The following is a 72,089-nucleotide window of genomic DNA, read 5'->3' as shown; positions in this document are numbered from 1 at the left end:
CAGAACTCTATATATTAACCCTGGCTGGTCCAAAATCTCTCCTCCCCCTTAAAATATAAACTACAAATATAAATGGACTGAGCCTAGGACATAGGGGAAAAACATAAAATGGCTGAGCATTGCAAGCTTCTCTCCCCCGCCCCCAGGTCTACTCAGAGTGGCAGTGGCTCTCCAGGAGCTGAGGAGTTTTTTTACAGGGTGGTTTGAGATAATAATTTTGGGTGTCCTCTTCAGCACCTGTTCTGCTATTATTCCATTGGAGCTCCACATTATGAGGAGTGTGTGTGTGTGTGTGTTAAAACTAGTATTTCTCTGCAAAACTGGAGTCCCTTGAGTTTGCAGAACTCTATATTTTCACCCTGGCTGGTCCCAAACCTCCCCCCACACACACACCCTTAAAATGTGCCTGCCTAAACTGGAAAGGTGAGGGGATTATGGGATTTCGCAAAGCCAGTATAAAATAAAAAGAAGCACAAGGATCACAGCAGGACCCCCCCCCCCAAGCTCCTACTTGTGACAAGGACTACAGAGGATTGGAGTGATGGCTTGTAAATTTGGCAGCCCCGCCCTCTGTTTCCTGCTCTGAGGCAGGCCCGCCCTGAGCTCTCTGCTCAGAGGCAGCCCCACCCCCTGCTTCCTGGTCTCAGAGGCAGTCCCGCCCTCAGCTCTTTATATTCCCACACAGCTCAAGCTGAGAACATCGAGGTTGGGCAAGGGAGAGAAGAGTGCCCCACTCCTGGGTCGGATTAAAGGCCTGGGCGGGCCGGTTCCAGCCTTTGGGCCACAGGTTTAACACCCCTGTTCTATGCAGTTCGCTAGTTATATATGGTGGATTTCCAGGAATTTACTTAAATTCTTGTTTTTAGTTTCTGTTTGGGACTGCAAAAAGAGGACAGTGATAGTTTTTCAAGCACCTGGCAAGCTACAAGGCTAATGGACTGTATTTGGAGTGGCAGGTCACTGAGGCCTAGTCTAAAAGACACACCACATTCCTGGTAGTGACGGTGATGGACAGGCTAGGTTCCACCTCTCTCAATGAGAGTAGCCAGTGAGAGCTGATAGAATGTTGAGGGGGGGGCCTTGAAAACAGCCATCGAAATTGACAGAAGTAAGGTTGCCAGCTCCCATCTTCTCCCCGGCAAGGGGACTTGGGGGCAGTCCAGGAGGGGCCAGAGCCATCCCTGACACAATGATGTCATGCAGTGTGACATCATCATGTTGGGGACACAGCGCCATGTGTACACACCCTCCCGCTTTCCCACAACCATTTAAAGGGAAGGTTCCTTTTAAATGTTTGGGGGAAAGTGGGCGCCACGCTTGCCTGCCCTGCGAGCCGCAGATTCACAGTTTGCAGGGTAGGCGCACATGGTGCCCGCTCTTTTCAATCAGGGCTGTGAACGACTGTTGGGGGCATGGCTTCCCCCCATCAGCCAGCTGGCTGGCATCTGGGGGAGCCCCAAAATCAGGGGATCCCGCACCCCCACCTGGGGACTGGCATACCTAGTTAGAAGGTAGCAGCAGAGAAGTTGGCAGCTTAGGAGTTGGGGGGGGCAAGGATTTCTGACTGAGTGGAACTGTGCAGAAGAGCTGCTTAGAGCAGGCTGAAAACAGTAAATTTGTAACTGAAGGATCCCAGTTGTAGGAATTGGACCTCAGTTCAAAAGTTCAACAGAAGTGAAATTTGTTACTTAGACCTTACTTTGCTCAGTGCTTTCTTCATATCATAAATAAAAGTTTTCTTGTTTTGATTAACCCTGTGGGCTGCATGTCTAAGGGGAAAAAGCACATACACACATAATTTAGTATCAGTCTATATACCTATATTATAGGATATGAATAAATGGTGGTAGCAAGTGATTGGAGCAGTGTTTGAGGCCCAGCCACAAAAGCACTGTGTGAGTGAGGGCTTATTATTAAAGGGGACTGGTCTACCCTGTATGTGGATGTTTCTGGGAATGAGAGAAAGGACCCAAGGTGTGAAGTGGTCATGGCTCTCTGTGTGTTTTCAAAGAGACAAGAAGGGTATCTTGTGACATCCTGACCTACTGATAATGCATAACCTGAGAAGTTTAAGAGGGTAGTAGGAACTCTGTGTGAGTGGAAAGGGGTGCCACAGTGACTGACAGTGCATTCCTAAGCAAAGTTACACCCTTCTACGTCCAGTGGCCTTAGAGGGGTGTAACTCCGTTTAGGATTGTACCAACAATGTCTGGGGTGAGTATTTGCCATATTGATGAATGATAATATGCATTGGGCTGTGTGAAGACTTTCTAATTGTACCAAACTAAATAGAGCAGGCCTGGAGAAAGATATAAGGAGAAAAACTGTAGCTCCCCACGTTCCACTTCTGGAATAATTATTATTACTTTCCTTACTTCCATTGTACTTGGCAAATTCTAATGAACAGCATTTGGACATGTCAGTTGTTAGATGAGCAGCTGTAGTATGAGATGCTGTGAGGATAAAGTTACTGGAGATATATTACCAATAGGGTTGCCAGGTCCTTCCTGGGCACGGGCAGGGGGTGGGGTTGCCGGATCCAAGTTGGGAAATTCCTGGAGATTTGGGGGTGGAGTCTGGGGTGGACAGGGACCTCAGTGGGGTACAACGACATAGAGTCTACCCTCCAAAGCATCCTTTTTCTCCAGGGAACTGATCTCTGTATTCTGGAGATGAGCTGTAATTCTGAGGGATCCCCGAGTCCCCTCTTGGAGGCTGGCATTCCTACTTAGCAATGAGAAGAAAATTGCAATCAGAAACAAAACTTCCTCCAACCATATTTTATTGAAAGTTTCATCCATCGTATGGAGATAAATAGAGTCTAATATTTGTATCACAGGTATAAGCTTGGGTTACAAATGCAATAAGGTTTAATTGCCTCACTTTTAACATCAGAATTAGAATTTTAATGTGAATCAATCTTATGTTTTTCAGGGGGCAATAGGAAGACCTGGACATCCAGGCTCACCAGGAACAAAAGGAGAAAAGGTATAGTTAAATATCTCGGTGTTTTCCCCATGAGAACCATTTGTGTACTTTCCCCGTGGCTACTTTGGCTGCCAATACAGTGCAAATGGCAACGAGTCTCCCACATGTAAGTTTTCTGTAGTTTCCTTGCCCCAGTCCCCCAGCAATAGCAACAATACAGGTTTGGGAAAGACTGGAGAAAATCCATGGAAACCTTGGGGATGCACAAATGCCCCACCATGCTGTAGGAAAGTGGGGGAGGGGGGAGATGCTTCCCCACAGCGTTGAACCTGAAGGAAAATAATCATTGTGGAAACAGCTGTCTAGTGATATTTTGTTCCACCTTGTCTTTCAAACAAAAGTTAATTAAAAATTACCAACCCAGTCTTTCAGTCTTTAATACTGTTGAAATGTAAATAAAATGTTTGAAAATTCTTGGCATCAGCTTTTCATTAAGGCAATTTAAGCTGGTGGTACTCACTCTGTGGTTCACAGAGAACCACATTCATAATTACCAACAACTGAAAGAGCCACATGACTCTCTGTGCACTGCCCAACTAAACACAACATACAAACAATAATATAGTTATTAATAGTTCATGTAACTAACTGTAACTTTTTAAATTAGCTTTGCACATGCAGGGTTGTCATTCCTCCACCACTGTGGAGCCTTAGCCAACCCTTGTGTATCTGGAATGAGAGGAAGGGATTCCCTCTCTACCTTCTCACTCTCTCCTCAGCAGTTCAGGTGAGAGATTACCAAGGTGCCCAGAGGCAGACCAGGTAGCTGGGGAGAAAGCAAAAAGAAACCACTAGCGCTCCACTGCTTGCTCTTTTCTTTGGTGGCTGCTGTGGTGATTTTACTCTCTCTACAGTCCGCTTGCTCTCCTCCCAGGAGTTGCCCCAGTGCTGAGGTGAGAGCACAGAGGCTGCAGAGAAGGGAGGAGGACAGGCCCTTTACTTCCATTCCTTGGATGAGATCCACAGCTCATGGAGATTCATCCTCCACTTCTTCTAGCAGCAGGTGTTTTAAGGTGGTAACCGCCTTCCAACTACAAGCCCTAATGGGCAATGCAAGGGACTGCAAGGAGATCAAATCAATCAATCCTAAAGGAAATCAACCCTGACTATTCCTTGGAAGGCCAGATACTGAAGCTGAAGCTCAAATGCTTTGGCCTTGATTGCTGCCTCCTGTACAATGTCATAAACCTCCATCCATACTTCTTCAGGCACTCTGTCTATCAAATCTAGTCAAACCTATTGTTCACCTCCACTGTATATTCATCAGTGATATGCTCTGGGTCAAACCTGAATGGCCTAGTGGTTTAAGAACATAAGAACATAAGAGACGCCAATGTTGGATCAGGCCAAAGGCCCATCCAGTCCAACACTCTGTGTCACACAGTGGCCAGAAATACCAGTGCCATCAGGAGGTCCAGCAGTGGGGCCAGGACATTAGAAGCCCTCCCACTGTTGACCCCCCCCCCAAGCACCAAGAAGACAGAGCATCACTTGCCCCAGAGCCCCTAGCTATACCTTGTGGCTAATAGCCACTGATGGACCTCTGCTCCATATGCTTATCTAATTCCCTTTTGAAGCTGTCCATGCTTGTAGCACCCACCACTTCCTGTGGCAGTGAATTCCATGTGTTAATCACTCTTTGGGTGAATAAGTACTTCCTTTTATCCGTTCTAACCCGACCGCTCAGCAATTTCATGGAGTGCCCACGGGTTCTTGTATTGTGAGAAAGGGAGAAAAGTACCTCTTTCTTTACCTGCTCTTTCCCATGCATAATCTTATAAACCTCGATCATGTCACCCCTCAGTCGTCTTTTCTCCAAGCTAAAGAGCCCTAAGCGCTTTAACCTTTCCTCATAGGGAAAGTGTTCCAACCCTTTTATCATTCGAGTTGCCCTTTTCTGCACTTTTTCCAAAGCTATAATATCCTTTTTAAGGTGTGGTGACCAGAACTGCACACAGTATTCCAAATGACTGTGCGACTGAACAGCAACAACAAAAAAATGGGCAATGACCTTGCTCACTTTCCTGGAGCATGGGAAGGATGCCACATTGGGGAAGAGCCACAGGTAGCATATCAAAGAGCCACATGTGGCTCTCAAGCCACTGGATATCAGTGATTTAAGCCTAAATACCTAAATCCATACTGAGCTTTTGTATGACTGTTTTGTGCAGTTAAGGACCCAGATTTTTTTCTTTGCTAGATAGTTTTATGAATGAACAAGTTGAAAGTAGGCATGAGTCACTGAGATTCATTGGGTTGGATCTGCAGGTCTGAGGATCACAGGACCTTGCCCACCCCACTTACACCCTATGTCCCTTTCTGACCCCAGGAAATTTTATTCCAAGGGTCGAGGGACCCATGTGAACTAGTTGCTATCCAAGTCTTTTGCTTGAAGTAGGGTAGGAAAAGGGGTGAATTTGCTCCTTTCTTCCTCTTTTGTAAATGGAGCTTCACTTACACAAGAGATAGAAAGGGCAAACTCATTCTCTTTCACCTCCCTTCTGCAGCTGCCCAGCAGGTCCCTCAGCTCTGGGAATAAACATTCCTGGACTTGAAAAAGGCTCCAGGTGGAGGAGAACACATTGAAGATCCTGAACCATCAGCATCACTTGTTGATAGTTCACAGGATCTAACCCATCATGTTTTACTGCAGCTCTGCACAACCTGTGATCTATTAGTCCAAATTCAGTTTACCAGACATTTCCCCTGAGTCTCTGTTTTGTGCACATCAATCTCTTTCTTGATGTGCCATTTAACGAATGCATCTGCCCTCAAATTATTTACATCCAACCTTCTTTCACTAAGAAACTCTTTAGATTTTGTAATAGTGTTGTATACAATACAAGCAGACCTATTGTCAGGTTCCCAATCAATTCACTCTCCACACAGGCTTTCTTGGGAGAAAGTTTATTGGGGAGATTTGGGATGCTGAAAAGGTAAACTCTTTGTCAGGACTATGGGGCAGAAGTGAGAGCACAGCACATAACCAAACTTCACATTCCATGCATATGTCACACACCCATAAGTATAAGCAATCCTAAGAACCCAGACAGATACATTGGTTCCACTAGCCATTTGAAAGTCTTATCTTCTTCAAGGACACTCTCATGTGAAAGTACTGTGAGGTGCTGCTTGGGAAAAAGGTTACCAGCATTGCCTCCCTAAACTAGAGACATTCTCACAGTTTCACACTCTCCCCCTCCCACCAGGAATGTCAGGGAGGGTGAGCGATAAGCAGGATGGCAGGATACATCTGCGTTAGCCAGGAAATGGGGGGGAGGGGAAGGGGTGTGATACAGAAAGCAGGTTGCTTGATTGCTGCCTCCTGTACAATGTCATAAACCTCCATCCATACTTCTTCAGGCACTCTGTCTATCAAATCTAGTCAAACCTATTGTTCACCTCCACTGTATATTCATCAGTGATATGCTCTGGGTCAAACCTGAATGGCCTAGTGGTTTAAGAACATAAGAACATAAGAGACGCCAATGTTGGATCAGGCCAAAGGCCCATCCAGTCCAACACTCTGTGTCACACAGTGGCCAGAAATACCAGTGCCATCAGGAGGTCCAGCAGTGGGGCCAGGACATTAGAAGCCCTCCCACTGTTGACCCCCCCCCCAAGCACCAAGAAGACAGAGCATCACTTGCCCCAGAGCCCCTAGCTATACCTTGTGGCTAATAGCCACTGATGGACCTCTGCTCCATATGCTTATCTAATTCCCTTTTGAAGCCGTCCATGCTTGTAGCACCCACCACTTCCTGTGGCAGTGAATTCCATGTGTTAATCACTCTTTGGGTGAATAAGTACTTCCTTTTATCCGTTCTAACCCGACCGCTCAGCAATTTCATGGAGTGCCCACGGGTTCTTGTATTGTGAGAAAGGGAGAAAAGTACCTCTTTCTTTACCTGCTCTTTCCCATGCATAATCTTATAAACCTCGATCATGTCACCCCTCAGTCGTCTTTTCTCCAAGCTAAAGAGCCCTAAGCGCTTTAACCTTTCCTCATAGGGAAAGTGTTCCAACCCTTTTATCATTCGAGTTGCCCTTTTCTGCACTTTTTCCAAAGCTATAATATCCTTTTTAAGGTGTGGTGACCAGAACTGCACACAGTATTCCAAATGACTGTGCGACTGAACAGCAACAACAAAAAAATGGGCAATGACCTTGCTCACTTTCCTGGAGCATGGGAAGGATGCCACATTGGGGAAGAGCCACAGGTAGCATATCAAAGAGCCACATGTGGCTCTCAAGCCACTGGATATCAGTGATTTAAGCCTAAATACCTAAATCCATACTGAGCTTTTGTATGACTGTTTTGTGCAGTTAAGGACCCAGATTTTTTTCTTTGCTAGATAGTTTTATGAATGAACAAGTTGAAAGTAGGCATGAGTCACTGAGATTCATTGGGTTGGATCTGCAGGTCTGAGGATCACAGGACCTTGCCCACCCCACTTACACCCTATGTCCCTTTCTGACCCCAGGAAATTTTATTCCAAGGGTCGAGGGACCCGTGTGAACTAGTTGCTATCCAAGTCTGTTGCCTGAAGTAGGGTAGGAAAAGGGGCGAATTTGCTCTTTTCTTCCTCTTTTATAAGTGGAGCTTCACTGACACAAGAGATAGAAAGGGCAAACTCATTCTCTTTCACCTCCCTTCTGCAGCTGCCCAGCAGGTCCCTCAGCTCTGGGAATAAACATTCCTGGGCTTGAAAAAGGCTCCAGGTGGAGGAGAACACATTGAAGATCCTGAACCATCAGCATCACTTGTTGATAGTTCACAGGATCTAACCCATCATGTTTTACTGCAGCTCTACACAACCTGTGATCTATTAGTCCAAATTCAGTTTACCAGACATTTCCCCTGAGTCTCTGTTTTGTGCACATCAATCTCTTTCTTGATGTGCCATTTAACGAATGCATCTGCCCTCAAATTATTTACATCCGACCTTCTTTCACTAAGAAACTCTTTGGATGTTGTAATGGTGTTGTATCCAATACAGGCAGACCTGTTGTCAGGTTCCCAATCAATTCACTCTCTACACAGGCTTTCTTGGGAGAAAGTTTATTGGGGAGATTTGGGATGCTGAAAAGGTGAACTCTTTGTCAGGACTGAGGGGCAGAAGTGAGAGCACAGCATATAGCCAAACTTCACATTCCATGCATATGTCACACACCCATAAGTATAAGCAATCCTAAGAACCCAGACAGATACATTGGTTCCACTAGCCATTCGAAAGTCTTATCTTCTTCAAGGACACTCTCATGTGAAAGTACCGTGAGATGCTGCTTGGGGAAAAAGGTTACCAGCATTGGCTCCCTAAACTACAGACATTCTCACAGTTTCACACTCTCCCCCTCCCACCAGGAATGTCAGGGAGGGTGAGCGATAAGCAGGATGGCAGGATACATCTGCGTTAGCCAGGAAATGGGGGGGAGGGGAAGGGGTGTGATACAGAAAGCAGGTTGCTAATATCATAGGTACAGAGTAATATCACAGGTACAGAGTAGGGGATGAGCCCGAGGCTGACACCTATCTAAACAAAGATAAAAGGGTATATAATGAAGAGAGACTTCATAGTCCCACATGCCACCTTTGTGATTGAAGTCAACACCTGTCATATTGAGCTCATAAATATTCTGTACTCCTAGGCTGCTGTACATACTTCATTTAATGATACTTTCCCCATCTTTGCTTTACAACAACCCCTGTGGACATAGTTTCCATCTACTGGGTGGTTCTGAGAGGAAACCAGACACCTGTTTTTATCTACTACTTCTGGTTCCCACCTACTTGCTGAAAGAGTATTGCTTCAAAGATTATCACTTTAAAAACACACAAGTACAATATTTGGACCATATGAAAAAAGCCAAGCGTGGGTCTTCAAATAGGTATACTCTTGCTGATACAATAATTTAAGTGTGCTGCAGATACGCTCACAGTAATTCTAAATTTGGAGTCTTCTGAAGATTTCAATATTAATAGAACAGGAGGGAGCACTCCTGAGGTGTCCTCAACCCAGCTGTGGTCCTGAAATTTACAGTTAGGTTTAGGAGACCAAGGCAACAGAAATATTCAGCCACAACAATCTGTTCTATATTATACATTTGTCTCTATCAGCACTCCCTGTACAACCCAATCTTGTATTTTGTTTTAATAAATTTCAATGGTATTTTTGTCAGAGTGAATTGATGGTGGTCAGCTTTTTAAAAAAAATTAAAATGTTCTGCAGTTGAATGTTTAGAGAACAAACTTCAACAGAGTTTCCCAGTCTTTTGCATTCTTACTAGTCTCTGTAATAACCTGTCAGCCACCTTCTTTATTCCACTGTGAAACAATTGCTGATAAAACCTTACAACATAAATAAATAGTGAGAACTGTCATTGGGAACTCTTCACCTTAGGACTAAACTACACATCACATTTTTTGGCGAGTTGGGTTGGGGTTCCCTAGACCCAACATGCTTTCCCTACAGTCACACAGCAGCTGCTGGAAAGGCATGTTTACACTTCATAGGAGCACAGTTCAGCTCTGAGGGGCAGAGAGGCTCTTGTCTTCCCCTTCACAGTGTCTGCCCAAGCCAAAACAGCTCCAAGAGGAAGTTATTTTCATAACTTTGGAGCTACTGAGCTCTCTGAATGGTCCACGTACTGTTCCAAAGTTATCCAAATAACTCCCTGCTGGGGCCATTTAGACTCTGTAAAATGCCATGGAAGGGAGGGTGACAGTCTCTGCTTCCCTCAAGGCACTGTTCCGAGCTGGTATAGGCTCCTCTGGACATTAAAAAAGCCTTCTCCCTAGATGCTGCCTGATTGCAGGGAAAGCAGGTTGGATACAGCAAACCCCAGCCTCCAAAAAATGGTAACATGTAGTTTAAACATTAGAGTTAGCAAAATCCCTCCAGTAAAACGATGGGAGGAGGTTAGTTCTTTTATCTGTATGGCTTTGTCCCACTTGCTGCTTGGGTACCATGATGCCCGATTTATTCAGAGACCGTGAAATTACCACACTTTTTATGACAAGCTGCATTTACAGTCATTTTCATACAGATAACCTCATCAAACGTAGTAAATGTTATTTGTGTTGCATATATTTATAAAAATTCCTGTTGCCAAACCAAAGAAGAATAACCAGTAGCTGCAGGTCATGGTCCAGTATGGTTAGCACAGTGTCTAAGATATTCAACTACAAAACAAAATTCCCGTATTCAAGTGTTGTCTGTATCAAGAACTCACTAGGTGGTCTTCACAAGCCATTCTTTTGTAAGGTCAGACTAGACAAAGACTCTAGGACGGGGGTGTCGAACTCATTTGTTATGAGGGCCAGATCTGATATAAATGAGACCTTGTTGGGCCGGGCCATGTGTGTCATAAAATATAATGCCAGGTAACAGAGATATAAACTTTATAAAGGACACAAACACAAAGATTTTTTTTAACTTAAAATAAAAGCATGCGTAAAACATTAGCACTCTTGCAATATTTTGTTTATTTAACAGTATCTGATAACTGACATCTCTTGCTCTGAATTATTGCATCATATGTCTGTGCTGTTGCATTCTTGAGTATGCTGTTTAAGTGTGTATCTGTAACCTGCAAACCTACTTTTTATTCATTGACGTTCACTACAGAAATCTCATGCTCAGAGTTCTGAGTCTAGGACTCAGGTTAAAACATGAAATGGCTGAATGATTAAGAGTGTCTGGCGAAGCAAGCTATGATGCAGCCACAGAACTGGAAGCAGGAGGTGACCAGTTCCACTGCAGGCCTGATGGAAGCCCTCCGAGGGCCTGATCCGGCCCCTGGGCCACATGTTTGACACCCCTGCCCTAGGAGATCCATCATTTTCCAGTGTTTTTGAAAAGGAAATTGCAGCTGTGTGCAGTGTACACTTGTGTTCCCTCCCAGGGCTAATAATAGCACAGGGGAGCAGTTTAGTTATGATATGTTATACCTCCCTTCCCCTCCCTGTACAACCCAACTGAAATTGAGACCACACACCACTGCAGTTTACTTTAAAAAAATCTGACCATGAATCCCCAGCATCTTGTCTAGCTTGACTCTCAGACACATCTGCAATAAGAGAATTGGTAACAGGATATTAAGTGCTTTGAACATTCTAAAGAGCATTAAATAAAAAGAAAATATTATTCCTGGAGCTGTTATAATGTTCTTTTAAAATATAATATTAAAAGTAGGTATAATTTTATTTTGCGTGTTTTTATCTGATACTATCAAACAAACAAAGTGACCCCACCATCCATGATTATTGCTAAAGTGTGATCGGATTTTGGGAGAATGGAACAGAAAATTGGAAACTGGTGGATAGAAAGATTAATGAGTAGATGAAGTCACAGCACCTAATATAATTTCTTTATAAAGCAGATGGTACTCTTCCAGCTCTAGGGCCCTGTATATTTACAATCACTATGATCACATGATATTGCACAAAATAGGCATTCACATCATGTGATTCCTTTTGTGGTGCAGGGAAATGAAGGTGCTCCTGGAAAACCTGGACCTCCTGGACCACCAGTAAGTAAACTATATGGCAAAATGTTTACTTAGAAATGTTCCACTGGTTTCAGTAGAACTGACTTCCTTGTAGATGCTCAAGTACCTGCCAGTTCAGCTCACATATTGGTTGCTGCTCATAAGATGGGATCCAATTTTTTAATTAAACAGTTCAGCTACTGATGAGCAGTTCAAGCCTATTGGGTTGTTGTTGTTGTTCCTCTCATTCAAATAGAACAGTGCAAACAATAGCTTTTATGCACGTATGTTCTCATACAGCACAATGGGAGTCCTAATTTCCCCTTTCTCACTGACGTTGCTGGATGCCACTCAACAACCACTTATTTAAAGACTGAGGAAAACAATCAGCCATTTATAAACAAATATCATGTGTTTTTTTTTAATCCAACGATTTGGAGTCCAACTAAGTCTGTGTTATTAATGTTATTTTGTACATGTGCATGTTCACACACTGTTATGGAAGTCAGTGTCCTTCCCCCCCCCCCAATGTCATTTAATTGTATAACCTAACCATCCATTACACTGTAGGAGAATTGTAAAAGCAGTTGCAAGACAGAAGGAAATGAAACTTCACCATCCTACCAGTTGGGTGGCCACAAACTGTTTGGCAGCTGCTCTTGCTCAAATCAGAATGAGATGACTTAGCCCTTCTAATGTGTTATTCTTTTCCTTCCCCCTTTTCAGGGTGCCCCATACAATGAAAGAAATGGCATGAGCAGCCTCTATAAACTGCAGGTATTTAACAGCTTGTAATCCAAATTCTATGGTAATGATTACTTTACATAAATTCATATGCAGTGTTTTCCTCATTGCAGGGGGGTGCCAATATTGCAGGTCCACCCGGAGCTCCTGTAAGTATTTCATCACTTTATTCTGTGGTATTGACCTGAATATACAGTAAATTGAATTTCAAAACATGTCCATACTTGACATACTTGAACTCTTTTCAGGCACATATGTACATCGATGAATGTGGTCTGACTCCTTGAATGGAGCTCACATTCACAAAACTGACCTCAGGAACCCAGTGTGGAGAAACTAACTGTCCTCTGCAGCTCCTTGACTGTAGGAATGCTGTCTTCAATTTTGTATTTAGTTACTTAATTTTTAGTCCTTTTCACTTTTTTATAGTCCTTTATTGCTGAAACTTGAAGCAAATCACAAAGTTTAGAACAATGCGATAGGAGCAGTATAAGTTGTATAAGGTTAGGTAAAGGTAAAGGTTCCCTTGCTCAAAAGCCAGTCGAGTCCGACTCTAGGGTTGCGGTGCTCATCTCCATTTCAAAGCCGAAGAGCCAGCACTGTCCGAAGACGTTTCCGTGGTCATGTGGCCAGCATAACTAAACACCAAGGCGCACGGAACACTGTTACCTTCCCACTGAAGTGGTACCTATTTATCTACTTGCAATTTCTTGCTTTCGAACTGCTAGGTTGGCAGGAGCTGGAACTAGAGATGGGAGCTCACTCCGTCATGCGGCACATTCGGGTCTCGAACTGCTGAACTACTGACCTTCCACAGCCTGCAGTTCAGCGTCTTAACCACTTGAGCCACTGCAGCTTACAAAGGTTACAAAGTTAAACACTGCAATAAAAACAGATATGACACATAAGAAATGCAGAAACACTGGCTGTAGCAAAAGTCATGCAATCTTCCCAGACCCAATGATCCTAAAAACACTAATTAAAGCAGTATATAAGTATTGTAATAAATGCACATATATGAAATCTATATAGATAAAAATGCAATCCATATGTGTTAAAAATAATAACTCCACACTAGGTTGAAGTTAGGATCTAAGACCCAAATTAGATTATGCATCCTCCACATGGCAGCTGTAGGGAGTGCAGTTCACAAGTGCTGAAGTGGCCCAGTTCAGCCATGGCACTGGGCAGGGGAGAGAAGGTGGAGCCTCATATGTCTGACGAGAATGAGAGAGGTTAAAAGTATAATCTAGTTTGGCCATATTATGGCTTGCTTTTCAAAGCAAGGGTATGATCCCTGGAACCATAACATTTATGAAAGTATGACACTTAAACAGAAATAGAATATGGTCCCCCTGCAAAGATCTTACATAGCCAACATTAAGGGAGAGCTATATTCTCAACATTTAAAACATCCTCATGTTCCCAATATTTCCAGTTTTGGAATGTCAGTTGCTCACAGTTTATGATGCTACATATGAGGTAAATGTGAGCAAACAGGTCAAATTAAGCCTTCATTGAATATTAGGCTATCCGATTGTTACAAATCATTATTCTGTATTGTTTCTTAACATATTTATTTTATATTATATTGTTCTTCTACATATTTAATGTTGATTGATTGAGTCAGGTTAGTACTGGAAGAAAGCTCCAGTTCATATTTTATTCCTGCCCAGTGGCTCATTATAGCAGCAACATCTTACTATTTTACTTCAAAATAATAGATGTGGTGTATATGGATTGTGGCCTTGTAGAGACTTTATGCAACTTGTAAAACATGGACATATGAAGCTGTGTTACCTAGTGCACTTACTTATCCTCCTTGATAATCTGGATGTTTATAACCTTCCTACAGATTTCTTTTTACAATAGTGCTCCTGAATTGATTTCTCTTTATAATTTTGTTTGCATTCTGTGCTAGACAAAAATCATCTGAGATACCTTTGTACAATGATACAGAATGCTGTTTTCATGCAACATTTGAGCATGGATTGATTGTATTTCAGAATTGTGCTGTCTTGTCCTTCTGTCTATTTCTATTGACTATTGCAGGTGATAGCTTTCTGATTTTATTTATATGTTTTGTAAAATCTGTTTCTTTCAGGGCCCAAAAGGTGACCCTGGAGCAGTGGTATGTAACTTATTAAGATGAAATATTATTAAAATGTCTCTCAAAAATGTGGTAGTTTGGAAAGGTGAGTCTTTGCCAAATATTTTTCAAACTGCCTCATTTCAGAGTAATTTCTTAATGCAGAAGAAAAAAAGTAGTACAGTAAAGCTCAGGTTCACTTACTTATAGAGAAGCAACGATATTACATTTAATGAACACTTAACTGAAGCTTGACTTACTTAGCTGCTTGAAAATATCCCTGATTATAATAAAAGGAGGGAAGACCCTCAAGGCAGAGAGGAAATCCCTTCTTCCTGCCCTTTGTCTGTATGGTTTTACATTTTATGGTATTTTGGGTTTAACTGTTTTAATTATGTGTTTTTCTTTGGTTCAAATGTTTTCTAAGATGTATTTTTATTATCAGTGGGGAGGGCAGGGTATAAGTTGAATAAATAAATAGGGTTTTTTTTAATCTGTTAGCCATCTTGTTAACTCACTCATAATAACTATGGCAACCAAAGTGAGCAAAGTGAACCATGGTTTGACACAAAGGCAGAAAAGCAGTGTATAAATTTTGTCACCTCTGGGCCACCTTCTTGCTGTCTTATTCTGCTGGCCACCTTTTTGCATGCCATTTTTTGTTCTTACAGCAATCCAAAAGACCATCTAAAATCTGGAAATTGGTTTTTGCGAAGTCTATACAAGTATAGATGTTCCAAGTAAAGTGGTGGCAGGTAAAGGTAAAGGTTTCCCTTTCTTAAAAGCTAGTCGAATCTGACTCTAGGGGGCGTTGCTCATCTCCATTGTTGTCCAAAGACTTCTCCATGATCATGTGGCCAGCATGACTAAACACCGAGGCACACGGAACGCTGTTACCCTCCCACCAAAGTGGTCTATGTATCTACTTGCAATTTCTTGCTTTTGAACTGCTAGGTTGGCAGGAGCTGGGGCCAGAGATGGGAGCTCACACTGTCACGCAGCACTAGGGTCTCGAACTGCTGAGCTACCGATCTTCTGGTCTGCAACCCAGCATCTTAACCTCTGAGCCACCGTGGCCCTAAAGTGGTGGCATTCGCCCCCAAATTAGTGCTTCTCAGTAAAGACAGTTTTCCAGCAAATGTAGGGTTTCCCTTAAATTTTCAGAATCCTGTATGGTAGTTGTTTAGGGCTTGTTGTGCAGACTTCCCTAGAAGGAGGAGGAGGAGGAGGAGGAGGAGGAGGAGGGGGTGAAGAAGAAGAAGAAGAAGAAGAAGAGATTGGATTTATAACCTGCCCTTCACTTGGAGTCTCAGAGCGGCTCACAAACTCCTTTCCCTTCCCCTCCCCACAACAACAGACACCCTGGGAGGTGGGCGGGGCTGAGAGAGCTCTGACGGAAACTGCTCTTTTTCAAGGACTGCTCGCCAAGAGCTTGTGACTGACCCAAGGTCACATCAGCAGGTGCAAGTGGAGGAGTGGGGAATCAAACCCGGTTCTCCCAGATTAGAGTCCGCATACTTAACCACTACACCAAACTGGCTCTCAATTGCCATTGAGGTGATCTCTTGCTTTTACATATAGTAATTAAAGAATTTTACTTTACATTGCTTCATTGAACTGTGCAGTAAAATGGAAAAGATGTACGGGGGACATGCTATGTAGCATATTCTGCCCAATAGTCTCACTTTGTGAGGCGAAGTATTATCTCTATTAATCTGTTCTATGCAAAGTTCATTCAAACTGCCTGTGAATATGTTTAAGTCTACATTATACAAGTTCTACAGATGTTCTAAAAGGATTTTGGAAGGACCTTACTCTCATTTCTCAGCAAGATGGTAGACTTGTGTTTGAGCTGTAACCACTACTGTCTGCAGAGGGGGCTTGTCAGAATGAATATTTCTCAATAGTAGTAGTAGTAGTAGTAGTAGTAGTAGTGGTAGTAGTAGTAGTAATAATTTAAAAAAACAACTCCTATGTATAGAAAACTAGCATATTAGGGAAAGGGCTACGTTACACCACTTTTCCCTGACATCTTACAAGGAAGGGATATTTGTTGTATCAAAGAACGTTCAATCATATGAGCCCCCCTCTACTGCCCAGATACAGATTTACAGTCTCAGTGAGAGCAATGCCTCTGTCATTGACTTATCAAGGAAAAACTGACCTTGATGAGGCAATACCCATCAAAGTGTTTTTTCATCCCTGACTAGGATTTTTAATCAAAACTGAAATGTTTATTCAGAAAATAAGCAGAGTCTAATTCTGGGAGCAATTTTTTATTCTCAAGTCATTAAAACACTCAATGGGGCAAACATTTTCATCTCCAAGTAAGCAGCATGCTTAGCAGCTTGTGAAATTCTTTCCGATTGAATGTTTAGCTTTATTTGTTGAGGGTGTAGAACTTTGAAGCAACAACTTTTGTTCTTTACAAGGGTGAACCAGGTCCAATGGGACTACCAGGACTGGAGGGACTTCCAGGAGAGAAGGTAGGATTTTAATAATAAACCTGAGCTGTCTTTTTACTACATGTATTACTCACTGGCCAAGATGATTCTTTAGCAAATCTACATCACATGCTGGTGCTGGCAAGAAAATATTTCGACAATGAAATGTTACAGCAGAGAGGAACAAAACTAGCTAGTAAACCGCTGTATAACCAAACCAACTATTTTTTGGGGGGTGGGATATGCCTGCATACCCAGCGGATCTGTGTGGCTTTCTTGTGGCAGCTGTCCCTGGAGTGCTTTCGCAAAGCTGTGTGAAGGGAGGAGATGAGGGCACATGAGCTGCCTCTTTGCTACTCTAGGAATCTGTTTCTCTGGCAGGAGAGCTAGCACTGCAGCTTCCCTTTGGCTACAGTCACACATGACTAAATATTCCACTTTCAGCACACTTTCCATCTTGATTTTACTGTGTGAACTGGCAAAATCCAGTTGGAAAGGGCATTGGAAGTGGATCAAAAGTGGATTATTTAGTGTGTGTAACCACAGCCATTAGCGGTTTTTTATGAATAGTAATTACAACCCATGAGTATGTTCAGTGTAAATGTGAATGAAAACATATTCTTAGGGTTAGATCCACAGAATGTTTCTGCAATCTGTGGACTGTATCTTTCTTACCTCTCTTTCCTCCTGCAGCCCAAAATATCCCTGAAATGCTGCTGTTGGGGGACCTGTTCAGAGTAGATGCTATTTTCTTCTTCCCCTCAGAGGCTCCATATAAGTATCACTCAATATTAACAAAAGTTAAAGTTCTGCATGCTACCACAAAGCCTTTCTGACTCAGGTGAAGTGTTGCCAGCAAAAATGCAGCTTCTGCTAATAGGAGGCAAAGCAGAAAACTGATTCATTGTTCATGAGTTGGTAGAGATACCATTGGCTAGAGTGTCCAGAACAGTCATAGAGTGCAAGTGCCACTATTATGACAAACTGGGCTTCATAAATTTCCTGTACTTGTTCACAGGCTGTAGTCAAGATACAAGCAGTGTTATGCACTATGGCATTTATTTATATTTTATTACCTTTCCTTTGCGGCTCAAAGTGGCTTACCGTTCCAAGATTAAAAACACACAAAATGCAATAAAATCCCATTAACCCCATCCCCAAGAAAATGCCTGCAGTTTAAACCCCATGAAAAGCTCTCACAAATAAAATGGCCTTACAGCACCTTCTAAAACCTTCTACAGATAGTGCCCCTTTCATCTCCCCAGGCAATCTGTGAGAGTCACTATAAAGAAGGAATGGGGTTTAGCAGCTGCCAAGCAGGCCACCCTTCTTTCGCCATAATCCTTAAGCAGGGGAACAACTACAGCAGGGATCTCCAGCCTTTCTGAGCTTGAGGACACCTTTTACATTCTTACACAGGATAGTAGGTGCAACCACAAAATGGCTGCCACGGAAGGCAGAGTCAACACAAAATGTCAGGAAATGCAGTTATGCATAATCCTGGTAACACTTAAACATTTCAGGCAGAAGCTCTGCTTAACATGATGAATTTTTAAATGAACATACTGTTTAAAAATATTTTCTTGCGTATGCACAGCTTCACACAGTGCTGTAGTGGCAGCTGCTGGTGAAAGCAATTTTTTAACATCTACTCAGCCAAAGATTTGCAAGGGCCAGAGAGAAGCCCTGTTGGGCAAAAGCTCCACCTTGCTCCGCCCGATTTCTAAAAATACTTGGCAGGCACTAGGAAGCATGTCCTCAGACACCTTGGGGCCCCCTGGACTAAAAGGTAATGATCAGAGATCACAGTTGGCTCACAAAGACATGTGGGAGTGATGGTCCTTCAGATAAGCAGATCTGCCAGATACATCTGTCAGAGCTTTAAAGGTGTAACCAGCACCTTGAATTGAATTTGGGAATAAACTGTTAATGTAGCTGTTTTAAAATAGGTGAGATGTGCATCCATCAGCTAGCCTTTGACAGTAGTCAGGCTGCCACACAGTCATAGTTTATGGGTTATCTTCAAGTGCAGCCCAATGCAGAGTGTGTTACAGTAGTCCAGCCACAAGGTTACAGAAGCATGGGTGAGAGTAACCTGGTTTCCTGCATCTAAGAAAGGATAGTGCTATCAAACCAAACACAGGTGATAGAAGGCACCTAATAGAGGCTCTGTTCACTTCTTGTTATGCTCATTAAGCTTTCTTGGCTCCCATGCTGTTAGGCTTACCAAATGCCGGCGGGGGATCTGCAGCTCTTTACAGGATCCCTGCCGTGGGGGACGGCGAAACGCGGTGCACCCGCCGTCGCCAGGATTTGACGCTACGCGTCGCACTGGCAACGGGACTCCAAACAGCCCCATTGACAGAGCGACGCGTAGCGTCACATCCTGGCGACGGCGGGGGCACCGCGTATCACCATCCCCTGCGGCAGGGATCCTGTAAAGAGCTGCAGATCCCCGCCGGCATTTGGTAAGCCTACATGCTGTGTCAAAGGCTCAATCAGTTCTTGACCTTGATAACAAGAAATATTGCAGTAGGGTGATATCTCCTTGTTTCTCTTTGATCTCTCAAAGGGAGATCGTGGCCCATCAGGTCCTCCAGGAATACCAGGAATACCCGTAAGTATGTCGGCTAAAGGCACTATTTCATATCAGGACAAATAATGTTAAGTATATACGGTAATACAATGCCCTGACCTGGATAATCCAGGCTAGCTCGATCTCTTCAGCTCTCAGAAGCTAAGCAGGGTCAGCCCTGGTCAGTATTTGAAAGGGAATATCCAAGGAATATCAGGGCCATGGCATGGAGACAGGCAATGGCAAAACAACTCTGACGTCTCTTGCCTTCAAAACCCTGCGGAGTTGCCAGAAGTCAGCTCTGAAGAGGGTCAAGCTGCAGGTAAATGAATATAAAAAGTATGCAAACATTTATTAGGGTGTACACATAAATAAAACATAAAAAAGGTTAAAAGGAGGAGACACCCAGTGATTGCTTGCAGTGATAGCAGCATGAGAGCAATAGTGTTTACTTGCAACCGGACTCTCAAGAAAGCATTTAAAATTGCTGTATACAAGTAAATAGGACAATAAGCTGGTATTTTGATTTGCCCATTTGTGGAGATAAATATAATGCTTTACTAAAGGAAATAAAGGGTTTTTTGTTTTGCTTTAATTACATTTTTGTTTAAGAAAGAGGCATACAGCCGTCAGGATAATGAAGTACTTTTTATGCAAATTAACTTTTTGCTATTAAATTGGAACAGCTCCCATGTAGTTCAGGAATTGCTTTTTAATTATAAATGCCTTTCATGAATTTAAAAACAAAACACACACACAACTGAGGCTATACAATTTTTCATTTACTTCATGTGAGGTGACTGAGGAACAAAAAGAATAAGCAGCTTAATTTTAGTAACTTCCCTAAAATAAATATATAATGTGAACAAAAAAGAGAGGGTAATTTGTCTAATTCATAAAGCTAGATTAATGGTTTCATGTTGTATTAATGTATAGTCAAGGTTTATCTACTGTCTAAGGCATTAAGGATCAGGAATGAAGCGGCTACTTGGGTTAATCATACACAGGTTTCCCTATGGGTACATCCAAGGCCTTGCTCCACATTTAAAGTATCATTAAGCATTTTGATTGGATAAGAACTATGCAATTAGACTCATCCACAGTGTTAAGTATTTTGATAATGAAGTCTCAGTGCAGAAATAGGTGCCAACCCATGGAGCATTTTCTACTTGATCTCATTCCTTCCTTGCTTCTCAAATGACTTCAGCATTTGTGTTGGTTGGATGGATCTGAACTCTGCTTTTTGACCAGATTCCACAAAGCTTCTGACAACATTTGTTAAATGTAACAGCTTCATTTAAAAAGCAAGCAAAGAAAAATGTGCTTCAGTCAGGGGAACTGCACCAGGAGAAGGCAGGGGATCATTCCCTTTTTCTCCAATGGCTCTTTCACAGAGAGTTATTGGTAGGGATAGGCATGAACCATAAAAATGTGATTTGTGTCAGTTTGTGGTTCATGGCTGAACCACAAACTAAACCACAAACTGAATCGAACTTGAAGTGTCATAACTCAGTCTGTGCTGAGTGATCGCTCAGATTTCTCAGATGAAGAGTTACCCGCTAGCCCTAAGCCAGTAACTGAACAGACAGCTGCAGCTGTCTCTGAGCTAGAAGAAGTACAACAAGAGATCAGGCTACCGGCTGATCAGGAGTCACAGCCTACAACTGAAACTGAGCCAACACCTTGTAGCTCAGAAACAGTAAACAAGTCTTCAGCAGCCTCTCCCAGCCTACCTAGCTCACCCACACCCTTGCAGTGCTGACGCTGTGGCCCATCATCACCTTTCAGTTGAAGAGACAAATGAGTAGTTTCAGGATGACTGCCAATGAATTGGCTAGGAGTTTAGCTTGTTAAGACTTAGCTATAAATTCAGCTGGGAGAAGCAGCAGTTTGTGGACACAAGAAGTACATTTAGCTACCAACCTCAAACTGGACATGACTGGACATGACAGCTGGCTTTTCTGGAGCCCCTGACCTTGGACGGGACTTGCTGTCTAAAACTCCTTGACCCTAGACTGGACTTTGGTAGACGTGCTCTTTGGAACCCCCGACTTTTGGACTGGGCTTTGGTTACTCTTTGCAACCTTGCCTGTGATGTGCCCTGCTGAACCACAGCCTGTGTTTCCTGGGGAAGCTACATCAGTACAAGGAGGGTTGTTCATGAACAGAACCAGTTTGTGGTCCTGCAGTCCCTTTAAATGGGGTTTACAGAAAGCCTGAAAAACAGCTGAGTGTTGGGGAACAGCCTGCTCCCTCTGCTCAGCTGTTTTGGGCTTTTTGTGCAATCCGTTTAAACTTTAAAGGGACTGCACAAGAAAGCCCAAAACAGCTGAGTAGCAGGAAGCAGGCTGCTCCCTACTGCTCAGCTGGTTTTGTGGCTTTCATGGTGAATGCAAAGCAGGGGTTTAAAGGTACTTGGAGTCCCTTTAAACACCTGCTTTCTGCTGTATCCATGAACTGTCACAAACTGCTTTAATAGTTCATGGAAGTTCATGATAGTGGAACTTTGGTTCATGAACCACAAACCGGGCCACGTGGTTTGCTTTAGTTTCATTCCTGTTTTATTGGTCTTAATGGCTGTGCCACTAAGGAGCAGTCCAGTAACTGATTTTTATTTTGTATGTATTTTTTATTTTGTATGTAAAATATTTTGGAAATTTAAGTCGACAAATGATATGAAAAATTATGAATAAATCAATTTTTATCTCAGGCTCCGTACTGTGTAATTCACAATGCGGTCCATTGAGGATGTATAAGTTAAAGACTTAGTGTGTGAGTGGGTCACATATTTGCTTTCCCACATCAGAAACTGCCTGTACATGAAAAGTATGGGGGCACTTTTGGGGGGGATCCAAGTGTGATTTCTTCCAAGCGTTTTGAAATAATATAGAACCACGTGCTTTTTCCTGCACTTTTTAATTGGCTCTTGATATCAGTCCCTCATTTGTAACATGACAATGAATAGTAGCCTCCTTCACAGAGCTATCTTGAGGTAAGGAAATGTGGTAGTCCACCTTTTCTAACATATTGTAGTGAGTAGTGTTTTGCATATTTTCTCCCATCTACTATCTATCCCAGTACATTTTGTAAGTATCCCTTTTGGATTAGATACCTATGGAAATTCTCTGATCATTTTCAGATGCCTCCAGGGGTCTTATACTTGAAGTAGAATTTTATTAAACCAGTTTTTACATAGTTTGCATATGTTTGTTTAAATTTCTACAGGGAAAGCCTGGTGCTCCAGGCCCAGCAGGGATACCTGGAGAACCTGTAAGTGCACCTATATCTGAGGATTTGTTTGTGATACATTCTGGTCATTTTCAGTCATCAGAAAGATTTTATGGTTACCTTTCCTTTTTCCAAGGGTGAAAGGGGCCCTGTCGGAGACATTGGTTTCCCTGGGCCAGAAGGACCAACTGGAATACCAGTAAGTAATTCACGATACAATTAAATGGAAATTTTTCACAATAAATATTTGAATAGGGCCTCGGTCACATGGAGAATTTGCCGGATGAAAGGCATGAATGCTGGGCGGATTTTCGGGGCATGATCACACCACAACATCTGGCAAGCGTAGCGCATCTGTGGCCAACCCGTGGTGTGCCGCCGAAGATGCACAGTTAAAAAGTACCTGTAAAGATCTACTAGCAAATGGTTTGCCACGGGCTGCAGATGGACTCATTTTGTGTGATGGTGCCGGCGCGCGCCTATTCCCTCTGCCCATCCTCTTTGCAGCGCGCACCAAAGGACAAAACCCCGGTGCACCGCTGTCACGTCTAATCGCATAATGGCAGATTGCGTGGCCAAAATAACCCTGTCCCCCCCCCCCCCCCGCGTTTTCTGGCACATGTGGCCAGGGCCTAGGTATTCTTTCTTGCTCCATCACAAAAGAACTTTCAGTGCTGGGTAATCAGTGAATGGGAGGAATATGAGCTGGTAGGTGTTCAGAAGGAATTATTAGAATTGTTGAAAATTCTTTTGATACACAAAACCCAACATGTTTCCCCAAAAAAAACCTGATATGCAATCCTGTGTAGTTTTACTCAGCATAAGATTGTTCTGTTAGTGATATAAAATCACAGGTCTCTTACTAAGTTATAAATGTAAGGTATTTTAAGCTCTGAGGTAATGTTCCCCAGGGATTGTTGGGAAAATGTCTGCTCCATGTTGGGCTTGAATAAGGAAAACTCAGGTTCATCTGTAGCCTCTTTACACATTATGAAGTTGGCAACTTGAGGACTTTGAAGTGGACTTCCACAGAATTTTGTGTCTTCCATAACTATGTGAGCCTTTATTCAACAGTTTTTATATTAAGATAGTAATTGCTTTCAATATCAGAGACCAGAAGCTGGTTTTTTTTAAGAATATGATTTTTTTCCCCAGGGCATAAATGGGAAGGATGGATGGCCTGGTCCTCCGGTAGGAAAGCTATGGTTTATAAGTTTTGATTTACATAAAGCTTGCAGTTCTTTGTTTTAAACAACTGCTTTTGGCCACTGTGGAAGATTAATTCAGATATTCTTTGCACTGGATAACTGATGTTTTCACAATGTCTTCTCTTTTCCAGGGTTTGATGGGAAGACCCGGTGACAGAGGCCCCAAAGGGGAACGGGTAAGTTTATTTTTTATAGAGGGAGTTTGGTTCAAAGGTCATGCAATGCAGTCTGCTTGTCTTAAATGGAAAATACCCATTGACTGAGGTAGATCAAGATTGTACACCAAAGGCACTGTTGAACAGCCATCTTTGGATGCTTGTAGTTTTGTTTCTGGATTGTTTCTTCTGTATTTCCATCTAACTATGTCCCAGGTTATGTTTCCACTCTCATCTTTCCACATACTTCGTCTTGATCTCTTTTTTTTCTTTTTATTTCGCTTCCGTGAGACCCTATATCTTTTTTCTTTGGCTATATGTGATCTTATATCAACGTTTTCTCTTCTACATTTCCACCTGATTATACTCCTAATTGCCTTTTCAGTCCTACTTTTCCATACACCTTGTCTTGATCTCTTTTTCCTTTTCTTCTTATTTTCATTTCTCCCTTCCTTATCAGGCATATTTTCTCTCTCCTTTTTTGTTTGTTCTGTCTCTGTATACGACACACCCCTCCTCTTTATTATTACTTCTATCAATGGGACAGGCTGGGTACTAACAAAGGTCTCTTTATAACAGCCAGCCTGTTGTTCCCCCACATCACAACCGTCCTGCATTAATTCCTCTTCATTTCTCTCTTTTTCTTTGTCCTCTAATGCCACTTGTAAATTTCCAATCACATTCGCACATGCTTGCCTGATGCCTTTTTGGATTTCCTCCCTCAATACTTTCATAAATTGATCCAATGTGAGTTCTCCTACCAAGGTATCATCGTCAAAATCCTCCTTCTCTGACTCAGCTGCCGCCGCCATTTTAGAAATAAAGTTACTCCTACTTAGTCCTCTTTCAAAATTCTTCCAACAATTCCAACAGAAAATGAAGTCCCCCGCTACATAGTTCTCAAACCCCAAGGAGAAAAACAACCATCCATTATGTTTCTTTGCCTCTTTCGCTCTCTGGCCGCTCATACACCTCCATCTTGGGCTTGAAAATCAAGGGGTAACTTGCCAAACCATGTCCAAACCATTAGAAATTAGAAATACGCGTATTTACAAAGTCCTTGCTATATCCCATATTGAATTTCAGTTTCAAAAACGGTAAAAAAGGATGGTCGCAGCTTGTGTAGAGTAAACTCTACTCCATGAAAACGCTCCCGCTTCGGGACAGGAAGCGGTCACCCCGCCCCGCCTTGCCAAGAGCGGCAGGGGCTGCAACTGAGTCCCCTGCATAGTCCTCTCTCCAAGAAGTCCACCGAGGTCTCCGGGGTCCCCCGAAAGAACGTTAATGGATCGGGCATTCTCGGAGCGCCCGAGAAACCGCCCGTCGCCATGCCGTACATACTTCAACAAATCCTGGATCTGAATACCACACCGGTATTGGGATCTGGGATTTTGGGGGGAACCTGAATTGTTTTTTCAGTTCAATATACCTGAACCAAAAAACACCCCTTCAATCCATCTAGCCATCCATCCACATGCACACACATGTGAACTTGCAAAGATGTGGGGGAGCATACATCCCTCTCCCTCACTATTTTCCCCCTCCTCCACTATTTCCTCTTTCCCGTTCTTGAAAGCCCCATAGCTTCTCCCCTTTTCCTGCTTCCTTTTCTCCTTCCTACACAGCAGCCAACCTATTTCCTGCTTTCTCTTCAGCTCCCCTTCAGCAGCATCTACCTAGGAAAAATATAGCCCAGTTGTATGGTTTCAGCTGCTGGGCCAGGCCTAACTGCATGGTAGGGAACCCTCAAGGACTTGGGGACACATCACTTTCCCCTGTATTTCTCTCCCCACCTTATTTCTCCTTTCCCTTCTCCTGGCAACCCCCATATTCTCTCCCCCTTTCCCTGCTTCATTCTCTTGTTTACAGTCATTCACCAACCTATCTCTTCCATATTCAGCTATATTTATTATAGCCAGTTTGGTGTAGTGGTTAGGAGTGCAGACTCTAATCTGAGAGAACTGGGTTTGATTCCCCACTCCTCCACATGCAGCTGCTGGTGTGACCTTGGGTTACAATTCTTTCAGAGCTTGTAATGATTCCTTGTTCTACTCTGTGTGTGTTCCTTTAAATGTTTGGTTGGAGTGCAGTGTTAGTAGAGTAGAATGATTGAAAAAGACAAGTGCATTGTGATTGGAGGATGACTGAGAGTGGGAGGAGTTGTTTGAAGTGAAAGTGTGTGTCTTGAAGGCAGTTCGAGGGAATCTGAGTAGAGAAGTCAGTTAGAAAAATCAGCGTGATTCTGTCAGTGAGTCTGAGAGAGAGTGAGATGACTCAGTTCTGTGTGGATATTTAAATGTCAATATATATGTATTTACAAGTTTAAGTATGGAAGAGATATGAGAAGGGTCTGTGAGACTCTAAAGTAAAGAAAGAGAATTAATACAAAGAGCTTTGCCAGTGTGGCTACTCAGTGAATGAGTGATTCCTGTCAGAGAGGGATCTTATGATCAAAAGACTGTGTGGGATACTTTGCCAGTTTATTTTACCAGTTTCCCTTCCCCATAACAGTTACAGTTAACCAGCAACTCATTTTTGTTCCTAAATCAATAAATCATATTTTGTTTAACCCAGAATTCAGTTCGATCCTTCCTCAGGGTCACATAGACCTTTGAAAGCCCAGACCCTGGGTCACATTACCAACAGCAGCAAAGGAGAGAGGGTTTGGAATTCCTTAAATTCCTGGTGGCAGCAGAAACTACCCAGTTTACAAAAGCAAAGAATACATATAAAGTGAAAACCAGTACTCCCAAATAAGAGGATGCCACAGAGCTGTTTTTTCATGAGCAGTTCTCAAAAGAGCTCTCTCAGCCCCACCTACCTCACAGGGTGTCTATTGTGGGGAGGGGAAGGGAAAGGATATTGGAAGGAGCTCTAAGACTCCTTTAGGTATTGAAGTGCAGGGTATAAATCCAATCTCTTCTTCTACTTCATTTATAACCTGTCTTTTCCCATATTGGGAAACAAAGCAGCTTACACCATTCTTCTCTCCTTTTTATACTCACAACTAGGGATGTGCATTCGGTTCGGATGAACTAAAAAACAAACTGAATAATGCCTATTCGGCATTATTCAGGCCTGCCAAAAGCCGAATCAGATTCCCTAATCTGATTTGGCTGGCCAAACAGGGATTCCCCAAATGGATGCCATATATTCGGCATTCATTCGGGGAATCCCTTTGCTGGGCAAAGAAGGGAAAGTGTTTAAACTTAAAACACTTTGCCTTGCTTCTATGGCTCAGGCTGCCTCAGCAGAGTGACTCCCCAGTCAAAGGAAGGTATTTATACTTCCAGTTTAGGCTCCCTCAATGGTGACCGTGTTCTCCCAGAGCTCCGGGAGATGCGTGCTTTGAATCGGCGAATGGGAGGGGGTGCGATGGTATGCATCCCCCCCTGGAGCCCTTGCGTTGGGCTCCTAGCCATGGGGCACTTGGAGGGGCCTTCCTCCAGCAAATGGCTGGCAAAGGGGGGCCGATCCCGGCCTTGATGGTCCCGCCACACCGGGACAAGTGCTTGGTGGCTGGGCGAGTTGATCACGAAAGGCGAGTTCTACGCTGAAAAGTGAGTGATTATATAAGCAAAGACACCAGAAAGCAAGCTGAAAGCCTCCCCTTAACAAATTGAGGGGGGGAACTCCCCCTCGAAAAGAAAAAAACTGAACTGATAAACGAAGTTATAGGGGGGGGCAGATTGCAAAACTGAATTTGACTATAATAAGGAACTTTTGAGAACTTACCAAGTGTTTTTAAAGGATCTTGAGACTTTGATAACTTGTTCTAATAAGTAAACAACTCTCAAACATGGCACCTCTGAGGAGGGAGGAGAAGGATAAGCAACCGAAAATGAAGTTCCCTGCCAGAACTGCCAGCCCAGCGAGTTCTGTTGCTAGACAGGACACTACCATAGACTTCCAAAGTATGCTGACTGAGGCTTTGTGCCCTCTGCTGGAACAAATGACATCACTCCATAAGACGTTCGATGCATGACTAAGCCAGCTGAATGAAACTACCAAAAAGACAGAAAATGGAGCAAGAGCTTAAAGAAGTGGATGTCAACACCCAGAAGCTTAAAAAACAAATGCAGGTGATGGGGAAAAAGAGTGCAACTGACGAGGCTCAACTTTTACAGCTGCAAATGGAAAAGGCAAGCTATTTCTTAAGATTCCAGGGGGTTCCTGAAGCAAAAGGAGAAGACTTGAAGCAGATTATGTGCGATGTATTGGGTCCAGTTGCAGATTTAAAAGTGGGTTTCCTACAAAGCGAAATAGATACGATCTATAGATCGTACTCTGACTACATAAGAAAGAATAATCTGCCTGGCAAGATTGTGGTGAGATTCTCCAGGAGACAAGTAAGAGACCAAGTATTGAAAGCAACAAATGGAGCCACCCTGAAAATCAAAGACAAAGAAATAAGAGTTTTGAAGGATATTCCATTTGAAGTAAGGAAGAAAAGAAAGAAATACAGAGACTTGGCATTGTTCTTACAGAAAAACAATGTCTCCTACAGATGGAGTGTTCCTGAATATATGCTCTTCAAATTTAAAGATAAGAAAGAAAAAATTGACTCTGTTGTAAAGGCATGCAAATTTCTACATCAATATGTTGGTCCAGCAGGTGAAGAGGATAAAGATGAAGATGGCAGCAGCAAGGGAAGTGAAGAAGAAGGAATACTGGCACCTTCTGATGAGGACTCCGTTTCTGAACTGTGGGCTGCTGCCCCTAAAGTAAGCTATCGATTGAGAAACAAAAAGGACAAAAATGAGTTGTTATTGTTCTCTAGATTCTGTTTTAAATGATTTTAAATCATTTCTCTATAGAGATCTTTATATAGTCAGATTTGTTGGAGATTCTGGTACAAGCAATAAGAATTGTGTACTCAATGTAGCAAAGTATAAGTTTATTGATTTAGAAGCTAATTTTGTAAGTGTTGTGAATGACCACCATTTCTTGGGTTTTTAGTGATTTTTCTTTACTTTCACCTGTAGTTTGTAGTTATGTCTCGTTACCATTTTGATCAAACAATGGCCAGCAAAGTTTACTCTAGTGTCTTTGGAAAGCTGGGTAAAATGAGTGAGATGTCCATGACCTCCTAACTCAGGGGAGGAAAGCTCCATTGTAGCTGTGAAGGATCTATTGTTTGTTCCTATCCTTGCGTTAAAATCCCCGCCCAAGAGCACCCTATCTACAGGGTTGTCATTCATAAGATCTTCAATGTAAGAGTCCAATTCATTCCAGGTTTCCCTTATATCCGATTTCTTCTGTTGGGGGGGAATATATACATTTATCACAAGTATGGGGGGACAAAAAGAAAAAAGGAAGGTATTTAAACTTTAAACTTCCCTTGGCTGGGGAGTTGTGCCACAAAGCCCCAGAAGCAAGGGAAAGTGTTTTAAATTTCCCATCCCTGCCCCCTGCTTCAGCCAGTGAGCTGGAGACAGCATGGGAAGGCATTTAAAATGCCTCTCTGCTCTTTCCAGGCCTTCCCCAGCCCACCTTGGCGGGCAGGCCAGGGAAGGCACTGGGAGGCATTTAAATGCCTCCCTGCTACTTTCAGGGCCATCCCCAGCTCGCCCACCTCGGCAGGCAGGCCAGGGAAGGCAGGGGGGCTAGCTTGGGGACAGCAGGCCCCCATCACTGAAGGGAAGACAAATTGCCTTCCCTTCAATGAAGGGAGCGTGCCGCCTCTGCGGCAAGACGCTGAGGGGGATTTAAACCTTAAACTTCTCTGGAGTCGTGCTGCAGAGGCGGCATGCTCCCTTCATTGCTTATTATACCCTATGGGGACAGTCCCCATAGGGTATAATTGAGCTGAATAAGTTCGGCTAGTCTGATAATTTCCGAACCCCAGTATCATACCGATACTGGGATTCAGGAATATCAGCAAATACTGAAATTTTCTGGGTTAGGTAGATCCCTGAAATAGGCCCTTCCCATACCTTTCAATGATAGAAATCAAGCCTAGAATGCTCTGGTTGCCGAAAAGGTACGGGCACTTCTTTTATCATCTGGGTTTTTTTTTAACCCCCCAATATATATTTTTTTTCCTTGGGGGTGAGGCGTGGGTGCACAGACCCAACTTGCATGGGCTCACCCTCATTTTCTGGAACATGGGGTTTAGCTAGACTAGACCAAGAGGACGGATGGCGGGTTGAAGGAGAGCCATGGGTGCACCCTCGGTTCTGGCGTCGACTTTCCAGGCACCCATCTTTGCGGAGACAGAGGGTTATCAGGCTCTGTAAGGTACCTGGTCGGTCGACTCGGGCCAATTCATCCAATAACTCATCAGCTAGGTTTTCCATATATCGGTCTATGAGGGCAGCTTCATTCCAGGCCAAGTCTTGAGCCAACAACTGGAATTCAGTGGAGTAGTTCGCAACCAATGACTTGCCTTGTTTTAAAGCATGGATTTTACGGTTGGCTGTGGCTGCCTGCTGTGGGTTAGCATAGGTGGCTGAGAAATGGGCAAGGAATCCTTGGTAATCATACAGGAGCAGAGATGAGGACACAAACTGGGGAGTAGCCCATTTCACTGCATGCCCTTTAAACAAACTGACAATGAAGCATACCTTTGTTTTGTCATTTGGAAAGCCTCGGTTTCGTAGTTCAATGTATAGTTTGCATTGGGCTAGAAATGCTGGAAACTCCTCCACATTTCCATCAAATTTATCTGGAGGATTTACAGGGTACTGGGGTGGTGGAGCGGCGGCAGTAGTTGCTTGTTGCTGAGTGTGCAGGTGGCTGACTACCTGGGTCAGGTGTTGCACCTGGGCCGTTAAATCAGCTAGCTGAAGCAAACCTCCGCCAGCCTCATCCATGATGTGGAGTGAGCATTTTGTGGTGCCAGTAATCTGTCATGATGCGGGGCTAGGCAGGGGTGAGGTAGTCGGGATACAGTCCAAGATCAAGAGCCAGTTAAGCAAGCTAGCCAAGAAACCAAATCCAAGACACTAAGCAAAAGCGGAGTGGTCAAAGTACAGTCCAAAGTCAAGAGCCAGGCAAGCAAACCAACCAGGAATCAAGTTCAAATCACAAACCGTTAGAGTCGTCAGAGAGCCAGAGTCCAAAAGAGTCAAGAGCCAAGGAGTCAAAGGTTCAAGGTGCAGAGTCCAAGCATAGTCATTCAATCCGAGGTCACAGAGCCGAGCAGTCAGGAACAAGGTGTCAGGAACATGAGCAAGGAGGTGCAGAGCTTTCGTCCAAAGAGACTAGTTGCTGGCACGATTTGTCAGCGTGAGGGCAAGAGTTAAATAGCCCATAAACCTGTCAGCAATTAGTGCGCCTCCAGTGAGTCCCAGCTCCTGCTCTTCGGGGCTGAGTGAGCATCTGCCATGCATGCGTGCCTCTCACTGCCTACCTGCCATCTCCCGTCGGCGCTGTTCCCTTAAACAGGATACTGGTGGAGGCGAATCAGGAGGAGAACTGTCTGGGTGTGCTTCTGCCTCAGCTGTAGCTTCTGAAAGCTCAGCCCTGTCAGGTGCAGGCGTTACCGGCATCGCGAGCTCATCCCCAGCAGCACTTAGATCCTCTGCTGGGGTCGTTTGCTCGGACTCAGCAGGAGCCGTTTGCACTCAGCAGGACCCGTGACACTATCCAGTTCAACCCTAGTGAATCTAGCCTAGCATCTAATCTAACACACTAACCATTTAGTATAAACAATCTGATTCCTGGCCAGTAAATAAATAAGTAAAGGCCAGTAATACTGATACATCTCCTACTCCAATTCTAATACCTAATTTGTCAGGTGACTAATCATAATATTCCATCAACAATAGGATAGTCTAATTCTAATATTTAAATACTTAAATTAATATTCCAGATAATCAGTTTAGTAATAGAATAGTCAATCTCAAGTTAGTTGATTTAAGCAATCAAGGGGATCAATTTGAAGATCTGACAGTACAATTCAAGAGAGAGAAAAATACAATAACCACTCTCTTTGGTTAATTACTATCTCCCTATTAGACCTTGAATGAATCACTTATTAGTTAGCATCAACTTTAATTAACATCCAACTTTAATTTAAATGGTATAGCAGCACTCTTTGAGTGGGTAGGACTAGTAGTACTTTCAGTGTGGTAATATTACTGCAGTCTCCTGGTCACCACTTGGTGTCTCCCTCGGTCCAGGTAGTCCATTGTAACGCGGGTAGTTGTAGTGCATGGCTCTGTAGATCTCCTCCCGATAATACCAGGAGGCAGCTACTTCCCTGGGTCCCAAGCAGTTCTGTTCTTTGAACTCAAGTTCCCCTGCTCTCGCACCAGTGTCCCTTGGGTCCAAATGCCTGCTCTCTGGGCTCCAGCAGGGCCTGTCGCTGGAGCACCAAAGCCCACCACCGATGTAGTTTAATGGAGTCAGATGCAGCTGGGCTAGTCCAGGGGGGATGGACAGTCTCCCTGGTCTCCCCAGATGGCCCACCGGCCACGCCGTGTCACTGGGGACAGGGTCACCTTGGCGGCCATTGCAGGTGGCAGGAGGTGGCAAACAGGAGGCAGGTGTGGCCACCACAGCAAACAATAGCTGCAGTCACGGCCAAGTCCAATATGGCGACTGTGCCACCGAGGGAGAGCTGGCAAAACACGGCAGCCACCCCAAGCCCAGCCGATGCTGGCCCGCTGACCAGGTAAGTCCAAGGCATTCTCCAGTCATCTCTCCAGGAAAAAAAAAAATCTCTCCAGGACTAGGCCAGTCTTGGACGCTGAAGGTCTGTTCGATAAACCCCACCAGTGCAGAGGGGAGAATAGCTCACAGATGCAGGTACTTTGCTCTCACATCTCCGTGCAATGCAGTGAATAAAGCTGTCTGAAGTTGGTACAGCAGCTATTCCTTCCTTCCTTCCTTCCTTCCTTCCTTCCTTCCTTCCTTCCTTCCTATTTATTCAATTTCTATACCGCTCCATCCCGGAGGCTCTGAACGGTTTACATGGGCATGGATGGGATGGTGGTGATTGTTACCTTCTGTACAATGTCACGAACCTCCGTCCATAGGTCTTCAGGCACTCTGTCCATCAAATCTAGTCCCCTAAACCTATTCTTCACCTCCACTGTATATTCATCAGGGATGTGACCTAGATCAAACCTGAATGGCCTAGTGGTTTCCCCAACTTTCTTCAGTTGAAGCCTGAATTTTGCAATGAGTAGCTCATGATCTGAGCCACAGTCAGCTCCAGGTCTTGTTTTTACTGATTGTATAGAGCAGGGGTGGCCAAACTGTGGCTCAGGAGCCACATGCAGCTCTTTCACACATATGTCAGGTCCAACAGTCAAACAAATGGAGCACAGTCTTCCAAGAAGCATATACTTTATTGTCAGTACTATTGGTCAGGAACACAAGCACTGTTAGGAATGAATAAAAAGGGAAAGTCTACTGAGATATACAGAGTTCAGACGACCCCCCACACACCCTTCAGTCAATCGGCCTGATTCCCGCGGGCGGGAAGGAATAACCAATGCAGCTGAGCTGGAAAACAAAACAAAACCCTACAACTAGACAGGGGTACAAGGTTACAGATAACAGGAGAGGCAAGCAGGGAAAGGAATGCGGCACCCAGGCATACGCAGGTCAGGCGGGTGCCCCCTCAGTCCATAAACCATATGGCAGCATAGCTGACAACATATTGTGTGGCTCCTGGCAGAGCGGCTGGGAAAGTGAAGGGGAGGCATGCCTCCCCAATCGGTCTTCCCTTTCCCAGCCAGTGTTCCCCTCCCTGGGTAGGCTTGAGATGGGGGGGAGCAGAGAAAGAAAGCAACTTTATCTTTAAATGTACCCCCACACACACTGGCCGGCTTGAAGAAGGCATTTGTCTCTTTAAATCACTTCTCCAAGCCAAGCCAGCTGGCTTGGGATGGTGGGGGGGTGATGTAGGATGTATTTAAAGTTACAGTCACTTTCTTTCCACCTCTCCCTTCCCCACATTTATTTGCTTTCTTTCCACCTCTCTCTCTTTCTGTTTTTCTCTCTCTTTTCCCCTCCCTCCCTCCCCATCTATTTGCTTTCTTTTCCCCCATTCTCTCTCTCTCTCTCCCCCCCTCCCTCTCTGACAAATAAATAACTTTAACAAACAAATAAATATCATCAATATCTGTTTTTACCCCTTTTGTTTTTATTTTTGGCAGTCCTGTTTAATGTTAATAAAAAGCAAATTTGCATTTCTTCAATAAGAAGTTGTGTGTAATATTTGTTCATGTCTTGCGGCTCTCAAACATCTGACATTTATTCTATGTGGCTCTTACGTTAAGCAAGTTTGGCCACCCCGGTATAGAGCTTCTCCATCTTTGACTGCAAATGATATAATCAATCTGATTTCGGTGTTGCCCATCTGGTGATGTCCATGTGTTGAGTCACCTCTTAGGTTGTTGGAAAAGGGTGTTCACTATGACCAGCATGTTTTCTTGACAAAACTCTGTTAGCCTTTGCCCGGCTTCATTTTGTTCTTGATGGCCAAACATGTCTGTTATTCCAGTTACCTTTCGACTTCCTCCTTTAGCATTCCAGTCCCCTACGACAATAAGGACATCTTTTTTGTGTGTTAGTTCTAGGAGGTGTTGTAGGTCTTCATAGAACCGGTCCACTTCAGTCTCTTCTGCGTCAGTGGTTGGGGCATAGACTTGGATTACTGTGATGTTGAATGGTTTGCCTTGGATTCGGACCACAATCATTCTGTTGTTTTTGAGATTGTATCCCATTACTGCCTTTTTCACTCTTTTATTGACTATAAAGGCCACACCATTTTTTCTATGGGATTCTTGACCACAGTAGTAGATATAATGGTCTTCTGAGTTAAATTCGCCCATTCCCACCCACTTTAGTTTACTGATTCCCAAGATGTCGATGTTCAGTCTTGCCATCTCATTTTTGACCACATCCAACTTACCTTGATTCATTGATCTTACATTCCAGGTTCCTATGCAGTATTGTTCTTTGCAGCATCAGACTTTTCTTTCACCATCAGACACATCCACAGCTGAGCGTCCTTTCAGCTTTGGCCCAACTGCTTCACTTTTTCTGGGTTTACTTGTACTTGCCCTCTGCTCTTCCCCAGTAGCATATTGGACACCTTCTGACCTGAGGGGCTCATCTTCCAGCGTCATATCTTGTAGCCTTTTGTTACTGTTCATGGGGTTCTATTGGCAAAGATACGGGAGTGGGTTGCCATTTCCTTCTCTAGTGGATTACATTGTGTCTGAGTTCTCCGCTGTGGCCTGTTCGTCATGGGTGGCACTCCACAGCATAGGCTGCAGCTTCATTGAACCACGCAAGCCCTCTCACCACTTCAAGGCAGTGATCCATGTGAAAGGAAATGTTTTCAACATCAGTGTAAATCCCATAAAGGCTCTGTTGCATTACTGAATCAGCCATAGGACTTGCAGGCATTCTGTCCTCAATAGCCCTCCACAGTCTCAAGAAAAAACACTAATAATGATAGGCAAATCTTTTATATAGTGACCATGTCAGCTTGGAATTTGACACAGAGAAGGATGTGAAACCAGGACTTGGTAGGACTCGTATCCTGGACTTCAGGAAAGCTGATTTCAAAAAACTCAGATAAATATTAGGTAGGATCCCATGGCTGGAAATGCTGAGGGGGAAATCTGCACAGGAAGGATGGGTGATGCTGAAAAATGAAGTGCTTAAGTCACAATCGCAAACTATTCCAGTAAGAAAGAAAGGTGGCCGACGGGAAATTAAGCCGAGGTGGCTGAACAAGGAACTCTCTGAAGAGCTGAGACTAAAAAGGGAGATGTACAGTGGCTCAAGTGGTTAAGACGCTGAACTGCAAGCTGTGGAAGGTCAGTAGTTCAGCAGTTCGAGACCCGGGTGCCGCATGATGGAGTGAGCTCCCGTCTCTAGTTCCAGCTCCTGCCAACCTAGCAGTTCGAAAGCAAGAAATTGCAAGTAGATAAATAGGGACCACTTCGGTGGGAAGGTAACAGCGTTCCATGCACCTTGGTGTTTAGTCATGCCGGCCACATGACCACGGAAACGTCTTCAGACAGCGCTGGCTCTTCGGCTTTGAAACGGAGATGAGCACCGCAACCCTAGAGTCGGATTCGACTGGCTTTCGAGCAAGGGAACCTTTACCTTTACAGTAAATTGAAGGAGGGTCAGATTACTGAGGGTGAGTATAAGAATCAAGCTCAAATCTGTAGGGATCGTGTCAGAAAGGCTAAAGGGCAGATGGAGCTGAGACTTGCGAGGGATGCTAAAACAACAAGAAAAATTTCTATGCCTATGTTCGGAGCAAAAAGAAGAACAGGGATGGAGTAAGCTCATTGCTAGGGGAAGACGGTCAAGCCTTAACAAGGGATGAATACAAAGCGGAATTACTCAACTCTCACTTTGTGTCAGTCTTTAACCATATGGTGAGCTGTATGCAAACTGAAGAATGCAGGGCATATGAAGGAAGGAGAAACTGCTAGTCCAGAGTAAGTAAGGAAATGGTTAGAGAGCATCTAGCTGCCTTAAATACTTTCAAATCTCCAGGGCCGCATGGCTTGCATCCCAGGGTGCTAAAAGAAATTGCAGATGTTATTTCAGAGCCTCTGGCTCTAATCTTTGAGATGTCCTGGAGTACTGGTATTGTGCCGGAAGACTGGAAAAGAGCAAATGTTGTCCCAATCTTCAAGAAGGGGAAAAAAGACAGACCCAGGAAATTACAGGCCTGTCAGCTTGACATCAATACCTGGGGAAATTCTAGAGCAGATTATGCTCTGTGAGCACCTTGAATGGAATGAGTTAATTGGTAGTAGCCAGCATGGGTTTATCAAGAATAAGTCATGCCAGACCAACCTTATCTCCTTTTTTGACAGAGTTACCAAAATGGTTGACTCTGGCAATGCTGTGGATATAGTGTATCTAGATTGCAGTAAAGCATTTGACAATGTTTCTCATGATATCCTTGAGGATAAGCTGGTTAAATGTGGGCTGGATGGTGCAACTGTTGGATGGATTCATGGTTGGTTTAAAAATCATACCCAATGAGTGGTCATACATGGCTCTGCGTCTACATGGAGGGAAGTCTCAAGTGGAGTGCCGCAGGGCTCAGTCCTAGGCCTGGTGGTGTTCAATGTTTTTTATAAATGACCTGGAGGAAGACATAGAGGGGATGCTTATCAAATTTGCAGGTGGCACTAAGTTAGGTAGGATTGCTAATTCTGAAGAAGACAGAGTCAGGATTCAAAATGATCTAGATAGGCTGGAACAGTGGGCTGAGACAAATAAAATGAATTTCAATAGAGATAAGTGCAAAGTCCTACACTTAGGTACAAAAAATCAAAGGCACAGATCTAGAATGGGAGGGACTTGGCTTAACAGCAGCACATGTGAAAGTGATAGCATGAGCTTGCAGTGCGATGTGGCTGTGAAGAAAGCTAATGCAATCTTAGGATGCATTAACAGAAGCATTGTATCCAGATCAAGGGAGGTGGTAGTTCCGCTCTATTCTACTATGGTCAGGCCTCACCTGGAGTACTGTGTCCAGTTTGGGGCACCACATTTTAGGCAGGATGTTGACAAGTTTGAGTGTGTCCAGAAGAGGGCAACCAGGATGGTGAGAGGGTTGGAATCCAAGTCTTATGAGGAAAGGCTGAAAGAGTTGGGTATGTTTAGCCTGGGAAAGAGAAGGCTTAGAGGGGACATGATTGCAGTCTTCAAGTATTTGAAGAGCTGTCATGTAGAAGTTGGAGCAGATCTATTCTCTCTTGCTCTGGATTGCAAGACTAGGTCTAATGGGTGGAAATTACAAGGGAGTCGTTACCGGCTAAAAATCAGGAGAAACTTCCTAACTGTAAGAGTGGTTGAGCAGTGTAACAGTCTGCCTCCGGAGGTGGTGGATGCTCCTTCGCTGGACGTTCAGATGGGCCCCTGTTGCTTCCCTGAATGCTAATATTTTTTTAGTAATTTGGAAGAGCTAGTTGGTGTACTTGAAGAGAGTTAGTTGGGGGGTGGAGCGACAGTGGAGCTGCGCAGTTGCACCCAACATAGCCCCCACGTCACACTCCTACAAAAGAATTAAAATTGTAAAGAACGGGCTGCAATTTAAATATTACAGCTTTACCAAAACAATGGGGAGGAATGGGGGAGCAAAAGGTGGTAAGAATTCCTCCAAACCGATACCTAGAGCAATGCAAGAAAGCCAAAACTCTTCAGATGAAGACTCTCCCCCCCCCCCGTTGGAAATGGAGGAAGCAGAAGCGCGTGTAAGCAGAAAGAAAATGGAAGACTCTTTAACCGAAAAGCATTTACAGGAGATGCTTACAGATTTAAAACAAGAATAATATTTATTCCTATTATGAATAAATGGGATGAAGTCAACAAAAAGCTGCAGGAGGCACAAGAGAAGGTGGAGACAGCAGCTGCTGGCATGCAAAAGAACTCTAAAGAAACTTTTGAAGGATGGGCAAAAAGCAAGCTAATGCTGTTAGAAATTAAATCACGGGAAACTAAAGTAAAATTCCGTGGAATTTCTTTGAACTTTGATTTAAACAAGGACCTTACTGTCGCTTTAAATGAGTGGTTAGAAGGAATTATACAGCTTCTGGGGCCAGTGGTAAACAATGCTTTCCATGTAAACCCTCCCCAAATGGGCTCGCCAGCACTGATACCTGATATCATGGCAGATCTTAAGGACACAAAAACTAAGCAGAACCTCTTGGAAATTGCCAGGAAGAACAGAGGTCTGAAGCTTGAGGACACTTTGAATATATGGTTATGAACATAAGGAGATCCAAAGGGAAATTATGGGTGATAGAGTTTATAATTGCATTTGTACTGGAGTAATTTTGAGAGGCAGAAATATTTACTTAGGCGTACAAATTTCTATCGGACTTAATGAATTATTATAATTTTAAAATGAAGTAGAAGCAGAATAGAATTGGCAACTTGTAGAAGAATATTATTAAAGAATGTTAAATTCATTTCCTATTGCAGAATAACTTGTAATTAATTTGTAAGAGTTTGAAATTAATAAAAAATTTAATTTGAAGTGAGTTACTTTGCAGAGGTTATAGCTTTTCATTTGCAGAGGTTATAGCTTTGGTGACTGCAAACAGACAATAATGGCTATCTTGTCAGGAATTCATTGTGAATTCAATTAGTCCACTGCTATATCACAAGTTATTAGGGTTTTAGAATGAAGTCTTAATTATAGTTATTATCAAAAGTTAAGCCACTGGAAATCAAACTGATTTAGTGGTCAAATTATTTAACAAAAAAGCCTTCAACTTTTGCCTGAAATAAATACTTTTCTGTTTTCTTTTCCTCTAGTGTGCTTATTTTTTCTGATTTTTTATTTCTATGCACAATTTTTAGATTAATATAAACAGTGAGGCAATAAAAGTCTGTGGCCTTCAGAGGCATCTCTTTGCTCCCTGAAAGATCAAATGTATGTTCACGGCATTAGTTCAGATCAAACAGTAAACTTTTACGGTCATTTTAAAGATACTAGAATGATTCCCATTTCCATTTTTCTTTTGCCAGGCAGTCCCTTTTCTTGTTCTCCTCCTCCTTCATGTCTGTCTCATCCAGTTTTTTAAATGTATATGGATATGTGCTGACCCAGCCTAGGGAATTGAGGAACTGAGAAAAATCTTTCATTTGCATATGTTTGATAATGGCACATGAGAGGCTGATGTTAATTCAAAACAAACAAACTGCTTTATTTCACTTCTATGGGGGAATGGTTGGGTAGGAATCAGGTTTAACCTTGGCAGGTGAACAGGCACAAAGGAATGAGGTAACTTTGTATAATTATAAACAATAGATAGTTTAAGTAGCTGTTTGATTCTACAGACAGGTCTTTAAAACTGTGGAGAGAGATCACTTGTCTTTCACGTCATAGATAAATAGGCATAAGTCTTTTTGTAATAAAATTACTAAAGTTTGTGAAGGCAGGAACACACATACAGGTTCCAATTTCCCTTCTCTAACAGTAATTACCCCCCTTTACCGGGAGTTATTTCCCTAAGAGAAGGACTATTCCAGGATCCTCCTCAATCCTCTCACTCTTCTTAAATGACTCCTTAACTGAACTAACTGCTATTCTCTACTGCTATTCTTGACTGCCACTCTCACTGTAGAATTTTATTTGGACCCCATGTCAATTATGGTTCTCAGACCAGGTTAACACACTAACCATTCAACGTTCATTAGAAATACAGTTCTTTAAAACCCAAGAAAATAATCAAGCAGCACAGTTATGAAAACTGAACAAAGTTTGAGTCCAGTGGCACCTTTAAGACCAACAATTTTAAATTCTGGATATAAGCTTCTGTGTGCACGCACACCTGAAGAAGTGTGCATGCACACAAAAGCTTATACCCATAATGAAACTTTTTTGGTCTTAAAGGTGCCACTGGACTCAAACTTTGTTTTGCTGCTTCAGACCAACAGGGTTACCAACCTGAAGTTCTGAAAACTGTTACTGTTTAAATTGCTGATAAACTGATTTATTTTAGAGGAATTAAATCTTTACAAATTATTTCACATACCTGCCACAAATAGAACAGAACTCCATCCTTTACAATCATGGCTGAACAGCTTCCTCGAGTAGTATTCTTTTGCATTCTTCTTTTTTTAATGTTGCCATCAAGTCAAGCTGACTTCTAGTGGCCCCTAGTGGGGCTTGAAGGCAAGGGACATTCAGAGGTGGCTTGCCAACACCTGCCTCTGCATCATGACCCTGGTATTCCTTGGAGGTCTCCCTTCCAAATACTAGCCAGGACTGGCCCTGCTTAGTTTCCGAGAGCTGAAGAGATCAGGCTTGCCTGGGCTATCCAGGTCAGGGCCATTACTGTGCTTTCTTGACACCCATGATTGTTTATCATGTCCTCTATGCTAGTATTTATACTAGCAATTGCTTTCAGTGGGGTGAATCCTAATTGTATCCTACCACTCCACTGTACATTTGAAGCCTTCTTCCAGCCGAAGAAGCCTTCCACCAACTTAACTGGCTCTTCTTCTAATAAAGGAAGGCTCCTTTGAAGAAGGCTGGATCCACATCAGTTTTCCTGTTCTTTCTCTTCTTTGGCTTCAGTTGGAAAACTTACCATATAGGAGCTACATGTCAACTCATCATATTATTTATGCATGGGAAGCCAGTTATTGGCAGTACCTAGCTGTATTTTAAAGTGCATTTTGTACCACTACTTCATCATCACTTCCCCTGATTTCACATTTTTAAGGAGATAGTAAAATCTGCCTCATCACATGGCACAAGTTAGGATTGCCACCCATATTTTTTCATCCAGCTGTTACTCCCAATTGTATTGCTGCTTGAATAATGTGTGTCTGTTTGCTCAGTTAAGAACAAAAGTAATGCCACCATTCTGTGGCTCACTAGAATTTAAAGATCCAAATTATATAGTATTTTTTGTGAGAGTCTTGCAGCTTTTTTGTATGCTTAACCTATGTACCCCCTTTCAAGTAATTGTTGCTATTGCCATTTAGATGTTCTTAAAGTAATTTTTTCCGTATTCTTAAAATTTTCCATGACCTCTAGCACCATCATTGCAGAAAATAGCAAGAATTTTCAGTAGGTGCAAAGTTGTAGAAGCGAATTGTTTTTTTCCATCTGATTCAGGAGACTGTTCAGGTCTGGAAAACCAACACTTGGCTGTCATAGTCATTCTAGCCTCATGTAGTCATATATTTTCTTTTTTGTAGAGCTCAAATAATACAGCAAGTGTGTGACTACAGGAGCATAACATTTGTTTGATTGTAGCCTGTCAGCATCTTCTCTTTGTCATTGTGCTGCAGTTTAATGAAATAGTTCTCAGCATCCTTGACTCAGATTTCAACAAATGAAAGACAATTGAGAGTCAAACAGATATGACCAAAAAAAACCCTCTCTTTCTTTTGAACAGGGGGATCAAGGCATACCAGGAGACAGGGGGCCACAAGGTGAAAGAGGGAAACCTGGCTTACCAGGAGACAAAGGATCTCTAGGACCGATGGGGCCACCTGGGGACAAGGGCAACCCTGGATCACCAGGTCTTCAGGGCCATCCAGGTGTCCCAGGCTTACCGGTAAGGCAGCTGGCTCTTGAAGAAGCCGGCAGGGGTGGATATCTTTAAGCAGTACAACCATTTAAATATGCTCACTTTACTGTCATTATAATTTTCTTCTTTGTACTGTGTTTTATTTATACATATTGATCTATTGAAATATAAGATGCCAAGCTCTTATAATACATACTACCAAACAAAATTTGGCATCTTTGCTTTGATTATTTTGATGCTAAGAACACCTACCCTTATATTTACCATTTTTTAAAATTGCTTCCTCAGGCTGGTTCCGTTTCATTTGAAGAAATGAGAAAATATATCAGACTGGAGGTTCTTCGAGTTTTTGAAGGTGAGGAAAGCAAAATGTACTTCTCCCCCCCCCATATTCAGTTTAAAAACTGCTCTGCCACCTTTTTGATTTTAAGTGACAGCAGCCTGGTTCCTTCTCGGGACAAGTGGAGACGGTCTCTTTTGTACAGCTCCTTCTTGTTTCAAAAAACATACCAGTGCCTAATAAACGTGAAGCCTTCCCCCCTACACCATCATCTCATCAACGCATTGAGACTCCTGATCTGTGCCTGTCTGTCCGGCCCTGCACGTGGAACAGGTAGCACTTCTGAGAAGGCTACCTTGGAGATCCTGACCTTGAGTTTCCTGCCTAGCAGCCTAAATTTTTCCACCAGGATCTCACGACTGCATTTCCCCATACTGTTGGTGCCAACATGTACCATGAGCACTGGCTTCTCCCCAGCGCTATCTACCAGTTTATCTACTACATGTGTAATGTCCACTACCTTTGCACCATGCAGACAAATCACCATACGGTCAGTATGCAGGTTCGCCACCCAGCTGTCTACCTGCCTAAGGATCAAATCACCAGCTACCAAGAGCCCCCCTTCCTCCCTGCCAAGGGATGCTTCCTTGATGCGAAAGGATACCCGTTCACCAGCTGAAGAAGAGGTCCGTTCTGAGGGCACATTCCCCTTGTCCGCAGCATGGTGCCCTGTTTCCTCTCGACCCTCATGCTCCCTGACAGCGACGGGGCTGCCATATTCAGAGTGGGACATATCTAACAAGTCCCCAAGAGTCTTCTCCATGCACCTAATTCTCTCTGCTTCTCCAGGTCTGCCACCTTGGCCTCAAGGGAGCAAACTCATTCCCTGAGAACTAGGAGCTCCTTGCACCGGGCACACACCCAAGTCCAGTGGGCAGATAGTCATACATGTGACACTCTGTGCAAAACACTGGATAGCACCCAACCTGGGTTAATAATTGCTTTAAAAATAATAATGATATATAATCCCCCTTTTAAAACCCTTTGTATTTATGTGGGTCTCCTTGTAGAAGTCTACTTACCTTACTGGGAACCCAAGGAGACTATCTCCCACACTGAAGATAACTGGTCTCTAATGGCAACCCTTTGAATCCAACCCCTGTAATTTAATCGAGTCCAAGGCATATCCCCTGACACCTATTTCTGCTTCCATACACCTCAGCAGGATGGCATGGTCTATTGTATCAAAGGCTGCAGATAAATCCATTAGGAGCAACAAAGAAGAATGGCCTTTGTGTACTCGGAGGTCATCAACTAAAGCCACCAGGGCCATCTCTCTCTCATAGTCTGGCCTGAAATCAGACTGAAAATCATCCAAAGCAGATGAGTTATTCAAGAAGACCTGGTCTACTATTGGTCTTAAATAATCACTTGGTCTAAGAAGGGCAGATTAGAGACAGGGTGATAATTCACCACATTAATTTTCAGTAGGGATATTTTTAAGTTTTTTAACCACCTCTTTGAGTGGCTGATAAAAGGTACTATGTGAAAAAATAAAAGTAATTTATGATACATACCAGTGGCTCTTAAATATGCTTCTTACGTGATTTTAAGCAGCCTCCACAAATCTGTGAACTACGCAGGTAGAAAAGTCACGGTCGCCATTTTACAAGCCTGTCCTCCTTTCAATAAATCAAATCAGCCCCTTAAGATTAGTCTCTGTAGAAATCTTTTCCCAGCTAGCAGCAGTGAAGGCTGCCTGTTCAGGAGCGTGATGGCCTTTGGAAAACATATTACAGCAACAAATCCCTTTGGAAACATATTACAGCAACTAGATGACTGGGAGAAATTTTGGGAACTCTTTAAGCTACAATTGGAAAAAAAGATTACGGACTCTGTCTGCCAAGCCCTGGAAGAAATCTTTGAAAGAGAAGAAATCATGTTTTTTGAAGTGCAAGACGACCAAGCACAGATGACGTCATATACTTTACAAAGCGAGGAGCAGCTGGAAGTGTTTCAACACTTGACACTCAGAATGAGAGATTTATTCAGCTGTAACTTTGGAGATTCCTCAGAGACTTTGACAGTGGCTGGATATAAGACAGCAATGGCCGAGTTGGTGAGACAGGACTTCATGCGTTATTCCATAAGCAAGACTAAAGAGGAGGAGACCTTCAAAGATCGAAGGCATATAATACTAACTAATATTTTATAAGTATTTGGCCCCTGCCACACGGGGGGAAATTGATGCGGCCAAAGTGCGGCTTTGTAAAGCCGCACCAAAAGAAACTGGGGCGATGGGATCAGACGGATCCCGTGAGCTGCTGCGCAGTTGCTCCCTGGCACGATCAGATGCCGTGGAGAAAGCCACGGAAGGGAGCGCGAGGCAGCTGGCTGCGCATGTGTGCACATGCGCAGTTTGGCTGGGAGCCTCAAATGCTCCTGAAGACAGGCGTGTCGCGATCCCACGGCCGCGCTTGCTGCGCCATTTCAGGTAAGTCCTCCTTATTTGCTGGGGGGTTTTTTCAGCGCATTTTCTGCCTGAAGGGCCGGATCGGAAATGGGTGCGCACCACTTCCTAGATGTTGCAGTGTGCTTGTGCCCACTTGCTGTGCCCCCGATTCATCCCTCTTTCGGCCCAAAACCTCCCGTGTGACCAGGGCCTTTGTATAAGAAATACATGTCTACATACTATATCTTTATTCTTTTTTTTTACTTGAACCTATACTGACACTTGCAAAATGATTGACTAAGAATATAATCTGTAGTTATAAATACTGACTATTTTATTGTTCCAAATGATTAGTGAAAGTTATAAGTAATGGTTGGTCTATTTGAAACAACAGGTTTGGGATATCTGTAATGCTCTAACTGAAGGTTGAGGGGGGGGAACTTATAGGACAGTTTGATTTTTAGAGTGGGCTTTGCAGAGAGAAAAAAATAATAGTAATGGGCTGATCACCTAGATAAGATGTAATGATTTATCATTGTGAGAGAAAAGAGGAAGTTACATAGAGTAAGGTGAAAGCATATTGGCACTGTAAAGCTAAGAAAAATATAAAATACTATCCTTAAGTTTGCAAGTATATGGGATTTTGAAAGCTAAAAAGGTGAAGGAATATCTTAAAGGGACCAAACTGTTATTATACAAGAAATAGGTGCCCAAATTAGAACTGTTAAACTGTTGAAACACCTGTTTCTTTCCCTTCCTATTTTTATGATTATAAAACTGATTAATAATAGGGTAGCATAGATAAAATGAAATATAGCAGATAGGATATAGAAAAATGAACTATATATTGAGAATAGAATTTTGATTAATGATATTTGTTGTGGAATATAAAGTTAATCAAGGAGGGGAAAGGAACTATGTATGTAAAGATGTTGTGAACGAGACAATGTCTAGATATTTTAAAAATGTATAGCCCTTTTCTGTTTGTTTTGTGTAATCCTTAAAAAAAACCCTAATAAACTTTGCCCATTTGGGCAAGTATTAAAAAGAAGAAGTAAAGATCTTAAAAGAAATCCCATGGAGTCAGAGAAAAAGGAAAGAGTATATGGATCTTACAGCTACCTTGAGAAGAAATGAAATTCCCTACAGATGGCTACTTCCAGAAGGTGTACTCTTCACTTACAAAGGTATAAGATACAGAATCAAATCAGTTTTCAAAGTGGAGGACTTCCTCAAAATGCATGGAGGAGACCTCAAAACCGAAGAAGACAATCCAGAGGTTACAGAAGAAGAAGACCAGGAGATACATGGTGCTTCCAGAACAACTTCAGGTGCAATTAAGAAAACAACATCAACCAGAAAAGCAGTAAAGATTACAACATCTCAAATACTTTGTTGTTGTTGTTGTTCAGTCGCACAGTCGAGTCCGACTCTTTGCGACCCCATGGACCAGCTCCCTCCAGGCCTTCCGGTCTTCCGCCATCCTCTGAAGTTTGCTCAACTTCATGTTCATTGCATCGATGACACTGTCTAACCATCTCATCCTTTGCCGTCCCCGTCTTCTTTGACCTTCAATCTTTCCCAGCATCAGGGTCTTCTCCAGTGAGTGCTCCCTTCTCATTTGGTGGCCAAAGTATTTTAGCTTCAGTTTCATTATCTGGCCTTCCAGGGAACAGTCAGGGTTGATTTCTTTGAGGATTGACTGATTTGTTCTTCTTGCAGTCCAAGGGACTCTCAAGAGTCTTCTCCAGCACCATAGTTCAGGCAGCAAATGAGGATTAAAGAAGTCTCGGAACCACAGATACAATCACAAGGTGGATAGAAGAAAAATAAAGATAATTTTAATAAATGCAAATGGACTAAATGCAGTGCAAAAAAGAAGGCAGATATTTCAACAACTGAAAAAAAATGCAATTGGACATTATCTGCCTCAAAGAGATGCATATAAAAAATGTAGATCAGAAATATCTGCAAATCAAGAAATCTGAGAAAGTTTTTATTTCTTCAGATAAGGAAAAGAAGTAAAGAGGAGTTGTGACTTATGTAAAAGAACACCTACATCCGTACTTCATCTATGCTTCAGAAGACAGCCGTATTCTGTTGGTACAAATACAAAGACAAGGTAAACTGACCTTGGTTGCAAGTATATATGCACCTAACCAACATCAGGAGAAATTCTATAAACTTCTGCAAGAACTGATTTCAAAACAAAAGTTTGATGAAATTTGTATGATTGGAGATTACAATGCTGTCTTTGACAGAACTTCAGATAGAAAAATAATAACTGGAAAACAGAAACAAGGAAATGAACTTCCTTCTACGTTTTTACAATTGGCAGAAGAATATAACCTGGTGGATGCATGGAAAGTTAGAAATCCAAAAAAAAGGGGCTACACTTTCTACTCTGCAAGACACATGTTGTGGTCAAGAATAGATATGTGTTGAACATCTACAACAATAATAAATAATGTATTGGAAGTGGAGATTTTACCAGCAACTTTTGCAGATCATAATCCGGTGATGCTTATACTACAAGATACTCCAATGAAGAATAGATGGTCTTTGAACACCTTCATTTTGAAGAATGAAAAATTTGTAAAGGAATCCAAAAAGGAATTTCAAATGTTCTTTGAACAAAATATCCAACCAGAGATCTCCATTAGAACTGTACGGGATGCATTTAAAGCCTTAGCCAGAGGCTGGATGATTAGAGAAAGCACATGTCAAAAAGCAAAACCTAGAAATTTTTCCCCAAATTCAAGCACAGATTAAAAAACAAGAAGAAAAGATTAAACAAGATCCTTCAACTGAACAGATAAAAGTGAAATTAAAGCTTTTACAGCATCAAATGAACTGTTTATTAACACAAGAAATAGCAAAAAAAAATTATGTATGCAAAACAAAACTATTTTGAAAATGCAAATAAACCAACTAGATGGTTAGCCTACAAACTATGGAAAGAGAAAGAAAAAAGATATATAAAAATACTTAGAGATCAAGTAGAAGAAAAAAATACACCAAAAAACTTGAAAAAAAATATTGAACTGTTTTATGAGAAGCTATACCAAAAAAGAGAAGCAACACAAGATCAAATTATAAAATATCTGGAAAACCATAATGTTAAAAAATTGCAGAAGATCAAAGGAAATTTTTAAATGATCCAATAACTGTTGCTGAAGTGACAGAAGCATTGAAAAAGCAAAACAATGGTGAAAACTCCAGGCCCGGATGGATTACCTGCAGAATTCTATCATTTATTTGAAGGCCTAGTGATATTACAATTAAAAGCTGTTATTCAAAATACAGTAATCGAAGGAAAAATACCAGAGTCATGGAATGAAGCTTTGATAACATTGATATATAAACAAAATACAGATGAGAAAGAAATCAAGAATTATAGGCCAATTTCATTATTAAATGTGGATTATAAAATCTATGCTTCTATTTTGACTGCAAGAATGAAGAGTTTTGACCCAAATAATTCATAAAGATCAAACAGGCTTCCTTCCAAAAAGACAACTTAGAAACAATGTAAGAACAATATTAAATGTAATAGAATATTTTGGGGGCCATCCTGAAAAACAAATGGCTTTAATTTTTTGGGATGCAGAAAAAGCTTTTGACAATGTCAGTTGGAACTTTATGTTGGAATTACTTTTAAAAGCACAGTCTGGTAATTAATTTTATACAATGGTGAGAGCGATTTATATTAATCAACAGGCAAAGGTTCTTATTAACAGGGATTTATCACAAAATATCAAGATACAAAAAGGAACAAGACAAGGCAGTCCACTTTCATCATTACTGTTAATTTTTGTTTTTGGAAATCTTGAATGAAACCCACAAATCCAATGCCTTAAAATAAGAGAAGAATACAAACTTCAAGCCTTTGCTGATGACCTGGTTTTTATTTTAGAGAATCCACTGATTTCTATTAAACAATTTTTAGACTCCTTACAAGACCATGGTGTGGTAGCTGGTTTAAAAATTAATAGTAACAAAGCAAAAATGCTTATTAAAAATATGACCATAGTGCAAGCTCAACAAGTACAAGAATTAGCAGGTCTGGAAATTCAAAAGAAGGTGAAGTATTTAGGAATAAATATAATAAACAGATGTCACTCTTTGGTGGGAAACAACTATATGGATCTTATAGAAGAAATCAAGAAAGATATGGAAAAATGGAAAAACTTTCCAATATCTCTAATGTGAAGAATTGCTACTATTAAAATGAATATACTACCAAGATTGATTTTTCTTTTTCAAACAATTCCTATTCTTCAAAATCAAAAATATGTCAAAGAATTTGATAAATGACACAATTTGTTTGGCAAAACAAGAAACCAAGAATAAAACTTAAAGCACTACAAGATGTTAAAGAAAGAACAGGTTTTGCTTTTTCAGATTGGCTCCTCTATTATAAAGCAGCGTCTTTGATGTGGTTAAAAGATTGGATTACACTAGAAAATACACAAGACTATTGAAGCTAGACGGTCATGAGCTTTTCTTAGGTTGGCACGTCTTTGTGTGGTATGAAAAGGCAACTACACATAAATATTTTAAACAACTTATTAGTGCTTCCCTATTGAAGGTTTGGGAAGAAATTAAAAGTAACTTTTATACTAGGACGCCTAAATGGGTTGCCCCATTGGAAGCCTTTACAAACCCTAACCTAGTTCAAGAAGATATATTGTTAAGATATGAAGATTTATTAGAGAATAAAAACCATTTAAAGCCAATAGAAAACTTAATGTGGTGGCAAAGAGTACAAATTGAATCAAGATATGCTAAAGACAGTCCACTAGGGCTTTATGAAAAAATATTGATATTTGCTGATGAGAAATTAATTAAGAAATTGTATATATTAATGCTAGATTTTAAGACCCAAGATGAAGTAGTTAAAAACTCTATGGTAAAATGGGCACAAAACTTGGGTCACAATGTTGATATGAACCAATGGTCACAAATGTGGGGGGGAAATGCAAAGATCACTAAAGCAATTGCATATAAAGAAAATATCTACATAATGTTTTATAGATGGTATATCACCCCAGATAAATTGGCAAAGATGTATTCTAATGTTTCAAATGTATGTTGGAAATGCCAAAATAATGTTGGGTCTTTTTACCACATGTGGTGGTTATGTGATACAGTGAAGAAATATTGGTGTTGGATTCATGAAATATTACAAAATTTTTTTAAAAACGTCTATACCTTTTGTTCCAGAAATATTTTTACTGAATATTCTACTGGAAAATTGTAAAAAATATATGATTCTTATCTTATAATACACGTTATAACAACAATGAGAATAATATATGCTAAATATTGGAGAAGAAAAGAAGTGCCCTCGAGGGAAGAAATTTCAAGGAAAATTTTGGAAACTGCTGAGATGGACAAATTAACTTTAACTCTGAAAGAACAACCAGAGACAACTTTTGAGGAAATATGGTCAAGATTTTATAAATGGATGGAAGAATCCAATAAATAAGATATACAGGTTTATAAAGTACTTTAAGGACATAAACACTATACTTTTAATAATGTGCAACAAGTTTTATACAGTGATACAAGGTGAATCATATAAAATAACATATATTTAGATACGAGTTCTTAAACAAGAAATTTTAAGAAGATTTGGATACCCTCATTTTATGTTAAGTTTGTTATGTTTGTTTTGTCTTAAAAATAAAACTGTTTTGGAAAAAAAGAAAGAAAATGTCATCCATGTTACATTGAGAGTTCACTGCTATAATCAGATGGGATGTGCATAGTAGATGTACTGGTGACATCAGATACCAACAGCAGTTCTTAAATTCTTTGGGTTCCAGTCTGTTGCAGGTGCAGTGATTGCATGTGGTGAATGGGGGCCCTGTGCATTCTATTCTTGCCCCATTCTCCCCATCTACTTAGACAATTAATATAATCTTGGGGTTCACTTTCCTTATTGAAGCAAAGGAAGCAGATTTTCCCTTCTCTGTAGTGGTCACATGTGCCTGTTCATACAGGGAGGGGGGCAGGGTTCTTTATGTCCTGAAAGGTTCAAGGAGGGGGATTGTGCCTATGCAGGACTGGATCAAGCCCCTGGTTTTCTTTTTCTTTTGGATTGCCAGATGTTCTTACATTACAGCTTCTTCCCAGTAGGTTCTTTTCAAATTAATGCTTTCTGCACTCAGATGCAATTGTGTGTGTTAATGGGATGAGGGTAAAGGAGAAATATTGCTAGACTTACTGCATGACTAAGGCATTTTATGATACCCAGCAACTCTTTAGGGTTGGCTTTTAATTTGTCATTTCTCATTCTTTACTCTTGAGAGGGACTTCAGAATTTTCCTCCCTTTTGCCCTTGGGGGACACAACTTCTGACTGAGTTGTAGTCTTACTTATATAATTGCAATATCAATGTTGCTAAACAGTTGTAACTGCACTATCATCAAGCTATTTAATGATCAGGAGAGACTTTACAATTAGTTAAAGTTGTTTAGGAAACTGTACTGCCACATGACTAAATGACTACGGATAATTTGAAAGATATAAACTTCAACTAGTTCAGTAAGATAAGGTTCAATGGTGGTCACTTTTCATTTCATTTTTTTAAACATTCTTTCATTGTTGCAGAGAGAATGGCTCAGTTTGTATCTCAGCTAAACCTGCCAGCTGCCATGTTAGCTTCCCAAGCTCATGGAAAACCGGGCCTTCCAGGAAAAGATGGGTTACCTGGGCCACCTGGAGAACCTGGATCGCCAGGTAGGACTTCCAGACATACACCTTTATATGTATTTTATTTTTAAAGTTTCCAAACACTGTCAGATTGGGTAGAACTACATATGTAGCTTCCTAATAATTAACTTTTAAATCAATACTACTGTTTTTCAGACTAGACCACTATATTAACCCTTAGTAGTTGTGTGTTTTTGTACATTAAACACTTCTAATCAGCACATAATAATCCTAATAACTGATAACATTAGGTTACTGATACACACAGCTTTCCTAAGTCAGCTGTAGTTCTAGGTTTGCCTTCAGTCCCAGTGGTCAGGCTCAGCAACATTGTAGTAATGAGGGAATTATCCTACAGCTTTTGACCTCTGTGGCTGAGATCTTGTGTCTCCAATCTGCTAAGGGATGTGTGTGTGTGGAAATACTGTCTAACAAACAAATGATGAGACTGAACTGTGACTCTAGCTAAATCCACACTTCCGTTTTAACTAGATTTGCAGCATCTCTTAGCCTTTCAATCACTACGTTTCACCACACATATGGAAAGAATGCACTACATATGATCCTCCAAATATGGAATAGCTATTTTGTCTGGAAGGGGTGACACATGTACCAAGGCTAAAAATAAATATGTTGCCCCTTTTAGACAAAATGGTGAACACACATATTGGGGAGAGGCTTGTAGTGATTTTTCTTACATGAGTAGTGAAATGTAATGACTGCAAAGGCAGCTATATGTTAATTTGTATAAGACAGTGCATTGATTTACTCCCCCCACCCCATTTTTTTTAAAAATCCAGCTGTCAATAAATCAGTCATCCTCTTTGTTTTACTATACATATCTCTGGGACCAGATTTTATTGTCATGTTAGATTTATAGGAGAGAATAATTAGAGTACATGCTATAAACAGATTATTGTAAAAAAAGATTATTGGGGTAGCAAATAATGAACCATGTCTGTATATAGGTAGTTCTTAATTATTGTCTTTTGTTAGTTTGGTCTGCTCTGGAGTCAGAGCAAGTCAGACTGGAATGAAGAAACGAGAAAGCAACTTGAAGAGGGGCGGAACGCAAAGCTGTGAGGAGAAGAATAAAGGCTAGAGAGACTGATAAGAGCAAATCCTTCACTGAAGGTTGAACAGTGTGATGAGCTCAGAATGAGAAGAACCAGAATAAAGGACCGAGGAGAGCATTAAAAGGGACTAGAGTTTTTAAGTTTAAGTGGCTTGCTCAGCATCTGAATATTTAAATTGTTGTAAATGGTCGACTTGAATGATTCTGCCAGATTGTTTAATAAGGATGCACATGGTGGTAGATCGTTTAAACCAAGCTATAATGTGAATTACTTCCCAGCAGCATGTTTGCCACATGCCACAATGATGACTGTGTGCTTTTGGGGGAGGGATCATGGGAGCTGCTTTTAGTGCTTTAGTCACAACGAGAGTAGTACTGTGTGGCTGAACATAAAGTACCTTCAAAATCACTGCAGTTTTAATATGACAGAACAAGAGTCAGGCGAGGTCAACTAAACATACACCCACTTACACTTCATACAGTATATTCCCATTTGTTTTTCTCCACATAAAGTGTATATTTTAAAACATGCAAGGAATCTATTGTCAGAAGCATATGCACCTTTACGATAAGTGTGTCAGCAATTAAAAACTAAAGCTGCAACTGAAGTCCCGTGGGATTGGGAGGGATTTGGTTCTTTGTAGACGCACAAGCTGTAAGACCCATTTCCCGGGGGGGGGAAATGCCATTCGTTTATTTTTCTTCCTCACATGCAGAACAAAAGACAATTCTTTAATTTTCTTCAGTAATTCAGAGTTTTTTCCATCTATTCAACCATGGAGGGGTGCATAAGGTTTTCTATTTCCTTCTAAAAGGTATTGTCAGAGTCCAGAGCTTGGTGAATAAAAGTGTTCTCATATCAGTATAACAAACAGATTTGTAGCACCTCTTAATTCTGATAAATGTACAGCAGCAAAAACCAGAGCCTGTCATAGGCTTCATACATCTCTTGAAGGGGGCTCAGGCCTATCACTGAGCATACCACAATGCTGTACATCTTTAAGGTGCCACGATGCTCTTCACCAGTTGTTGCTGTATCAGCCTAACATAGCTATTCCTGCCACCATCCCTGGAGTTGTAACCACTTATTTAATGCGAGTGTATAACCTAGAAATTGGACCTTGTGTCTGCACTCAAGAAATTCATGATGTATTAATCTAATATACTAATCAATATATTGTGCATTGACGGAGCCCCTATAGCCCTTCTCTTTGCTATCTGCTTGTATCCATTCGTACACAGCAAATAATGAAATGAGAGATATGAAGAATGAAACAGAGTGCTCTTCTTCACCCAACGAGTGATTAACACATAGAATTCACTGCCACAGGAGGCTGTGGCAGCTACAACCATGGACAGATTCAAGAGGGAATTAGATAAACAAATTGAGCAGAGATCCATCAGTGGCTATTAGCCACAAGGTACAGATAGGAACTCCGGGGCAAACGATGCTCTGTATTCTTGGTGTTTCGGGGTTGGCAAACAGTGGGAGAGCTTCTAGTGTCCTCGCCCCACTGATGGACCTCCTGATGGCACCTGGTATTTTTGGCCACTGTGTGACAGAGTGTTGGACTGGATGGGCCATTGGCCTGATCCAACATTGGCTTCTCTTATGTTCTTATGTTAGATTTCTGTGTCATAGTTAAAGGAACAGTGCAGAGCTTCAGAGATTCATAGTAGCAGATGAACATATATGCACATGATTATTTTCCTTGTTCAAGAAAGCACGAACTTGATCCAGACACAGTTAATCTTTCCTATTAGTATTAAAATTAGTCTATGGGAGTTATGCATGAGCCTAACTCTACCACTAAAACTAAACATGCTTAACTTTGGCTGAATGCCACCCTATGTTTATATACATACTAGGAATAAGGCCTGTTGTGGAAATAAATACAACGAGCTCTAGAAAGAGGCTCTGGGAGAGTGCCAAGGCCTTGTACACTCAGTGTCAATTTGCTGTGGCGACCTCAGCATGGTATAATGACAAAGAGTCCACCATTTTCTCCAGAGGAACTGATCTCTGCTACCTGAAGAGCAGTTGTAATTTTCAGTGATCTCCAGCCCTCACCTGGAGATTGGCAACAATTGTTACCCATGAGGAAATGGCTGGTTTGGAGGGTAGAGTCTATGGCATTGTGCCTGTCTGAGGTCCAACCCCTCCTCCAACCTCACCCTCTCCAGGCTCCACCCCCTCAAATCCCCAAGAATTTACCAACCTCGAGTTGGCAACCCCATCTTCTTCCCAGCTAACCATCAACCTACCATTAACTGCTCCTCTGACTGCAGCTGACTTCCCTTTCCTTTTCTGCAAGCAGAGCTCTGTTAAGGAAAGGGACTGATTTCATCTCCTTGACTCTCCTCATTGACCTGTATGGCTGTTTCTCTGTGTGGATCCTGTAACCCAAGGAACGGAGACCTGAGAGAAGAGTGCAGAAAACTTCTGTGCATGGATAGTTGGGTACACGCTGTTAAGTTGTAGCACTCGGCACTTTCTCATGGTCTGGGAAATCATATAGGGAGCCAAAGCTCTCAAATTCCTTCCTGCATTTAAAGCACACCCCCACACACACGTGTATTATGTGCACTGGCCCTGATTTAATGTGTGATTCTGGGGATTAGAAAATAACAGAAACGTAACCATCTCAAATGGGAGAAGTGGGACAGCTTTACTTGTACCTTTCCTATTTAGTGAGTTCAAATGTTACTACTATATCCCTTCTTTTTATGAAAAAGATAGGTTTGTATATCAATTAACCCTGGATCATTACCCTGGATCATTAGGGACATTTTCTATGGATTTTGTTACCTGAATAGCTGGCTTACAGATTAATGATGTGGTTCTGAACTAGCTTCATGTAGAAAATGTGTCTCAAAGATGTACACACTCAGAGGATAAAAGAGTATTTTCTTCAAGTGTTCTTAAGATGGCTTGAAGCATTAAAGTCGTGGATATGTGAGTTACCAAATAAGGTGTATGTGTGAGGAGCTGGGCTCATGTGTGGTAGAGGAGGGCTTGGGGTTTCTGGCAGTGCAGTTCTAAGCAGTCACAGCCTTTGGAGTCCACTGAAGTCAGTGAGCTAAGAGGGGTTTGTCTCTGCTTAGGACCGCACTGCCAGGGTCTGATTTCATACAAGAACTCGTGTGTCTGTGTGGCAGTTTATGCTGGGCTCCTTTTCAAATCCCTCAGACTCCATGCATTGTTCCATTTACCTGAACAAAACAAAGTTAATTGACTAACAGCCTGGTTCTATAGCTATAACTCCTTCACCTCTGATATAAGAGGTTCCCTGAAATGTTATAGGGCAACAGGAGGGGTATGGTATCAGTTATGAGTAAAACATATTGGCAATCTATTCTCTATCAACCAGTAAGAGAATGTTAGAAACATCGTGACATAGCACAGAAAAAGGGTGTTTGTCTTTCAGACACAGAAAGAGGCAGTGACAGACAGGTTACAGAGATATGGGGATTCTTTATTGGCCACGAATTAAGTTCTGTGTCTTCTACATGGTGCTAAAGAACCTTTGGGAAATCTTTTAGCCATTTCAGTCAGCACCATGTAGAGGAACTCAATACCCTTTTAAGCCCTTCTAAGCGTGTAACCAAAGTCCATCTCAACCAGTCAATATAGGAACCAAAACAAAGTTAATTGACTAACAGCCTGGTTGTATAGCTATAACTCCTTCACCTCTGATATAAGAGGTTCCCTGAAATGTGTTCAGGTAGACTGTGAAATTAAACTCCAGAAGTTTAATCATGGCACTTCTTAGTAAAATATACCTCATGTAAAATTATGTTATTGCTGGACATCTATTTTGAGTTGTTCTTGAATAGTGTTTGCATATAACATTTAAATGTTTTTCTTACTGTTTTAATTATGTAAAATAAAACAGAAGCCTAGAAAGCCATAGGTGAAATGTTTTATATTACATGTTTGCTGCATTGTTACTCAACAGCGTCCAAAATATTTATCTGTGTATTATTCAGATATACCTAAAAGTTGTTTACACTATTCATAACCATAAAATGTGTGTAGATAGACTGTTGTACTATTAAATTTCTTTAATGACTTGAATTCAATAATGTGCACCAAGTTTCTCAGTCTGTATTGATCTCTTCTTGTCTGTGATGTTCATTCTGTATGTATGGGTCTGAATATGAATTCTAAAGGTGATTTGTTATGAATATTGTTTCACTTCTTTATGGGTGATGCAGATAGAAATTCAAAAGAAAAGCGATTAGCCGGATGATCCTCTTGTGAATGTATAGCTTAACATGGCTTGTTTTGATAAATGGTTCCTATTGTAAGGAGATCAGAGGTAAAGCAGCAGATGGGAAATGTAATAGGTGTCCTGATTACAGAGTGCAAACTCAGCTACAAAAAGCAATTAAAACAAATTGCACAACATTTCTGGCTGACAGTCATACAAAGACTGCATCATGGTAACTGAAGATCAATAAATAATAATTTACAGTTCTACTTAACAGGGCACACCTTTCACAACTAACATATGGAGATAATGATTTCTGCTTTTTAAAAAACTTTACAAAGGATTTATTTCCAGTCTCATTGCCTGCTTGCTTGCTTTTTTGAATGTAAGTCTGCTCTGTCATGCCATGCCATGCATGTTCCCACCATGTGCGTTGTACTAAGCTGCATTTGCATTTTATTTTTCTCTGCTCTGATGACAGAGTCATTCCAAACAAGATTGTTGGGATGTTATCAACAAATAACTGTCCTTTTGCGCTTCAAGATCCACAGTGACAGCAGTAAATGACTATTCCATTACTGCCAGTTTGTTAATAGGAAGACCATGTGTATTTTTTTATTCATTTCTGTTGTTAGATCTCAGTGATGTTAAAACTAGTGCTACGTCCTTGCTTTCAGTTTCCTGAAGTTTGACCCTAAGATGGTGTGGAGAATCGCTACAAAGCAAAATTATTTGAACCCCCCCCCCCCAGCAGACTCTATTAGAGTTGGAATCATATTAGCAAAAACTATTATGAGCTTGTCTTCTACATTTGTCTTCTTCTAATTGTCTCAGCCAAAGTACAGCAACCCCAGAAAAGAATGTCATGCCTGACACTGGGAACAGGCTAGAATATATGCAACCAAAGTGTTCTCCTTTGTCAGGAACATCTCAGACTTCTTACCTTTCTGAAGCTGCCATAACCCATTGCCGTTCTGATCATTCTCACGTTCTACTGTGTCTGCTGGCTTCTGGAGACCAACATGGTGCCTGCTAAACTAACATTTTTCTCAGCTGCTTACTTCCAGTTAGTTCCAACATAGGGAGCAGTGTAAGAAGGTGCTACAGGTAGTCTGGTATAAGCAATAGAAATGGTTCAGTACTGTCAGCTCAGTACTGAGTGCTGTAAACTAAATTTTTATTTATTTATTTATTAGATTTCTATACCGCCCCCCAAAGGCTCAGGGCGGTTCACAGCGGCAAAGCCGGGATCTAAAATACAATAAAACACACAATAAAATACAATATTTAAACCACAGTAAGCGACCTAAAACACAATGCTACATCATCAATCAGGTGGGACGATCTTCCAACTTGGTGGCCAGCCATTTCCAGTACGCGGTCTCCCCGCTAAGCTGTCGAACTTCAGCCTGGGCATAACTGTCCCACCTTTGCAGGGCAGTCGATGACATACTATCTCATTGGTAGGATAGTGGCGGCAGCGGCTCCTACTCAAACGCCTGGTGGAAGAGCTCCGTCTTACAGGCCCTGCGGAACTGCACAAGGTCCCGCGGGGCCTGGATCTCCTCCGGGAGCTCATTCCACCAGGTAGGAGCCGCCACCAAAAATGCCCTGGCCCTAGTAGTGGCAAGCTTAACCTCTCGGGGACCTGGAGCTACCAGGAGATGGCAATTCCCCGATCGGAGTGCTCTTGAGGGAACATACGGGAAGAGGTGGTCCTTCAGGTAGGCCGGACCCAGGCCATTCAGGGCTTTAGAGGTAAGAACCAGCACTTTGAAGCAAATCCGGTATGCTATCGGCAGCCAGTGCAGCGCTTGCAACCCAGGCTGAATATGGTCTCGCCTAGAGAGACCCAACAACAACCTGGCCACAGCATTCTGCACTAGCTGCAGCTTCCGGATTTGCAACAGAGGCAGCCCTAAGTAGAGAGCATTACAGTAGTCAAGCCTCGAGGTGACCGTCGCATGGATCACAGTTGCCAGGTCTTCGCGGTCAAGGTAGGGGACCAATTGCCGAGCCAGCCGCAGATGATAAAAGGCCGCCTTGGCAGTGTCTGCTACCTGGGCCTCCCTCATCAATGAGGAGTCCAGGAGCACCCCCAAACTCCTAGCCTCACGCCAAGGCAGCAATGGCACCCCGTCGAAGGCCGGGAGCGGGAGCCCCAACCCCAGACCGGTCCGACTCAGGCCCAGGACCTCCGTCTTTTCCAGGTTTAATTTCAACCGAATCAGCCTGAGCCAACCAGCCACAGCTTGCAACGCCCGATGAAGGTCCTCGGGATCAGAGTAGTATCAGACCTCTTCTTGTTGTAATAGAACGTGTACCCTTTTAAAGTATCTTCTAGCCCTCTTTCAAGTGCCACCGTGAAGTTAAGAACCTTATCCTTACCAGGGAATGCATGATGCTTAATGGAACTGGAATATTTACATAACAATTGTGAATTTCAGCAAACATCCACACACTCCCATTTTGAATGAATGTGTTAATTTCATTGCAACAACCAGAAAGAGATGTTCCTATTTCAATTTTGCTCTTCCAGATGTTTGCATTCAACAATCTTCACTCTTCTTCTTTATTCTTTTTAAAAATATTGATTTCACTTTGGACAACATTAACAGTGCTTTTTGCTGAAATTAATGTGCTTAGATTAAAGTAACATTTGTAGGATTTCAGTGTACAGTCCATGACACACACACACACCCAAATTATGTAGTGCCGTGTCACTTGGATTGTCTTGCATCACGTATGCAAGCTCCAGGCACAGCATGAAATTCTTCGTACAGTATGGAAAATCTAGCTAGTAATCAGGGCATGATACAGCCCCCCATGTAGAGCTGCCAGGCACTCCCCCCCCCCCAGCTTCCACACAAGGGTTGCAATTTCAACATCAGCCTTTAGTTATGCATGGACTGAGGAGGCATTGGAACAGAAAGCATGACACTGGCTCCCATATAGCAAATTAAAGATTTTTTTTTATTTTTAAATTTAAAATATATATTTTGCTTTGGTATGCCACAATGCTGTAAATGCATAGACTGCAAACCGTAATGGTTTGTTCATCTCCTGTGTTGCATGACCACCCCACAGACTGTTGTCATTCCTTGGCAATTCCCCATCAAACTTATCAGGGAGGCAAATAAGCATTAAGGGTGTGAATATATATGTGCTATTGTAATGCATGCTTTCATTGTCCAAAAAAAAAATTCTTCTACCTTAATGATTGTAAATATAAATCAGGAAGTAGTAGATCTAGTTGAAATTACTTTAGTCTCAAGATCAGTTCACTTCTGATTAAAAAATATCAGCTGCTAAAGATAAATAAAATACTATTCAAATGACTGGCATCCTTAATGGGAATGAGATTTTTGATTGCTGTACTCTGTGGAGGTAGCTAGAAAAACATAATCTTGAAATTACCAGGCACTCTTATTTCTTTTCTTTGTATCTGTTTACCTTCTCTAGGCTACAGAGGACAGAAAGGTGAAAGAGGAGAGCCTGGAATTGGGTTGCTAGGTGAACCTGGTCCACCTGGCCCATCAGGTAAAACACCACAGTTTATATTTACTTTGATAAAACCATAGATGACATAAACCAGAGAAAAAGTAAAAGTCCTTAGGATTGTGATCACCTGTGAGTTGTTCACTTTTGAAAGGGAGCTCCCAGTCACCGCCGAAGGCAATGGCAGCCGGGGGCTGGTTTGCCACTGCAAGGAAGGCGGGGCAGCAACAGCGTCCCAGCGCAGCGCACTGGGACAAGGGTGGGAGGAGCCAGCCTGGTTAGGTTCGGCTCCGCTCCCGCCCAAGGCCAGTTGCTGCCTCGTGCTTGCCCGCCCTCCCGCCCTGTTTTTCTAGTGTAGGCTGAGGCTGGTCGCCCAAGGGGGCCAGGTAGGAATTTTTCGCTATTACCCAGGATTGGCAATGGGGTGGTAGTGTTTTCGCCTACCTTACACTGGATCAGGGGAACAACGGGTTTAGGGCGTGGCTGTTAAATAGGTTGGTCACTTTGGCAGAATAGGGCAGGGATAAGGAAGCGGAAAATGGTGAGCACCTTAAGCCGTCCCGTGTTTTGGGAACTGGGGTCTTCAGGAACGGCCTGCGGGCTATTAAGGCCCTGGGCAGTAAATGATGATTCCCTCTGGGAACCTCTTGGATAAGCTCCTCTTTGCAAGCTGTAGGGTTTCAGGGGTAGGAGCTCCTGGGAGGCTACCAGTGGCTGGGCTGCTGGTCGCAAGCCAGATTAATGGCTCAAGACTGGGGTTGGTGGCTCGCCCACATATTAGACAAGGAGGTTGGTCAGCCTGACACCTGCCTTGTCTGTTCCGCTACCTAGGAAGTGCTCCCTTGCCGGGTTTTGTTAATAAACTGTATATAGTTAATAAAGTGGCCCTTGTTTGATCCAAACTGTTGTCTGCCTCGTTATTCCGACTGTGGGGGCAAACACATTCTAGACTCAGTATTTTAATGCTAAGTTTCTGCATTCAATTAAAAATGCTGTTTGACCTATAAAGTTCTACATGATTGGGGTCCAAATTTTGGAATAGGAGAGGACTTCTTACGGAAAATGGCATTATATGGGGTTTTACTGCTGGGGAATTGTGGGAGGGCTGTTTTCAGTTGCCCTATCCCCAAACTGTGGAATTATCTCCCCCAGGAGATGGTTCCATTTTTCCACCAGGAAATGGTGCCATTTTTATTCCCAATAGACTTTGATTGAAGCTGACAGAAGCTTAAAGGTAAAGGTTTCCCTTGTTCAAAAGCTAGTCGAATCCAACTGTAGGGGGTGGTACTCATCTCCGGTTCCAAGCCGAAGAGCCAGTGCTGTCTGAAGATGTTTCCGTGGTCATGTGGCCGGCATGACTAAATGCTGAGGTGCACGGATCACTGTTACCTTCCCACCAAAGTGGTACCTATTTATCTACTTGCAATTTCTTGCTTTCGAACTGCTAGGTTGGCAGGAGCTAGGGCCAGAGACGGGAGCTTACTCCATCATGTGGCACTAGGGTCTCGAACTGCCGAACTACAGACCTTCCGGTCTGCAGCTCAGCGTCTTAACCTCTGAGCCACTGCGGCCCTACAACAGAAACTTACTGCTACTCAAAATAGTATGGTGATATCTGATGCTGCTGATTAACTGAATTATGATATTTGAGGCATCTCATTGAGGAAGCAAGGCAACATTATAAATTGACTAAATAATTAAATATATCACGGATAGATTTTAATTACAGGGTTTTTTGTTATTATTTTTGTTTTGTTTACTATTTTATTTAGTCACAGGCATGCCTGGCGCACCAGGAAGTCCAGGAGCACCAGGTTCACAAGGCCCTCCTGGACCAACTGGAAGGTGCAACCCAGCAGACTGCTATTATCACGCTTCTCAGACCCGACCACGGACAGCCAGGAAATGAAAATCTTCTCTGTAAAGACTTTGTGATTCCTATTTTAGCCCTTCCTCATCCATCCCCTCCAATCCTACACTTACTTTCGAATTTAAATTTAAGCTTTAAAATACTTGGTGGATTTTTTTGTCCACATACATTGTGTATAGAATTTTTTTAAGAGCATCTCAGTGGAGCCATTTTTTTCTCAGAGTTTTTCTTTAAGCGCATTCCATATGTTTAAGATTTCAGACTACTTTTCTTTAAGAAATGTTATTTTCTTGTGTCATAATGTCCTTGTTGACCTCTTAGCCCTGTAGACTTACAAAAGTATGATTACAGGTTTCATATTTTAACCCCCTAAGTTACTATTGATATTTAGGGTACTGTGTGTGGATAGGTCCTGACTGAAGAGAAGTATGTAACTTGATAAGTACAAAATGGCCAACAAGTACCTTCATAAACAGCAGGGATGGATCACGAAATGTTTCTTCCTTTGCCTTCACCTTCACCTTCCCATAGCAGTGCAAAAAAAGTATTTCCAATGATCAGGGAACCCTTGTGAACAAAATACCATATGGTACATGGGGCTTCACTGAGGAGAAGAAATAATGTGAATCATCCTTCCTCCTTCTTCTACTGGCAGAGCATCCCCTGATATAAGAGGCTCCACAAGGAGAAAAGGGATTTCGCCCATAATCCCACCTCCCTGTTACAGCCTCCATACTGTGTGTGGGGGGGGGTCCATTGGCTCACTGCTGTGTAGCAGTGACTTTTCCTAGGCTGCTGTGGGAAGGCAGGCAAGATCCATTTCCAGTGTCTCTAGCTGATATGCTCCCACCCAGTGTCTGCCTTTGCCCCTCTCACAAATATCAGTGAAATGTGATTATTATAGCAACAGTAAGTTTCGTAACTCAGGAAAATTCATAGTGGCACCTGTATACAACCCTTTAGTTGGCACTTGCTGGGGCAACTTGATATTTTGTTTCCCTTGAGGATAAAATAATACACAGTGAACATTGTATTAGCTGTAAATAGAGCATTAGTAAGGGGAAAGTTCTGCCATGTAGGACTAGAGTTCTTTAAAATCAAAATCACTCTAGGAAACAATGGTCTTACTCATAGCTATTCCTGGCATAAATGTTGATCATTCAAAACTGCATCAAGAAATGGAAGTTGCCTAGATGGCAACAAGAGGGGGGGAAATCAGATGGGATCATTCCTTTTCAGAATGATGTTAGAGTTCCTCTGTGTGATTGTTAGCTATGTTCCACAGGCAACACATGCAGTCTACTCAGGACTGGACCATAAGTAAGAAAAGCCAGATGGCAGGATGAACTATACCCCAAGCTTTTAGATATTTAAAAAACAAAAGCAAGACATATGTAGGAAATAAATATTAAGGCATTTGAACCATGGAAGGCTTGTCAGAAAGTACTAAATTCCCTGCAAACGAAATTTTATCTTAATTGAGCTTATATGAACCTCTGCTTTAAGGAAGTACAGCAATATTTTGATGGCGTAACTGGATCCAGTCTAGCCAAGACACTGTCTCTATGTATTTTCAATATAGGAGGATGTTGTGGTAGTCAGATATTATGTAATCCTTGGCAGGGGTATTTCCCCCCCTTAAATTGTCCAGTTTGTCTTATTTGAATTTCTCCAGTGTGATTCCAATGTTCCAATTGAAAATGTTCCCAGTATTGTTAAGTTAGAATTTATTTTATACTTTACTATAAGGTTTTTAAAGGTGCTGTATTTTCATGGAAGTTACAGTAATTAGATTCTGTATAAATGTCCCATTTAGGAAACTATACAGGTCACTTGGTGTGATATATTACTTGGTGCTGTGTGTATATTTTGGATTTTAGCTAGCTGAACAAACCTTAATAAGGTACCTGGCAATATTATATAATTGTTCGTTTACTTGAATTTGTCAGAAAATGTTATATATTTTGGGGAGATATATTTGTTCACTCATATATTTTTATGATATTTCTTGCAAATATTTTTGCCATTTTGAAACTTTTAATAGGAGGTGGATAGATGTACATTTGAATTATTTTTGTTGTCTAATGCTTTCCTTTTTTTAAAGAAGGTTGTTTTTACATATAATTATGTTCTAGCATTTTTATGCCGTTCTCAAGACATCGAGTCATTCTCTTCTTATGGCCCTATGCAGATGTCTTTCATGAGCCCAGCTTGCTGCTGGTGTTGCATGCTACCTCCCGCTTCCCTTACACAGGGTAAGGCAGCGTGAATTCTTTCACTTTCAATAAACTCCAGTTTGCTGTGGTGTCCTAATGCAAGCAGTTAGGTTAATTAGGGTTTATTTCTCTCCCACAAACTGGGGTCTAGAATCCCATTTTGTGGGAAGAAACATTAAAATTTGCCCAGACACCTGCAATTAGACATCACAGCCAACTGGAGTCCGATTAAAGTAATCCAAAGCAGGAGGCTTCTATGGGTCTCCATGTGTAAGAGGAATGAGGGAGTGATGTGGGCAGGGCAACAAACTGCACTGACGCCTGTCATAAAACAAAGGTTTGTTCATGGCATTGAAGGCAGCCTACGTCTGAATACAACAATTCAGAAAAATGTTGTAGATATGCATTTTAACCAAGGCCATACTGTGATCTGAGACACACACTCAGGTTTGTCCTTTTTATCTTGTGTGTGCAAAAAGACCCACACAGGCGTACTTCCGTTTGTCATTTGAAGTTAAAAGTCTCCTTTTTGTAATTTCTATTTTGATGAGGGTTTTTTTCCTTTTAAGAATTTTATATAACACAGTAAATAGTAAAAATGGCAAAAATTCTAATACCACAATATGAGATGTTTCTGTCCTGAAACTATTAAGATAGAATGGAGTGTACACACTCAGTAACCAAAACAGCATGAACAACACCATCAAGCTAATCCAGTCCATGACATCCATGAATTTCCAGAAGTTTCTGCTTGCAGGCTTCCCTACTGGAAATTATGAAAGTGGTGGTTACCTTACCATTATAAAACATTTCTAATGCTGCCCCTGCATTGCAGAAAAACACTGACAAATGGACAGTGATCAGCATGACAATCTGCTCTGACAATGCTGAACACCTGTGATGATGGGGGGAGGAAGCCGCAGTCCAAAGGTCCTCTCCTCCTCTCACTCATGGTGGCCGTGACACAAGCATATCTCTGGATCAAGGTCTAATGAGTGAGGCCCTGTAGACTGCAGGCATTATTCCACTGGTGTGGATTTCCCCTTGCCTGAGACTATTGTGTGACACAGAATACATGTTATGCATGCAGAAGCTTCTCTCTGCCTCCCAATTGTGGTTTTCTGTATCATGGCCAATGATTACAATCTAATAGACAATTATGTCCATTAAGATTTTATGGTTGCAATCCACAAAAACCGCATTGCTTTGTAAACACTGTGGATGTCGGCATAAAAATAGATGATGGGTCTCCAGAAATTGCATGAGATGTTTTATTTTTTACTCTATGCCCACTGATGAAAGTGGATGAAACATTTTGCCAAAACTCCCTGAAGTTCTGCTTCTCATCTATACTTCCTTTATTCCTTACCCACACTTACTAATGACAATTTGGTAGTTAGTGTGGAGCCTTGTACAATTTTTCTGTACAGTTACATGATCTTGTCTCTAGAATGCTCTTGATAGCAGGAAATGTTAAGGAAGCTACTGTAACTATTCTGGTTTAGCTGCAGAATACAATGAGATGTGCTTCTTATGTTCTTTGTTTTAAACATAACAGAAGTCTTGCTGTCTCAAAATTACTTAGAGAGACTTCCGAAATGTCTTAAATGAACACTGTGTCTAGAACTATTTAGTTTTGTCTCCCCAAAAGGGATTGTCACCACTGTAACTTAGCTAACTGATAACACTTTGCAAATCTCTTCAGGGTGCTATATCACCTTTAGGTCTATAAGGAAGGCAAGCAGCACATGTTTAGTTGTGTGTATGATTTACTAGGGACTGAATGAATGAATGATGTTTATTTGCAGTCAAACAAATTAGCTTTCAGTACTAGGGACTGCATTCTACAAATGTATAGAAGGCAGGAAACAATGCACTACATCGAATTTTAACCTTTTACCAAGTTTCCATTTTTGTCTTTAAGCTTAATTATAATTATCTTTGAATTTCTATCTTAGAATTTATAGTTTATTATATTTTAGAAATGGTTGGGAGAATTCAGCCAAAGTTACACTTTTCAAAGTTGCCTTGTTTAAGCACTGCTTACGTTTCCCCATGAGAACAGAAGAGATGACAGTGCTGAACTTCAGTTGGATCATTCCCAACTTTGGTACATTATTTCCAAGATAAACTGTGTAAGTTACGTTTTACTATATGTATATAATGTAGCTTACAAATAGAGTAGCAAAACCATGGGCAAGCTCTATGTGGGAGAATATCCCCCATAAAGGATTCTGTTGAGCTCCTCCTCCCCCAAATTTGCCATATCACTACGGGAAGAGTCAGTCTATTTAAATATTTCATAAGTAAATATGCCTTGTAAATGATATGAAGCCCATTTATCTTTGATATCAATGTTATAATAATAATATTTTTGTATAAAAGGCACCTTTGGTTTGGGGGTAATTAATTAATTAATTAATGCATGGCATTGTGTGTAGTATAGCCAGGAGATCCAAAGATTGTCTGGCAGCCTGAAGTTCTAGCTCTTTTTGAATTATGCACCACTAGGTGGTGAACTAGACTTATTTTTTGGGCTGAGAGAGCTCCGAAGGAGCTGTGACTGACCTAAGGTCACCCAGCTGGCTTCATGTGAAGGAATGCGGAATCAAACCCGGTTCTCTAGATTAGAGTCTATCACTCTTAATCACTACACCACGCTGGCTCTCTAGGTTTCAGGGGTAATGCAGGCTTAAATGCAGCAAGCTATTGGGGTTTTTTTGGGGGGGGGTTAACTTTTTTTCTTTGCATTTTCTTATTTTATGCAACTACAGTTGATGAAAGTGAATGTTTGCCATACTGTTAAAGCTAGTTTTCAACACATTTGATAACCTTAACAGAGTTTCGTATGATGATGATGATGGGTGGTGGTTTTTCAGCTTAGCTGAAAAAGATACTGAATGAAATCTAGCTTCCAAGGAAATATGTTAATAATAAATAGACCAAAGTTAGCTAATTAGATATACAGATTCTCCAGCCAACATTAATGCTACAATCAAACACAGAGTTAAGCATGCTAAAGTCTATTGATTTTAGCGGGTTTACGTAACCCTCTGTTGGATTATGGCCTTTGTATGTGTTTAGATTTCTCTTGAGAAAGCAAATGCTTTTAAATTATTTACTGAACTTTTGCCATCAATGTGCAAGTTGACAACAGCATTATTTTATTGTTACCTTTAATATCTGAATAACCTTTCTCTATATAGCCTTCACTATTTGTCCACAAGATTATTTTGTTCACAAATGGAAGTCAGTTTTTGCACTTGCTCTGTGGATTGTTATCTACTTGGTTCCTTTAGTCTTAATTAATTTTAAATTGCATTGACCTGAACTGGTAATACCAGGTGTGTTTCTTGTGTGACTACAATGTTAAATATGCAGTTACTTTTTTTCTTTAGAGAGACACTGTAAAGGTGTGAAAATCCAGTTCTGAGTCATTTTGATGGACTTTGCATTTTTCCTCCTTGTACATTTGTCTTGTAATTGGATTTGGTAAAATTCTTTTCATTCTCTTCTCAGATTACTTTGTTATTTATATGGTGTTGCTATGGTTAAAATAAAAGTTAACTGATGGAAGAATGGCTTTAAGAGTGATGTGTCCCCCCCTCCCCCAGTGTCTTCATCCTAAACACTTTGTCATGGGAATAAAGTGGATTAGTTTCAGTGAGCTGGATCCTATGGTTGTATGTGCAGAAGGCTATTATGGTAAAAAAATCTCTCTCGCCCCCCCACTTCCAACAGCAGTCCTCCACAATCCTAGAAAAGACATTGCCAGGGCTCGTGGGGCCACCTTGAGCAGGGGAAGGATCAGTGAAGATGGAAAATTGGGTGCAGTTGCCCCCATCTTGCTCTTGCACTGATAAAGCTGTTGCTTCTTTTTCTAACGTTTCCATTGATCAAGAGTGAAGTGGGGCAATTTTGCCTCCTACCGGGCAATCCACAGAGCTCTTGTGAGCCCAGGCAATTCTTTTGGGGGTTCATGTAGGGTTGCTGTGGGAAGGGGAAAGTTAGGGAAGATCTACAACTGCAAGTGTCTTCTGCCTATGCAAGCATAGGATCCTACACAACAGTAATCTCAAGGAAATAGGCATCAAATAGGGCATTCTCTCCCATGGATTGTAAAATTTAATTTACATTTGTGATTTCATTATATTTAAGTTAATTAGCAATTTATGATAGTCAGCAAAATAGAATTAAAGTAAGGAAACAGTCCTGCCTGCAGAATCTTCATGTAAAATACCTATTTACTTACCAGACCAATTGTACATATAAATAGGTCAGTATTAGGGCTTATGCATTACACTCCAAACCATTGTCTCTTGTTTCTGTGCCTAATGCGGACACACAGCAAGGAAATCACTGATACCATTTTTTTAAAAAATGAGAAACAACCAAATTCATTGTGCTTTTCCAAGAAGGTACGCAGACATGCTTACCTGCCAGTAAACGTCTTCACTAGTAGGCATTGGAGTTCATTTTTATAGCATATGGGTCTGACATGTCTACCCAGACTTTGCAAAATAAATTACTGAGGAATTGAGTTTCTCATGATGTAACTCCAAAATGGATCCCTATCCAAGGATGGTGGCCACAATGAGATACATACTACACCAGCTGTATGCAACATGTTCAGAGACACAATTTGAAAGTAATAACCAGTGGAGATACAGCTTCCAATGGCAAATCTGCTATTGATCCTAATAAATTTGGACTACATCCACTACAATTAATAAAAATGTTATTTACTTCCTTGTTACGAAGAAACCTTCATTCTGAAAAACTCTCACAATTATATTTCCTATCATAAACATAAGATGGCCTGCTAGTGGAAATGGAGAAACACACAGAGGAAAATATTGATTCTTCCTGGTGGCAAGTATATTCAAGTTGGTTCCCAAACAAGTTTTCTTTTCGTGAAAAATACTAACAGCAACATAGAGAAAGGGGTAGTGATAGTGATTAAAATAAGGGGACTTTTATTTTTGTCTTGTAAGACAACAGATCTGAGAAGAAGAAGAAGAAGAAGAAGAGAAGAAGAAGAGAAGAAGAAGAGAAGAAGAAGAGATTGGATTTATACCCCGCCCTTCACTTGGAGTCTCAGAGCGTCTTACAAACGCCTTTCCCTTCCCCTCCCCACAACAGGCACCCTGTGAGGTGGGTGGGGCTGAGAGAACTCTGACACAAACTGCTCTTTTTCAAGGACAGCTGTGCCAGAGCTTGTGACTGACCCAAGGTCACATCAGCAGGTGTGAGTGGAGGAGTGGGGAATCAAACCCGGTTCTCCCAGATTAGAGTCCGCGCACTTAACCACTACACCAAACTGGTGTATATAATTAAATTATATAATTAAAAAAAAACAAATTTACAAAGTAAAGAGAAAAAGACAAAACACAAATTTATACAATACACTTTTGTTTCACTGAGAAATGAAACTAGTACCAAAAGTATAACTGAAGATATCTCTGGGAAGGTGACTTGACGGAACTCAAGCGTCGTGAATGGACGTGTATCAGGCCCCTCCCAAACCGTCCATTCCCTCTTCGTTCTTTTGGGGTCCCCTGCAGCAGCGGGGGAGCCTGCTTCACCTCTCGGAGGGAGGGAGAGTAGCAGGGGGCTTTTCTGAGCCCCCCTGCAGACGGCAGTCATGGGGGAGCGGGCGTTGTGCCTTGAAGCAGGAGCGGAGAAGCGGAGGAAACATGGCTGCCATGTTTCCACTAGCAGCGACCAGCTGCTTTTTAAACACTTAGATTTAAATATTTCGTGCAGGAATACATTAAGGATACAGTGAGTACGAACATTTCCTATTACAATGAACGGAGATGTCTTTTAGCAATACTATCCCCCTTTATAAGAGTCTAAAACAGAGTAAAAGCGGCTAGGAAAAAGAACGGGACAATCAATTGGTGGAAGCTTTTTTGGGGGGGAACAATCCGTTGGTGAGGATTTACAAGGAATGATGGTGATATGAGTGACATTTTAACCTTATATTTGAAATGAACACTTGAGTAAGGATAAAGGAGATCGAAATAAAATGTTTAGTCAAGTGAGAGTATGGCGGCTACAGAGGAAACTGAAGGAGAGGACGTTAATGAGGATATACTAGTTGGAACGCTGACAGTGGAGCAGTTTCAGGCAATACTGTTAGAAGGGATACAGAAAGGGGTTGAGGAAGCCCTGAAAAACCTCTTTGGAAAAAAGCAGAGTCAACATTCGGATTATGAAAGCAAGAAAGAATTGGAGTCTATGGGACAAAGTTTTGAGGAAGATCTTCAGAAAGAGCAGAACTTTGAGGAAGACAGAGAAAAACTTGTAAAGAGCCAGACTTTACTTGTGGCTAACAAGCAAAATGATATTAACCAAAAGACCAACCAAAGAGGCACAACAATACCTTACTACTAAAAGATAAAGAAGAGGAAAAAGGGATTGAAAAAGTGTAAAGTGCCTAAAAGGGAAAAAAGATGTTTTGTGTGGGAAATTAGTAATGCTTATAAGTTTGTGAAAACATTTTGGAGGGGAAATAGAAGGGAAAGTTTAGGAACAGAATTCAGTACATTCAGAGAGTACAGACATGTGGAAATGGTTGCAAAAAAGAAGAGGATACAGATTTCTAGGGGGGGGGATTAAGCTACGTGACAGAGGTTGGAAGCTTTTGTTTTTTTACTGTAGGTTTAAGGGGAAACATAGGTTATAATAATGTACATACTAGAATAGACTGGAAGCTAGGAAATTTCTGGAAACCTAAAAAGTGAACTCAAAAGATAGAATGTTTGAGTTTTCCTACTATATGCTTTAGAGAAAAGTTAAGTTATAATAATGCAGTGGATAGAATAAGATGCTGATTGAATAGTTTGCTGATAAATGAAATAATTTTGATTTTTGCAAATTTTCCTTTTTTAAAAAAATATCTTTCATTGAATGTTAAATTTTGATACTATAGTATATTGGATAGATGTGGAAGCTGATAAATGAAATAATCTCTTCTTGTGTAAAATGGGAACACCCTCCCTTTGAAGTTTGTTAAATACTAATGTAGTATATTTTAGTTATTAACTTTATTTTCAAAAGGTGACTAAATATGACTAAAATATTAAGTGTCTATAAAAGGAAGGGGAGAAAATGAAAGTAAAAATAAGTATAAAGTGACAAACCTTGGAAAAACCTCACCTATTTAAAGAAAACAGAAATTAATTATGAAATATTATTAGTAATAAGTTAACGGGGGGAAATGTATGCAAACTGTTCGAAAACGATAAATCTAACAAGCTGATGTAAGCAAAGATGGGTGAGCTACTCAAATTGCAGAATTATTTCAATTTGGATGTGTTGCTGTGTGATATATGATGTATTCTATGTCGTATGTTTGTATGTCTGTCTGTATGTTAACTGAAAACCAATAAATATATTATTAAAAAAATAAAATGTTTTAGTGTTATTTACCATTCATACAAAAAATGCGCAGGGTTCAAAAACATTTATTTATTTCAACTTTTTTTCTTTACAACCAAAGATGTCATTTAAGATCTTTTAAAATAAATAAACACAGTTGTTTCCAAAGATTAAAATTACTTTAACAGTGACTTTTTGACCTCTCTGATTTCAGACAAGGGCATATGGTAGAAATGGTGACAGTGTCATACGAAACAGGATTTGATACATATTGGCACAGATGATTAATAACTACCCCTATGTGTCAAGGTTATCTCACATGATATGGTCCTGGTAATCTAGCATTCATACACATGCGGTGTTTTACAGCATGCATAAGTATTTGGCATGATTTTACATTGCATCCATGTCTGACAATTTGAAATCAGACTGACGGGGCAAACATGGCTGGCTAACAGATAGCA

At 41.6% G+C, this 72,089-nt stretch overlaps 1 protein-coding gene and 1 long non-coding RNA gene across 2 annotated transcripts; both read left to right on the top strand.

The window, feature by feature from the left end:
* The first annotated feature begins 14,329 nt into the window (after positions 1–14,329).
* On the top strand, positions 14,330–19,373 carry LOC107111676. The gene is made up of 3 exons (XR_001482569.1): positions 14,330–14,353; positions 16,744–16,797; positions 19,328–19,373. It is a non-coding gene; the product is annotated as an uncharacterized LOC107111676 (long non-coding RNA).
* A 4,351-nt stretch (positions 19,374–23,724) lies between these two features.
* On the top strand, positions 23,725–67,143 carry LOC107111657 (collagen alpha-1(XIX) chain-like). Its single transcript, XM_015412666.1, has 7 exons — positions 23,725–23,749; positions 23,898–23,942; positions 41,780–41,941; positions 42,203–42,269; positions 51,265–51,393; positions 60,118–60,195; positions 67,052–67,143. The coding sequence occupies exons 2-7, from the start codon at positions 23,904–23,906 to the stop codon at positions 67,141–67,143; spliced, it is 567 nt and encodes a 188-aa protein (XP_015268152.1). The 5' UTR covers positions 23,725–23,749; positions 23,898–23,903.
* Positions 67,144–72,089: the final 4,946 nt, after the last annotated feature.

Source organism: Gekko japonicus, unplaced genomic scaffold, assembly GCF_001447785.1.
Source record: "Gekko japonicus isolate JY-2015 unplaced genomic scaffold, Gekko_japonicus_V1.1 scaffold806, whole genome shotgun sequence".
Lineage (NCBI taxonomy): Eukaryota > Metazoa > Chordata > Lepidosauria > Squamata > Gekkonidae > Gekko > Gekko japonicus.
Note: the sequence above shows the minus strand (reverse complement) of the source record. Positions and strands in the feature narration are given on the sequence as shown.

Bases quoted from the DNA above. Each gene is read 5' to 3' on its own strand.
- LOC107111657 (XM_015412666.1), top strand. From the start codon at position 23,904: ATGGGAAGACCCGGTGACAGAGGCCCCAAAGGGGAACGG. The intron at 51,394-60,117 runs GTAGGACTTCCA...TACCTTCTCTAG, and splicing joins TGGAGAACCTGGATCGCCAG to GCTACAGAGGACAGAAAGGT. The intron at 60,196-67,051 runs GTAAAACACCAC...TGTTAAAGCTAG, and splicing joins TGGTCCACCTGGCCCATCAG to TTTTCAACACATTTGATAAC.